Genomic DNA, 72,089 nt, shown 5'->3' on the forward strand with positions numbered 1-72,089 from the left:
TCAGCTATTTGAGGCAAGGACATGAATCACTGGGGTTTACAGGGAGGATGCTACACTTGGCTGAGGACCTAACCCTACAGCTGTACCAGTGGGAAATCTTATTGGGGACCTGGAGGGAGACAGATAAAGAGACGTCCAGACCCCAGGCTGAGTGTGTTCCTTGTGTGCTGTTAAGGGAAATTGTACTTGATGCAGGGAGGTCTGCATCTGGAATTACTGAGTGTATCCATTTGTATTCCAAGTGCACATCCCTCTCCAGTGTCAGAGGTGAGGATTCAGGCTCCTTGATTACTGGCCCAGTGTGGGGATGACAGATATTGGTGGCCATTGCATTATTGTTAGCAGTTGTGGGCATCACATTATTTGGTGGCAGTAGTGGGATCATCACATGCTCACATACTGCTAAGCAGCAGTGTGGATATTGAACTCCTGTAGCCTGTAAGCAATTGTCACTAAAGGTGTTCATACTCTCAAGCAGCCACACGATAGACAGAGTTTCATATCACATTGTTTTATTTACTTTTTGTTAGCTTAGTTAGTCAGGGTGAGCAGGCAAGGATATCAGCAGAGGATTATGGCAAGCTGACAAGGAACCAGTTGGCTGAGATGTGCCAAGCCAAAGGAGTGGGGCATGCCATTCTGACTAAAGGGGAAATTATTGCAGCCTTAATCACAGCTGCATCACAGACCAGCAAACAGGAAGACAACCAGACTGACATGTACAGCTCTCAGAAACAGGACAGTTCAAACTTTTCTCAGAGGACTTAAAAATCCATTTGGAGTTAAAGAGACTTGAACTGGAGGCCAAACAGTTGGAATTAGAATCAGCAGAGTGAATGTGGCATTTGGAGGCTGAAGAAAAATAGAGACTGAGATGTCTGGAAGCTGAAGAAAATGAAACACAGAGGCAATATGAAAAGGAAATGCTGACTCTTTGCCACGTTCATGGAGGTAATGGGGAAGGGAGTAACCGTACCCCAGAAGCAATAAAGGTCAGTACATTTCTCCCTCAGTACCAAGAAGGTGATAATTTTGATAGTTTTATTTATATGTTTGAAAGAGTATGCAAACAGTATAATATTGACCGAGCGCTCTGGGTACAGTTCCTCACTCCCTTACTCCATGGTAAAGTTGTAACTGTTGTTTCTAAATTGTTGGATACTGACTGTTTAGATTATGAAAAAGTGAAGCACTGTTTATTACAATGTTTTAAGTTAACACCTTAAGCTTACAGAAAAAAAAAGTTTTGTGAGCATAGATGCAAGGCAGATGAAGGTGTATGTCATTATACTGTTAAACTAAGCACTTATTTTCATAGGTTGGTGAGTGGGTGTTAGGTCACCATTTTCCAAGGGCTGGGAGACCTTTTGGTGAGGGAACAAGCTATTAGCACTTTTTCTGAGGACATGAGAATCTGGTTGGCAGACAGGGAATGCAATTCTACAGATGAGTTGGGGAAAAAGGGAGACCTATACCTAGGAAGCAGGGCATCACTGCACAGGAAAGGGATATCCAGCATTGCACATGGATATAAGAGAACCCACTGGTGGCAGCCTAAACTGCCCCAACAGAGTCCACCCGTAACAGGGGAAGCCATTAGTTCAGGTACATGGCCAGGATAAAGAGTTAAATGTTTTAAATGTAACCAGTGTGGCTATGTAGGATATAATGTTCACAGAGGCAAGGTAGAGAACAAAAGGTGAGGGAACCAGCAAGTAGGAATAACAGAATGTCAGTAGTAAGTTATCTGGAGACAACAAGGGTACCAAACTACCAGCAGAGTTTATATCTGATCTTGGTGGATGGACAACAGCCCACTGCCAAGAGAGACACAGCATCTGAGATAACCATTGTGAAGGCTGCAGTAGTTAAAGAGGGGCAGTACTTGCTTGGGAAGTCCACTCCAGTCAGAGCTTTATCAGGATCCCATTCAAAATGCCTTTGGCCAGGGTTCACCTTGACTGGGAGGATAGAAGATGAAACAAGAAAGTAGGTGTGTTTGAGGATATCCCTGCAGATGTCTTGATAGGGAATGATTTTGATAATGCTGTACCTTGTGTGCATGCAGTGACACACAGTCAGGCTTGGAGACAGGTATGTGGGTCTGGTAGCCTGGGGGAGACCCAGACAGACCACATACCTGAAGCCAGGACTGGTGATGTGGCTACTTCAGGTAGGGAGCTACCCTTTAGCAAAAATACTGAAGGTGAGCCACAGCTGCTGGTAGGTACTGATATTCCCCTGGGACAGAGTGACTGAAGAGGCAAAGGTAGTACCCAGGCTGATAGTGAGGCACTGATGTGACAGGATACCAGACTTCCTGTGGAGGGGAAGCTGGGAAGAGTTACAAAGAGAGAGTTGAGACAGGCTCAGCTCTCAGACACTACATTACAAGATTTGAGGGAAGCTAGGGTAGCTAGGGAGGTACCTGATTCTCAAGGAAAAGGGGATTCTGTATGCTGGAACAATGGGTTACTGTATAGAGAGTGGACTCCTGAGGGAGGGTTAGAAGGTGAGGTAATACAGCAGTTGGTAGTGCCCACAGCCTACCATCTTGGTACTTCTAGCCATAGCCCATGACATTCCCTTTGCAGGTCATATGGACATAAAGCATACCAAGAGGCATATTATGCAGAACTTTTTATTGGCCTGGGATTTCCAGGGATGTAACAGGGTACTGCAGGACCTGTGAACAGTGCCAAAAAGTAGGCAAGGCAGAAGACAAGGTCAAAGCTCATTTGATGCCTTTGGCTGTGATTGAGGAGCCATTTCAGATGGTGACTATGGGAACTGTGGGGCCTCTGAGTACCTGAAGTTCTATAGGGAAGAAGTATATCCTAGTGGTAACAGATCATGCTACTAGATACCCTGAGGCTGTGGCTCTGTTCCCCATCGAGCCAGAGAAGGTGGCAAATGCTTTGCTAGAGATTTTCAGCAGGGTAGGTTTCCCAAGAGAAATACTGACTGACAGAGTTTGCAATTTCATGTCAGACCTGCTCGCTTGTCTGTGGGAGTGCTATGGGGTGAAGCATCTAAAGACAACCCCCCACCAGCCCCAGACTATTGGTCTTGTGGAGAGGTTCAACTCTACACTAACGACCATGATACTGGCATTTGCAGATCAGTTTAAGAGGTAGTGGGACAAATATTTGCACCATCTATTGTTTGCTTACAGAGAGGTGCCTCAGGAATCCACAGGTTTTTCACCCTTTGAGCTGCTGAATGGGCATAGGGTGGGGGGCCTTTAGATTTGATTCATGATGAGTGGGAGGGTGAGTGTGAATACCACAAGGAGTCTGTTATGGCATATGTCCTAAACCTCAGAACGAGACTTAGGGAGCTCATGGGCTTGGCCCATGAGCACCTGGCAGGGGCTCAATGGCAGAAAAAGGTCTGGTATGACAGAAATGCTAGAGCCAGAGAGTATGTTGTGGGTTATCAGGTGATGGTTCTCATTCCTACCAGACACAATAAACTGCGGGCAGCTTGGGAGGGACCCTTCAAAGTGGTAAGGACTGCTAGGAAGGAGGCAGGGGCACAAACTGTACCATGTTATCATGATGACGCCTTACTATGATAGAGAGGCTGTTGTGGTGAGTATTTGCAGTGCTTGGCAAGAGGAGTCTGAGGAGAATCTAGTGACTGATCTCCTCAGTGAGGCTTGGACTGACACCTCAGTGGAAGGGGTAGCAATATCCCAGTAGCTATCCCCTACTCAGGTTTGAGAAATCCGAGCAGTGTTACAGGAGTTTGGGTACATGTTCACTGGGAGACTAGGTTGCACCCACCTGGTGCAGCCCTATGTGGCTACAGGGCCCCAAAGGCCTATAAAGCAGGCCCCTTACAGGGTGCCTGAGCGAGTCAGACAAACTCTGAGGGAGGAGATACAGTAGATGTTGGAACTGGGAGTAATCCTGGAATCCAGAAGTCCCTGGGCCTCCCCAGTGGTGCTGGTACCAAAGAAGGATGGCAGCACCAGGTTCTGTGTGGACTATGGGAAACTAAATAGTCACACAGAGTCAGATGCTTACCCCATGCCTAGGACAGATGAAGCCCTGAAGCAGCCAGGTGGGGCTAAGTATCTGACCACTATTGATCTTACCAAGGGCTACTGACAGGTGCCTTTGACTCCCAAAGCTAGAGAGAGGTCAGCCTTTGGGACTCCTTTCAACTTGTATGAATTCACAAAGATGCCCTTTGGGATGAAAAATGTCCCACTGACTTTCCAAAGGCTGGTAGATAGTAGCCTAGCAGGAGCAGGGATTATGCCCTTGTTTACCTGGATGATATTGCCATCTACAGCTATTCCTGACAAGAGCGCCTTCAGCATGTCAGGGAGGTGCTGGGCAGACTGCAGATGGCAGGATTGACCATTAAGCCCAGTAGGTGTCAGGTGGGTATGGCAGAGGTCTTCTACCTGGGACATAGAGTTGGGAATGGTAAGATCAGGCCAATACCTGCCAAAGTGGAAGATATTCAGACATGTCCTGTCCCTGTTATGAAAAAGCAGGTGTGAACATTCTTAGGGACAACAGGGTGCTATAGAAAATCTGCCCCCAATTGTAGTACCATAGCTGCTCCTTTCACAGACCTGACAAGGAATAACAGGCCAGATAAGGTAGTGTGGACCCCAGCATGTGAGCGGGCATTCCAAAAGTTTAAAGGAGCTTTGGGAGGGCACCCTGTGTCAGTCAGTCCAGATTACAGCAAATAATTTGTTGTGCAGGTGGATGCTTCAAACCACGAGGGTTGGGACTGTACTTAGCCAGGTTTCCTCAGTGGGAGAAGAACACCCTGTGGTATATCTCAGCTGTAGATTCCAACCCAGGGTGGAATGTTATGCAGCCATAGAAAAGGAATGTCTAGCCATAGTATGGGCACTGCAGAAACTTCAGCCTTATCTGTATGGAAGGAAATTCGCTGTAGTTACAGACCACAATCCCTTAACATGGCTACATACAGCCAGCCAGCAAAATGCCTAGTTATTAAGGTGGAGTATAGGACTGCAGGCATATGACATGATGTACAATACTGTAGTGCGGTCAGCAATGCCAACACAGATGGGGTCTCAAGACAGGGAATGGGGTAACATATTCCTATATAGCCTTATTTCTCTCAAGCCATGTTTCTCAAGGGTCACTTGAAAAACTATCTTGAGTCTTTGTCGGGGGAGAAATGTGATGACATGGGCAAGTGCCAGCATAGCTAGCTAGAGTTTTGTAAAGAATGATATCCTTTGAATATCAAACTGATTTATACAAAATGCTTGTGTTACAAATGTATTAGAACTGTATGATATTTGTATATCAAACTCATTTTGTACAGATGCTTGTGCTGAAATTGTATTTGTGAGCTTTGCTTGTGTTGAAATTTATCAGCAGTGCACCCTGCTGAAATGAAGAGCTGACTTAAATGTATATGCTTTAATAGATGATACTGGCAGAGCAGAGGTTAACTTTAAGAAAAATAAGGTAAATGTAAATGAGCTGTTAAATCTTTAAAAGTCACCCTGCAGTGCTGAATAGGACTGGAGCTGCTGGGTCCAGGGAAGAGCCTTTGTCCATTAACTCAATGAAAAGAGGGGTGGCCCCAGGTACTGCCACAGACATTTGGATGTGTATTTTGGCCATCTGTGCTAACTTCCTGTCTCACCTTCAAAGGGGAATACTGTGAGAAACTTGAGTCGGGTGACCAGATAAGGTCATTCTGCCAACAATATTTCCTGTGATCTGAACGTGGTTTACTATGAATATATATTCAGTATTTTCATGTACTTTTATTATTCATTATTAAATATATTTAAAACTTTTATTGTGGCTGATCCTTGTAGAAAGTGCTTAACCTTTGAGACTGCTTAAATTTATTTGGTGATGCTGTGTGGGCCACTCCAGAAGGCCTAGCCACCTTGGTGAACTACTACCATTTGTATTAGTATTAATATTACACAGTATAATTTGATACCCTTTTAAGAGTCTTATAACTGACTGGTAGCAGTGATAACTACCTTATAGTCTGGGCAAAGTTGGTAGAGTGAGTAATCTGTGCCAGTCTTTCCCAGGTGTGTGTGTGAAAATTAAATCTTAAAGAGTGTGTTTATCATCTACTTGGGGCAGACCCGTGAAGCACTGGTGCTGGAGGACTTGGCTTGGACAAAGGACCTAATTCTACAGCTGTACCAGTGGGGAGTCTTATTGGGGACCTGGAGGAAGACAGATAAAGAGACATCCAGACCCTGGGCTGAGTGTATTTCCTGTATGCTCTTAAGGGAACTGTGCTTGATGCAGAGAGGTCTGCATCTGGAAATAGTGAGTGTATCCATTTGTATTCCAAGTGCATGTCCCTGTCCAGTGTCAGTGGTGAGGATTCAAGCTTCTTGATTACTGGCCCAGCGTGAAGACAACACATATTGGTGGCCATCACATTATTGGTAGCAGTGGTGGGCATCACGAAAAAAAGATAATGGTATATTTGTAGTACTAAGGGGCTACTAGCAAGGAAGAAGGATTACACCAGCATGTATTTATATTCCACCTAAAACTGCTATAATGGAGCTTAAGAAAATTCTGAGAGAAATAATCAGCTTTCAGCAAGGAATATTACTTATAGGTGGGGACTGGAATTTGATTTGGAACAGTGCAGATGTGTCTTGGGGGCCCAGAAGGGAACTATAACAAAGGAGGGTAGATTTTTGATAGAAATGTATAAAATTATTTTCAGAGAAGATGTGAATTCAGTACTAGGAGTTCAGAGTGAATTTACATATTATTCCCCAAGATACAAAAAACTGGGCTAGGCTAGACAGAATTCACATTTCACAGGAACGTTCACATTTAATTGAACATCTTGATATGCACCTAATAACTATTTCAGATCATGCACCAATAATAACTAAAATAGAAACACAGGATAATGAAATGAAAATGAGACACTGGTTTTCCCACCTATCTGTTGAAAGAGAGGAATTTATGAAATGGGTAGTGAAATTATTCTGGAGCTATTAGAGAAGCGACATTTCTTCTAAAAATGTAGCTAAGGAATGGAATAAAATTAAAATGGAGTTTAAAAATAGGGTGGAAATAAAAAAAGGGAGCTATGGTTAAGAAGGAACAAGAATTATTTAGAGGGACTGACAAATGTTAAAGTATTGCAAAATAGGGGGAACCCACAGAATAAGAAGAGAAGCAACTGCAGAATGCTAAACAGAAAACAAGGAATTATCTCTATAATATGCATGAGTTTAAAAAGATTGCTGTTAAGCAACCATTTTTGATAATAACACTAGAGCACAAAAAATTTTAGCTGAACGACTCATGCAACAGAAAGTAGAAAGGGCTGCCACCAAGGTTAGGGAGTCTATAACAAGGAAGATAACAAGAGATCCTGTAGAAGTTTTAGAAATATTTCAGAAATTCTATGAAAGTCTGTATAAAGCAGACAAATATAGAAATCAAGAAACAGTACAAATGGAAATGTTTATGAAAGAATTAAATATGCCAAGGTTAGAGTTAGATGAGGCTCAATTACTAACAGTTAGGATAGGAGGAGATGAGATAAAAAGGTGCTGTATAACCAATCTACAGAAAAGTCCCCAGGAATAGATGGTATTGCTGTGGAAGTTTGGAAGCAAGGAAGGAAAAATGATAAAGATATGGAAGGTTTTTAACAGTATTTTAAGAGGAGGATAAGTACCAACATCCTGGAAGAAAGTGGTGGTAGCTATAATACCTAAAGAGGGTAAAGATCCATCAGATCCAGCTTCATACAAGATCCATCAGATCCAGCTTCATACAGGACCATTTCAATAGTAAACCATGGTTATAAAGTGTTAATATCTATAATGGCTAAAAGAATGGCAAAAGTGATGCCAAAACTGACAGTTATGCATTGTTGTGGTTTTGTGAAGGGAGGCAAATATTTAACATTAACAGAACATCGATGATCCAAAGGGAAGCAGAATGTAAGAAAATACCACTGTTATTGGTGGGTCTTGATGCAGAGAAAGCATTTAACAGAGGAAGCTGGGACTTTATGAGTAGGATCCAAACCAAAAATAAAACTTAGGCCAAGAAATGTCAATACTCAATTTAATAAAACAATAACCATAAAATGCAGAAATGCAAAGCTTTTGGGCTTAGCCCTTCTTCAGAGCAACATATACAATTAACAATTCTAATCCACTTATATAGCAAGTTAAAATCACATGACACAACCTTATCACATGAACACGTGTATCAGAGTCCAATGTATGTTTTTCTAGGGCACTCGTACAAACCTGACTTTAACTTTAATGTTATGGATGTAATTATCAAAAACCTCAGAGGGGGCAACATAAATAGTATTGTAGAAACAAGAGAGTATGAGTGGATAATTAGGTTTGCTGCAGATAAACACCTAGGAATTAATACAGTTATTAGTTTGAAACTTATTTTGATAAAGAAACAAATGCAATACAAATAATGAAGAAATGGTTGTATTTTACATTAATGCATTCTATTATAATTGAGCTATCACATGATATGAAATGTCATGTGATAAGGTTGTGTCATGTAATTTTAACTTACGATTTTCTTAAAGCCAAGCTCACCACTATTTTTTTTATTGTGCTACTTTATGAGTAGGGCAATGGAAACATTTGCATTTCCTAATGAATTTATAAGGTTGATTAGGAGGATATATGATGGATCAGAGGTGAAAATTAAAGTGGGTGGGTTCCTCTTTGATAATTTCTGCTTGAGCAGAGGAACCAGGCAGATGTTAATTGCATTATATTTAGAACCATTGGCAAAGAAAATAAGGGACTCAGAAATTCAAGGATATAATTGGTATAGTAGTCATGAAAAGCTGTCTCTGTTTGCAGATGATATTATTTTATACCTAATAAAACCAGAAAAGGACATTACAGTGTTGTGGAACATTTTGAAACAGTATCATATCTTTTTTGGACACAATTAATGAAGCTAAAATAAAGGCAATAGTGGTAAATTATGTACCCACACACAAATTGGTTCAGTAATATCCATATTTATGGGGACATGATAAAATGAAGTATTTAGTAGAATTGCTTAAAAATGATTCTTAAGGATATGTGGGAAGAGACCAAACAAAAGATAATACAAAAACTGAGAAACTGGAAGCTGTGTTATATGGATATGGCTAGTAAGATACAACCAGTTAAAATGTTTTTAGTCCCTTTAGTCTTATACACAGGTCAGGCATGTTTTTATCAACCAGAGAAGAAGTTGTGGATAGCAATTAATAAGGAGCTGAATGATTTTTATCTGGGAGGGGAAGACAGCAAAAGTCAAATGGGATAAGCTGATTAATGCAACAGAGTGAGGTATATTGGGATTGACCCAGTTGAAGGGGTATTTCAGAGTTACACAGTTAAGGTTCCTATACATAGCACAAGCAAAAACCTATAATTCAAAGTGGAAAGGGATGATGATGGAACAGGGTGGAAGCCCAAGAAACAAGGAAAGACTGGGATTTTGGATACAGACATTCAAGGAGAATAAGAATAACCATACAGAATATTATATTCACAGAAAGGAGATTCTGCCGATAGGGATGACTGCAACTAGGGATACAAACAATAGGCGAGAGGGGGTCTGGAATTTATTGGGGAAAACTGGCAAAGGAACCAAGGTATTGGAAGCAAATAACTACAGAGGGAAAGTTAATAGAATGGAAAGATGCCAAGAATTTATTTGGATTACAGGTTAGAGATTGCCTTCCCTATCAAGGATTGATATTAGAGTACAGGCAAAGAGAAAGAAATAGGGGGTCCTAAACAAAAGACCAGCACTGTTGGAGTTTTTAGTAGAATCTAGAACAGAAGCTGCTGTTAAAACACGAATAATTAGAAGAGCATACAAAATATTGCATGATTACTATAAGAATCAGTCAGTGGAGGGTAGAAAGGATTGGAAAGAGAGACTGAATAAGCAATTCACAAAGAAACAATGGAGATATATGTTTGTCTCTCAACTATACAACAATATCTAGAAGATTTAGGATTTTTGCTTGGAAATGTTTACATAGATATTTTTATACTCCAAGTAGAATCCAGAGATTTTTTTTTCAGGTAGACAGCAAACATTGGAGATGTGTTGGGGAAGAAAGAGGTAATTGGGAACATATTTTCTGGGAGTGTAATGAGTTGGCAGACTTTAAGGATTCCTAGCAGACTACTCTATCGGAGCTACAGGGTGAGCAAATTGATGCAACTAGGGAAATTATTTTCTGAGCTATGATACAGAATCGGAATTACCTAGACATAGTAAGGCCTTGCTGAGTCTAATTATGGTGGCTGCCAAAAAAGCAAATACTAGAAAATGGAAATCAAAGTCTATACCAACTGTACTAGAAGTAGTAAATATAGTAACAGAGATAAAACAACTGAAACTGGGATCTTTAGAAAAAGGTAGGAGCAAATTAGATAGGAAAAAATGGGAACTGCAGGAACAGTACATGCAGGGAAGGAATGAGGTTGAAAAGAAGGCAGGATTTGAATGAGTGAGCTGTATACTGTTTGACTGACAATGATTGGGTAGATTATAAGTGATTTATAATGTTTGCAACTAAAAGTATGTCAGTATGCTCAGTAATGTGAAATACTTGCTACTGGGACTATATCGATATAGTTTGTATTTATATAAATGCATGATTACCTATGTCATAAGTGATAATTTACTAAAGATGCTTCTTGTTAAAAAAAAGCTTCAGAGGGCTCAATCAGCAGGTGTAGATGGTGTGCTAGTGTATTACTGGTATTGATTTATTATCCTGCTTCATAAATGAAAGCCAGAAATTCATTTGCAGTCATGGCAAAAGGGTTCAGTGTGTGATAGTGTTATTGTATCAAGCTGCTTGTTACAGGGGCTGTTTTTCCTACTCTGAAGGACCTTAAAGCCCTGCTTATGGTTGTTATCTTTGAGAGATAAAAGGGCAACATTTTAGGCAACCACAGAGGGTGCCAAATGACCTAGCTACAGTTCTGTATCACCCCATGGAAAATTCCCATTCTTCAGTGGAGATTAATTCTACAGTGCCTGTCCTCTATGGGGCTATGTGCTCTGGTGACTGTCAGACAGAAGAGGAGCCATCAACTAAGTAGGCATCTGGCAGGGGACATGCAGCTTAACATGTTCATTCTGCAAAATCAGCCTTACAGATACATGTATGCTTTCATCCATGCACACAGTGCTATCTCGCACACTGCAGTGCTGTTTGGCAGATGAGTACATTCCTTGCCCTTATTACTGCTACTTGCCATGACACGAGATTTCCTTCTGATGTTAGTACTTTAGGTTTTACTACAAGTGCTCATGTGCTATTTGCTCATGACACACTTCTTGGAATAGGCATGTACAATAACTCCTATTAACTTGGTCTGCCATAACTACAAGACTGTATAGCCCTACCAGAACCCTAACTCTAACGCTAAAACATACTTCTTGCTCCCTAACCCTAAAACTCCCTTCCCTCTCTCTAAACCTAAAATCCCCACCAGCTCCATAACCCTAAGTCTCTCTTCTAGTTCCCTAACCATAAGACTCCCTTCCTAGTCTCTAAACCTAAAATCCGACTCACACTCTCTCTCTAACCCTAAGACTCCCTTCCTGGTCCCTAAACCTAAAATCCCACTTCCACTCTCTAACCCTATGAATTCCTTCTTGCTCACTGACCCTAAAACTGTCTTCCCATTCTCTAAACCTACCCCACTCCATAAACCTAAAATTATCTCTCCCTCTCCTATAACCTCCTTCCTGACCATTGCCAAATCTACACTTCCACCCCCCACCATGGCTGCTACAATTATCTTGTTCAAACTGAAACAATGTGTTCAGGTAAGCTGAAGCAGCTAATTTCCTGCACTCATATTCAAATTCTTGCATGAGGGAGTGGCAGCCTACCTGAACTACAAAACACTTGAGTCCCTGGCTTTGAGACAGTACTCTTCATGCAGTTGAGACTTGAGCACTTGTAGAACACCCAGTGCTTTTTTTACTTTATTTAAACTTGTTGGCCAGGTAGAGTACTGATCCAGCTGGACCGATTCCAGGCTCTACTCAGTAAAGAAAAAAAAATGACATACAATTTAAGGTTATAATGACAATTAAGATAAATTGCCAAGATAAAGCAAATTATTATGTCAATTATATAAATATTGACATAGAGCCATGATTATAGTATAATAAAGTTTGCATGTTTACAACAGATACACAAGTAAATTATTCAGCAGTAAAAAATGCTTCTGTTATTTATACAGTAGTTAACAGACTCCCGACTGAAATGATTTGCAGTAAGAAGTGCCCATTGAGGAGGGTATTATACATAAAGAGGATATTCTATAACTTGTAGCAGGCTATGCAGGCACAAGTGGGATAAAGATAAGGAAAGTGGCTGTTGAGGATGAGTTAGGTTACACTCCTGTTTTGGGATTGTTGACATTTGGATGCATTTGGATGTAATAATCAGATGTTGTTTTAGCCTTCCACAGAAGTCAGGGAAATTTTTGGTATTCCTTAATGGGAGATGGCTCCTCATATTTTGGGTTCAAGTACTTAGAAGTTGTAGCTGCTACATTTCTTTGTTGTACACTTGGTGTGGAGGGCAGGTACAAACAGAGATTGTGATATAACCTTACAGATCTTTATTCTTATTGTAAATATGTTAGTGAAGGCTGAATATGATTGTGGGGTTTATAGACATGGGATCCGAACAGTACTTCAGTCCTTTGATGGGTTGGTATAATACCATATTACTGGAAGTGTGAGACTGAGTTCTGGTATGTGGTTAATAAATAGGAAGAAAAGAACAGGGGAGAGCACAGAGCCTTGTGGAATAACTTTATGTAAGGGCACTTTTGAGGAGAAGATTTGGCCTAATGTAACAGGGAAAGTTTAAATTTTTCAGGAAAATTTTAAAGAACTGGCATGCTTTGCTGCTTATTCCTTTGGCAACACTAACATTGCCACTTTTACCATTAAGCCCCAATTTTATAAAGGCACAAGAAAAACATTCTTGTGGAAGTTTGGAAGTTAGGAGGGAAAAAAGCTGATAAAGATCTGGAAGGTTTTGTTTAACAGTATTTTAAGAGGAGAAGTACTAGCATCCTGGAAGAAGGAGCTGGTAACAGTAATACCTAAAGAGGGTAAAAGTCCATTGGATCCAGCTTCATACAGGCCCATTTCAATATTAAACCATGAATATAAAGTGTTTATGTCTATAATGGCTAAAAGAATGGCAAAAGTTATACCAAAATTGATAGATATGGATCAGTGTGTGGTTTTATGGAGGGGAGGCAAACATTTGACAATATTAACAGAACATTGATGATCCAGAGGGAAGCAGAATATAAGAAGTACCACTTTTATTGGTGGGTCTTGATGCAGAGAAAGCATTTGACAGAGTAGTCTGGGACTTCATGAACAGGGCAATGGAAGCATAAGGTTGATTAGAAGAATATATGAGGGAAGGATTATATCTGGGAAGGGAAGACAGCAAGGGTCAAGTGGGATAAGCTGATTCTACCAATAGAACAAGGTGGACTAGGATTACCTAATTTGAGGGTGCATTTTAGAGCAACACAGTTAAAGCTCTTATACATAGCACAAGCAGAAAACCATAATTCAAAGTGGAAAAGACTGATGCTGACACAAGGAGAAAGCTCAAGAAATAAGGAGAGATTTGGATTTTAGATGCAGACTTTTAATGAGAACAACTGAAATCACACAGAGTATTATATTCATAAAATAGCAGGAGTTTTCTAAGAACCAAACCAGCACGAGAATGGCAAAAAGAGATTCTGCCGATAGGGTTGACTGTGGTCAGTGATACAAATAACAGGCAAGAGGGGGGGGGCTGAAATTTATTGGAGAAAACTGGCAAAGGAACCAAGGTATTGGGAGTAAATAACTAGAAAGGGGAAGGTAATTTAATGGGAAGAGGCCAAGAAATGATTTGGACTGCAGGTTAGAGATTGCCTTCTCTATCAAGGACTGATATCAGAGTATAGGCAAAGACAAAGAAATAAGGGGTTCCTAAATGTCCTTGGGGGAAGTGACCTCAGCACAAGAAGCTGTAGTAATTGGTTGTTTGGGACCATTCCTAGCTCTTTTGTAGTTCACTGTTTAAAATCCGCCTCTGGGCGTTTTTTTCTGGCTATACTGCTCAGACAAGCTCCACGTGGGTTTACAGAGTGGTCCTAGCAGCAAGGAACTCGAAAAAACGACTACCTTCTGGATTTAAGTATCTTTGCTTTTTTTCACTGGAAATAGCTTCTGTAGCTTACTTTGAACTAGCCTGAACTGTTTTTAACTGATTGCTGCATTTATTTTAAAATCTGCACTTAAAGTTACATTTAGTCGAATTTGATCGAAAGTTTGCTTGTTTGTTTGTTTAATTTAACTGTGGAGGCTGCCCACTAAAGTGTGCTAGCCTGTGTAACTAATTTATCACTGTCTCTGCAATTTCTGTGTGTTTCTACCAAAAAAACAAAATAATCCTTGTTTTCCGCCTTCCTCGACTAGCTTAGACCAGTTTACAGGCATTGCTGTATTCTGGGCTGTGGTGTAGTTCCTGTGTTGTCCATTACCTTACTTGGATAGAAGGAAGTTTCTTTGCTCACCAGTGGGAGTGGGGAGCCTTGAGCAGCCTACCTGTCCTTGGGGAAGTGACCTCAGCACAAGAAGCTGTAGTAATTGGTTGTTTGGGACCATTCCTAGCTCTTTTGTAGTTCACTGTTTAAAATCCGCCTCTGGGTGTTTTTTCTGGCTATACTGCTCAGACAAGCTCCACGTGGGTTTACAGAGTGGTCCTAGCAGCAAGGAACTCGAAAAAGCGACTACCTTCTGGATTTAAGTATCTTTGCTTTTTTCACTGGAAATAGCTTCTGTAGCTTACTTTGAACTAGCCTGAACTGTTTTTAACTGATTGCTGCATTTATTTTAAAATCTGCACTTAAAGTTACATTTAGTCGAATTTGATCGAAAGTTTGCTTGTTTGTTTGTTTAATTTAACTGTGGAGGCTGCCCACTAAAGTGTGCTAGCCTGTGTAACTAATTTATCACTGTCTCTGCATTTTCTGTGTGTTTCTACCAAAAAAACAAAAAAATAATCCTTGTTTTCCCGCCTTCCTCAACTAGCTTAGATCAGTTTACAGGCATTGCTGTATTCTGGGCTGTGGTGTAGTTCCTGTGTTGTCCATTACCTTACTTGGATAGAAGGAAGTTTCTTTGCTCACCAGTGGGAGTGGGGAGCCTTGAGCAGCCTACCTGTCCTTGGGGGAAGTGACCTCAGCACAAGAAGCTGTAGTAATTGGTTGTTTGGGACCATTCCTAGCTCTTTTGTAGTTCACTGTTTAAAATCCGTGTTTGCACGGCTTTGCGCTGTCGTGCACATAGCGCAGCGCTGGTTAAACAAGGTTAAACTTTTTCTGGCTCCGCCAAGTCTGCTCTTCAAATTTTCCCTTAAGGAAGCTCTACTCTTAGTATAACCAAAATACTCACTGTATTATAAGCCTAAGCACTTGTTCTCAATACTTCTCTACTAAGTAAGCACTCTAGTACTAAGTAAAGCACTACATCTACTTACCACCCCTGTGAATACCCACTTCCCTTAAAGGTATACCATTCCCTTATACTGTTCTAGCATGTCGAGTGGTAGATTACTGGCGTCGTCTCCAGTTCAGCTGGTCAATCTGGGCATTTTGAGACAATGCTACAATTGTCTCATGTACACAGACAACCCTCTCCTCCTCCCAACAAACACAATTACATGTGAGAGATGCAACTATATAGCCAAACTGGAGGCTGAACTCTCTCAACTCAGGGCTGGCATGACCAGACAGGAGGAGATGGCAATCACACACACAACAATCCCAGTCCCACATAGACCTACCACAACTGCAAACCAAACACATAAAAACACAAAGACATACTCGAGGCTCTAATAAAAACTTACCAAAACAACAGAGGCTCCCAAAGCAGACATCCAAAAATCCACCACCTCAAAACAAAACACATGCAACACATACTTCAATAAATCAGTGTGTCAACCAATCGCAGCCTTAAGGCCAAACACCTTGCCTGATACACTAGTAATAGGTGACTCCATAGTCAGACACACTGATGTCCCACTGACCAGGCTGAACAAGGAGAAGGTGACTGTGAGCTGTCTATCGGGAGCTAGGATCCGCCACATAACACACGCACTCAGGTCACTCCAAAGAAAGTACAAATATGACTCCGTCATTGTCCATGCTGGTGTGAATGACCTGAGACGTACCTCCCTGGACTACATGAAAAGAGACATAGAGGAGCTCTCCGATTATGTAGCCCAGGCTGGTATGACCCTGACCCTAAGCAGCATCTTGCCCTCACCAAGAATGATACCACAATACAAAGACAAGATGATCAGCTTTAACAATTGGCTCAAGTACTGGTGTCATTCTAAGGGGATCCAATGTCTGTCTGCCTGGGATGATATGTTGGACAAGCCACGCTGCTTCGCAAGGGATGGCTTACACCTGTCACCACTGGGCTTCCGGATATTGGCTAAGGCTCTTGCCACCCCATAGTGCCTTTCTTAGGCAAGGCTCAAAAGGCAAACCCACCTCCTTAGAAAACAAAAATGGAAAAAACTAAGGGTAATGCTGCTCAATGCCAGAAGTCTAAATCTCAAGATGCAGGCACTTGATGCACTCCTCAGCATGGAGAACATCGACGTCTGTGCAGTAACTGAAACCTGGTTCAAGGCTCCTGAGAGCACCCCAGCACTACCAGGCTATACCTCGTATCATGCTTTTCGGCCCTAAAACCCGGGCCGAACCACAAAGGGAGGGGGAGTGTCCATATTCATAAAGGACACCCACACCTCCAGGTTAGTAGCAACACATGAAGCATCAGAGACCATACAGGTGCAACTAACCATAGGCAAAACTGCTATACAACTGGTAGCATGTTACAGACCACCCTCCCAATCTCAAGAACCCCACTCAGCCTTCCTGAAGACATTGGAGGATATGAATGTATCACAAAATACCATCATACTGGGAGACTTCAACTAACCAAACATAGATTGGGTACATTATTCTAGCCCTAATACCCTAGCCCAAAGGTTCCTGGAATTCACAAATTCAAATGCACTGGAACAACTAGTCACCTCTCCCACTAGGGGAGATAATATACTAGACCTGATCATCACAAACATGGGGACAAAATGCTCCACACCAGAAGTATACCCCTCACTAGTGAGATCTGACCACAAACTAATCACCCTGGATATACATATCCCACCTCCACCCCAGCACAAAAGACCACAGTGAAAAACTTCTCAAAAGCAGACTTCACTCTTCTTAAGACTGAGATGGTATCCTTTAAGCCCACTGGGCCAGTGGATACCACATCCCACAATGCCGAATCCTTCACAAATGCTTTCTATGGACATCTCCAAGAATGCATGGATCATGCAATCCCAAACAAATCCAAGTCCCTCTCCACCAAATGTAAGCATCCTGTCTGGTGGACCTCAGCCATAAACAAATTGTATAACAAAAGAAGGAAGCTACTGCACGTCAGAGCGAAATCCCATGAAGGGAAGACATCTCTGATCAACATTAGCAGAAAACTACGTTCTCTCATAAAAACATCCAAGGCAAACTTTGAGAGAAAAATCGCTAAGGACACTAAAGATAACCACAAAGCCTTCTTCAGCTATGTTAGAAACCTGGTAGGAAACCCTCAGATATGCTCAGAGTTGGTTCACAACAACAAAAAATACACTGAACCCACAGATATTGCCAACATTCTGGCTGATAGGTTCAGTGCAAATTTCTCGCCTCCTTCACCCCCAAAAGAAGAAATACTTATCCCAGCTGAATGTAATCTCCCTGTCATCTCAGATGTCCAAGTGAGAACCGCCCTAAACAAAGCAAAAACACAGCATCAATGGGACCTGACGGTATCCCGGGGTGCGTGTTACGTGAACTCCAAGGGGAGCTAAACCCACACATAAAAATTCTATTTAACCTTAGCCTTACTTCGGGATATGTACCTGAACACTGGCGTACAGCAACAGTGGTCCCACTCCACAAGGGGGGTGCCTCTACAGACCCTGGAAACTACTGCCCCATAAGCTTGACTAGCCTGGTCTGCAAAGCTATGGAAAGAATCATTATGGAACTCATAAACAGAGACATAGGGGACCTACAGACGCTTGACCCCACCCAGTTCGGCTTTGTAAAAGGCAGATCCTGCCTTTTAAACCTGGTTGACTTTTTCAAACAGTCACTAGAGCCATTGATGAGGGCAAAGCAGTCCATACAGCATACCTGGACTTGGCTAAGGCCTTCGACACAATACCCCACTCAGGCATCATAGATAAGCTAAACAGCTTAAAAGTAAACCCTTATGTCACTAGATGGGTTGCAAACTGGCTAAAGGACAGAACCCATAAAGTTAAAATCGCTGGAGCAATGTCAGACTCAAAGCCAGTCACAAGTGGTGTCCCACAGGGATCTGTCCTGGGACCCCTCTTGTTCGGCATTTATTTCTCAGATGTTAAAGCAAATATGGGAGGGCTGTGGCTGACAAAGTTCGCAGATGACTGCAAACTAGGTGCCATAGTCAATACACCAGCAGATACACACATCCTACAAAAAGGCCTCACTGAAACGGACAACTGGTGCCGTAGTCACGGCCTTAAACTAAATGCCAAAAAATGTATAGTTATCCCTTTAGGAAAAAACAAAGTACCCACAAATTATCACATAGACAGCAACCCACTGAGTACGGAAAAAGTAATCAGAGACCTAGGGACCCAAGTAGACAGCGACCTCTCATTTGACACCCACGTTGCCAAAGTGGTTAGAAAAACATTCTACCTTGCACACCTCATCATGAAGGGTTTCACATCCAGATCCAAGGATGTCATTGTACCCCTATATTCCTCCCTCATCAGACCCATGATTGAGTACAATGCCCCATTTGGTATGTACCTCACCCGGCACTTGCAACAGCTGGAGAGACCACAAAAGTACCTCACCAAAAGGATCAAGGGTCTCCAACATATGTCTTATTCTGCCAGACTAAAGAAACTTCAGCTCTATTCAGTAGCATACCGCCTGCTCAGAGGTGATCTCTGCCTGACATACAAGGCCATGTCCAATCAGGATCTGATGGACATGCTCCACCTCAAAAAATCCAAATCCAGCAGGACCACGAGAGCTAAAGACTTAAACCTCGGCACAAGTATGAATAGGACATGCTGGAGGGATAGATTCATAACCCAGAGGCTTCCCATGCTTTGGAACAGGATCCCAGTTCGTATTAGGCAGAGCCCCTCACTGAATCTCTTCAAGAGAAATCTTGATGAGTGGATGGGAGATCGTAAGTTTACCCCAGGGGTCACATCTGTGTCACTGCTAGACAGAGGCACAGTAAACTAATTCTATTATATAAGGGGACCTTCACTGTGTCACTACTAGACAGAGGCACAGTATTCTAGATTTTATCTGTACATTTTTGTACCATTTCATGGGGTGGCAAAAGCCACATCACTATGGCTAGGCTTACAAATGCCCCAGGGCAGATAGCCTAGTACTATACTATGAAACTATGAAATAAAAGACCAGCACTGGTACAGTTTTTAATAGAATCTAGGACAGAAGCTACCACTAAAAAGGAATAATTAGTAAAGCATATAAAATATTGCATGATAATTATAAGAATCAATCAGAGGAGCTTGGAAAGGATTAGGAAGAGAGATTGTTTAAGCAAGTCACAAAGAGACAATGGGGGATATATGTATATCTCCCAAATAAGCAACAAAGTTTAGAAGATTTAGGATCTTTGCCAGGAAGTGTTTACATAGGTATTTTTATACCCCAAGTAGACTCCAAAGAATTTTTCCTCAGGTGGATAACAAATGTTGGAGCTTGCTGAGTCTAATTATGGTGGCTGCCAAAAAAGCAATTAGTAGAAAATAGAAATCAAAGTCTAGACCAACTTTACTAGAAGTAGTGAATATAGTAACAGAGATAAAGCAACTGGAATTGGGATCTTTAGAAAAGGGAAGGAACAAACTACATAAGAAAAAATGGGAATTGTAGGAACAATATATGCACAGCAGGAACTAGGTTTAAGAGGCAGGTTTGAAGGAGCTATATAATGCTTAACTGACAATGACTGGATGGTTTATAAGTAATATATAATGTTTACAACTACAGTTGTTTCAATGGTGTCTGTGATGTAAACTGTATAATTAAAGTTATATAATTTTGTATGTTTTTCATTTATATAAATGTAAGATTGCCTTCGTCATATGTGTAAATTTAATAAAGATGTGGAAAAAAAAAGAAAGAAAAATCTAGCCAAGCTAGAGTTTTCACTGTGTGGTACCTTAAACCTCCTGTAATAGAGGCCCATGGGATATATGCAAATGACCCATTAAGGACATCAAGTGTTTCAACTATATGGCTTCTGAATGCCAATGACTGTTTACTTTTTCCTTTTTAAGTCTTTATGGACAGGTTCAGGCCAATAAAGCCAAACTCCACTAGCTGTGGATGGATTTCTATTAAGTGATCGAAAGTATAAAACTTCGAACACCACAAGATCAAACTTGTATGTTCGAAGTTTTATAATTTCAAACACAAAAAAAAAAAACAATGGACAGAAAGTAACTGTCGTAAGATGGGGGGCAAGCCCTCCTGCACCCTCTATGTGGGGGGGCTGCACCCCCCACACCCGCCGCTCTTTAAATATATCAACATGTGACTGATTTCTCAAAGGTTGTGTCTCTTCAACTTGCAACCACACATCATGGGAACATATGTTATGCCAGAAATGGGACTGTACCGGTAGGAACCAGCAGATATAAAGACACCAGGCATGAAAGCATATTAGACTCTTTGCACTTAAAAAGCTATAACTGGGGGTGTGGCTTGGGCATGATAAAAGATTGTTACTACATCTGCGGTGATCCTGCCTACCACCGGTTGCCTACAAACTGATCTAGCTGCTGCTTTGTGGGCTATATTACTTCTGCTATTCAGGACTCTGAAAATCCTCCAGGAGGTAGAATGAAAAATAAGTGAGCAATCCACTGGGCAGAGCAAGTATTTTCAGTTTTTGCTCCTGAATATGGAGTGCAAAGGACAATGCTCAAAATCACCATGCTTGCTCAAATTTTTCAGGAGGTAGTCAACCAAACTTCGCATCACATCAGGATGGTAAATCAAGAAATGACTGAAATGTGAAATGAGTTACAAAATCGCTTGGCACTTGATATACTGCTTGCTGCAAAATGGGGGGTCATGTGCCCTCACAGGAAGTTGTTGCTGTTCATATATTAGTGACTGTCATGATGAACAGAAAAAAATGGCAAATTTCATGAAGCAAAGGGCCAAAAATTTGGACAGCACATCAAAACAATGGACACTTTTTGGATGGTTGGGCAGTGGCTTTGGTAACCTGGAAACTAGTATAGTCCAAGATATTGTAATCATACTTTCTATTATATTTTTGATAATTTTAATATTCTCTACTTTAAAATCTGTAATTACAAGATGTTTAACCTTGCCTGCATGTGAAATTCTACTGCACACACCAGATAATAAAAATATCACAGCAGAAGATGAATACTATGATGCCAAAGCTTATTTTATTAAGCTAAAAATATAAAAATCTAATTACATGTATGACATTAATAGTGTCAAAGGAGGAGACTGTTATGGGACAATATCAGTCTTATTAAAATGTATATTAATTTCCAGTTTCATTAATGATTCTATAATATGATTGTTAAAAACAAATATAATTTGTATGCAGGACTGTGGAAAATACAGTTTCATAAGCAGAAGTTACTGTTGTGTTTCAACTGTATTATTTTAATGTTTAACAAGGAAAAAGTAAGTGTTGGAGGAACAGAGGCATGTTGCTAGTGTAAAAGGAATTTTTTAGCCTGATTCCTCCAGGCTGGGAGTGACTTGTTGCTGGGGAAGGGTTGCTGATAAGTGAAATGTCCAAGGTCAGAAAACAAGATCCTTGGAGCAGGTGGGTCATGTAAAAGAAGGTGTTCATGTGAAGTCCAAAGCAAAAATCATGAGGAATGAAAACACTTCTAAAGTCATTGATTTGCCAAAAGTACTGTAACATCAGAATCTCACATGGTTAAATTGGTAAGCAAATGTATAAAGGATGCAGTTTCCTTTGTTCGTTGAGACTGGTTTATTAATTTCTATAAAGGCAGTCTCCCAGCTCTGTTAAATAAAATTTCTGTTTGCACATCCTAAAGTGTTATTCCAGACTGAAGGCAAATAAGGTAAATTCTTAATGTTATTTATTTACTAACTTTAACAGTATCTGTTGGTGACCTGCATGCGACAGTGGTGTTTGAGTATGTCTGCACACAGTCAAGCCCAGTGCTAGCCCTACATGTGTGTGTATGTTGGATAGCTGTGGACTGTACATGGTTGAGTGGACAGTCCACCGTCTCCGGCCACGAACACGTGAACTGGTTCTGCCAGGAGTAGCACTGGCACCACCATGCCCAAGATCAGATGTGGTGCTTGTACCTGACAGTGACTGCAAAATGCTGGGGCTTTGTCCCCCACATGACCACCCAAGACCACGTGCCCATGGCCTGCCATGTCGTAGTGTGGACAGCACATTTCCCAATGTAGCACTGTAGGTACTGCCACTACGAGAGTGTGACTGTGTATGGCCACATGAACTCCCAGCAGATGGTGTTGCTGACCTTTGTCACGTCTTCGATGCCCAACTCCAACCAGATGTTCCAGCACAGACATTGTGCATTCAAAGACAGATACTGTCTCAGCCCACCACCTATCCATGACAACAATGAACCGATCCAAGGTGTCCCCATTGCGGTGGAGGCAGTCACAGATATCAAACTAAGTTGCATCCTTAACCCTAAGCAAACATCTGGTGTTGCATTCAGAACATGCCTGTGCCTCCATAATGGACCAAAATGTGCGGCAAGTGACCCGTAATATGACACCTGCAGCAGGTGGTGGATGGACAGCAGTCCTCCTATGAGCATCCTTTCAATCTGCCTCTGTGGGACCTTGCCAGCTCTCTTGCTATGACCAGTGTCTACACTCACTGATGCCATACTTGTCACACTGCCCTGTTCAATGTCGCCACCCTCTGACTGTCCAACATCTGTGGCCTCTGGGGACTGGGTATGTGTGGGCATACTGACTGTGTGTGGTGACAATGGGGGCAGAAGAGGGATGTCAACCTCTGGGACAGATTCAGCCACTGACAACCCCACCTGTGCCTCATTATAGCCACTATTATCATCAGCATCTGATGAGACACTGACATCAGGTTGTGAGGGGGACAGACTCCAACCCCCCGGTCACCTGTGAGAAGCAAAATAACAGCAGTACATTACTGCCTGCACTATTATGTATGGTAATCCACACAGACTCATGGAGATGAGGATCCACAACTGCATTACATGTCCCACATCTTCACATCTTTGCTCCCATGCACAACAAACTCATAACAACATACACAGACAAGTCAGGTCCATTATAACATGCACTTCAGTTACATCCAGTTAACGTTGCCAGTACAATACACCTGTAAGGTATGCAGTATGATAGTGTATGTGATAGAACTACACATAAAACCCAGTACACTTATATTGAGAATGATATGCCAGTAGTAGTATCTCTGCCTCAGGTATGTAGCATGAGTTTGGATCTTTGCCCCCCCCCCCATTAATTATGGCTTTTTCCTGAGCTCTTGCTGTAGGAGATTGACAGGTATGTTAGGCATAGCTATCAACCAAACAGGGACAATTGTCAACAGAAACAGGAGCCTAGCCAGAGTACATCTGGGACATTCAACATCAGTTTTACAGTATTAGAACTAAGTATGTGAGACATGGAGGTGAATTACTGAACATCTTTTGAAATTACAAGGGTGCACACCCTCCCTTGTCACTATGTACTATGTGTAATCCACTAGCTTTCCTACAACAGCTGACCACTGTAGGTGGGATTGACAGGGACAGAGCTGAGATATGATTGAAATCAAGGACATTTGAGAGGCATGCGTGTAGGTGTAGGACAGGAGAGTATCAATGACATGTCATCACCATAGATTGAAGACAGGCTTACTGCTGTAATCCCTATTCCCCATACCTCCATCCTCTATCTGCATCATGTTATATGGGGTAATCTATTACATACCTCATGGAGTGCAGTACTCCTTTGTTGAACTTTGCTTCCAGTAATCTTTTGATAATACACTCTGTGTGTGTGTTAATTCTCATACAGACCTGTTCCCCATAACCAGCTTCTTGCCTTTTTAAAGTACTGCTCATTAGCAGGTAATTATCTCTGCACCATTCTGTGGATCAGAATTGCTAATACAGCCAAACAGCTGTATTGCACTATCATTAGCCAATGACATGCCACCACAGTGCAATATATAAGATCTTCATGTAGACCTTGGCCCCTGTCTTAGTTTTTGAGATGGACATTACTGGGGTGTGGAGACTACAGCATTGCAGAGATTAGGTAAAAACACCACCCACTGTAGGGATTTATGAAGTATGTCCACAGTTTTTCAGTGTCCCATACCATTGTGGTCATCTGGCAGTGCACTGGCAATCATTGTGGGCTGAGGTCAATAAGGGAAGACACACGTGTGTCACACTTCACACCCATCAGACTATGCATGCTACTACAATATCTGTTATTCTATCAACTTGCTATCTTTGTAGGGGCAAACTGTTAAACATGTCTCTTATCTCTGGGCCTTTGCATGTACATAGCTCTCAAGCTATTCACATGGGACAATATGGGCCAAGCAGTAACAACCTGCACCTGTTGCCCCTGGGATTCCGGATACTGGCTAAGGCTCTTGCTGCCCCTATAGTGCCTTTTTTAGGCAAGGTTCAAATGACAAATTCACCACTGTAGCAGGAACAGGCAAGCAAAAACTGTGAGTAATGCTACTCAATGCTAGAAGTCTAAATCTCAAAATGCACTCACTCGAGGCAGTCCTTAAAATGGAGAACATCGATATCTGTGCAGTAACTGAGACCTGGTTCAAGGCTCCAGAGAGCACCCCTGCACTACCAGGCTATAACTCATACCACACTTTTTGGCCATGCAACCTGGACCTGACCTGTTTGGTATCTACTTCTCTGAAGTATAGGCTAACACAGAAGGCCTCTGACTAATGAAGTTCGCAGATGACTGCACACTAGGAGCCATAATCAAGTCCACAAATGATGTGGGCATCCTACAGAAGGGCCTCGTTGAGACAGATGCCTGGTGTCAGAGCCATGGCCTCAAGCTCAATGCCAAAAAGTGCAGTGTCATCCCCTTTGGTAAAAACTCTGTACCCATGAACTACCACATAGGCAGCAATCTACTTAACACCGAATGTGTGATAAGAGACCTTGAGACCCAGGTGGACAGTAGTCTTTCCTTTGATAGTCACATCACCACAGTAGTCAAGAAGTCCTTCTACGTGGCACACCTCATCATAAAAGGGTTCTCATCCAGGAAAAAAGAGGTCATTGTTCCTCTCTACTCGACACTCATTAGACCCATTATAGAGTACAACGCCCCTTTTGGAATGTACCTCAGAAGACATCTGCAGCAGCTGGAAAGGCCACAGAAGTACCCCACAAAGAGGATTACTGGCCTCAAACAAATGCCCTACACTAACCGTCTCAAAAAACTACAGCTTTACTCCGTAGCATATTGCCTACTCTGAGGTGATCTCTGCCTAACATATAAAGCTATGTCAAACCCAGAGCTTTTGGACATGCTACACCTAAAGAAATCCCAATCCCTCTGAGCTACATGCTCTAGGGACCTAAACCTTGTCACCACAATAAACAGGACATGCTGGAGGGATAGATTCCTGTCCCAGAGACTTCCCATACTCTGGAACAGGCTACCCATCTATGTCAAGCAAAGTTCTTCATTAGCACTCTTCAAGAAAAATCTTGATGAGTGGATGGGAAATAGGAAATACACCCTGGGGATCACTTCCGTGTCTCTGCTCGACAGTGGCACAGGAAAATAACTTTCTTGGGTGGCCTAAGCCAGGGAATCTTGTTGGCTAGGCTTACGTAGGGCCTTGGGTTGATAGCCTAGTACCTACCTATGAACAACTGTGGGTACACAACTACACAGAACACTTGCACATCATGTGGACCTATATAACTAACATGGTGTACTGTGGGCTGAAGTAGTGATACTTTGCAATTTAGATAATCATTCCAATGGTAATCCTGTGGCAGACAGATTACGCATACTAATTACATTTGAGAGACATGTATGTGTACAGTACAGAAACTAAACTCTCATGCCTTGCTTGGCAGGCATGGGGATAGAACCCAACAGCAGTGACTGCAGAGCACATCTGCATGGAGTGTATGAACTGGCTACAGCAACTTTGAACAGATACTCCAAGCATACAGCCATACCAAGATTACACATTTGATTTATTACATTTTATTTTATTATTATTATATTTATTTATTTTATGTTATGCTGTACTTTCACATTCTTGCTAATGATTTTAACATTCTGTGATATCTAAACACACAATTATTTACTCATAATATGGGCTACCTCACCCATTTACCTGTAGTTCCTGTGGAGAGAGAATTTGTAAACATTAAGTGACTGATACTGTAATATTTCATGCTACATAGCACTAGATTTGAACCATGGTCTGTGTGTGGCAAAATGTACTACAGACAGAGCATTTAACAAACTGAGCTACTTAGTCACTGCTGACTATTGACTGACTGATATTTGCCTAGAGCTCACCTGGAACCAATATATGACCTGGCAGTAGTACTACAGTTTTATACTAGACTGTACTGACAGTAGAACATACATGCATGAAATACAAGCATGACAGAGAGTGCAGATAATCTATACATTAGTATATAGAATGCAGGTATACACAATATATTGTTATTGGTTTGAAATATCTGTGAAGTCAACAAACATCATCAGATCATGGAGTGGGCTACCTCACCCATATACCTTGGTTACCTGCTGTTTGTGGATGACAGAGCATTATGTGACCAATACTGGCCTAGAAACAGCCTTGAACGGTACTATGTGTGTTAAATAAGACATATAGCTGCCATTATATTTGCATTCTATGGCTATTACAGTGTTATACTTGACTGCAGCACCTTACCTTACAACCTGAATGCATACAGTTGCACTGAAATGGTTAAATCAAGACAATTCTGATGTAGACAATTTACCTTGGTGTTACTGGGTGATGGTTCATGTGTTATTGCAGAACAGTTGGCATTATGCATTTCTTGACAAACAGCTCTAATTCCACACTTATTGCACTACAGACTTTATTGTATATACTTTAATGCATGTAATGGTGTTGTTTCATGTTTTTATTGCACTACAGTTGGCATTATTCATTTATTGCCTTACAGCTCTAAGTTCACTTTTACTGTAATACAAACTTTACTGTACGTACTTTATTGTACGTAATGCTTTACTCTTTCTTGCTTATTTCACTACAGTTAGCATAATACATCCATAGTCACCACACTCATGGAGTAACCTGGCCAAGTGCCCAGCTTGCTTCTCAAGGTTGTGAGCCCTCTCCTCTGCAGCTGTTGGGAGAGAAACACACCATTATGCATACCAGTTTAGCAGACATTCAGATTAGATTTTGGTGAAACAGAGGTAAACTTGCTTACATACATATGGGACATTCCCTGCCCGAAATTATTGGACCCAGGTGTCCAAGAGATCCCCCTTTCATCTCTTCAGGTTGTTGTGGTGGTGACGACACTGCTCACCTGTGCAGGGGGATACCAGTTGAACTGGTGAGTTCCCTTGCCAGCGGGTCACAGGCCTCTACCTTGCACTCTGAGCCCTGGTAACCTCCCTGCAGAAGCCGGTCTTCATGTTTTTTTTACTAGGAGTCTGACCATGACCCTGGACTCCAGAATGCCCCAACGCTGCACCCAAAAGCGCAAACCCTCACTGTTTGCTATAGTATCCTTTAGAGATAGAACTCCAATGGATTATGCTGTATTCCCACCTATTGGGCTTAATATAGCCTGTTTTCCTGCTCTTACACGCCACTGGGCAACATTTAAAAATGCAGTGAGTCACTTAGCAGTGCGCAAACCAGCACAACTGATTTGAACAGTGTGAAAACTCGTGGACCCATATGCTTAGTTGTGTGCAAACCAGCTAAGTACAGCCAAGCAGTGCATGAACATTTTCAGCAGTTATTGTGTTTATGTGGTGCTTAGCAGGCTTTAGCAGAGCTTAGTGGGCCAGAATTTAAAAATAATTGGTATAATTTATATTTCAGAAATAAATGCTTATTTTCCCTTCAATGTATTCAAGCCCTGCACCTACTGCTCATGAGGCTCTACCTCTACCCATTTAGCTACAAGGATATGTGGAATTCTGCTATACCTTTACATATACCTTTCAGCTACCTATAAGAACTGTTGAGTATCACGCTCTGCCGCTCAAACCTGCTCAGCTATGCTTAAAATTGACCTTTAAATAAATAATTAATTGCATCCGGTTTCTACTTTTAGATGTCTGGTAGATGTCTTGGTGTTGCTTAGCATTACTGCACTCCGTGCCATGCTGCACAAACATCCTTTAAAAAAAAAAAAAAAAAAAAAAAAAACACTTAAAAACAATACAATAAACATTGACATAATACAACTGGACAGTGTAGGGAGTGTCTTACTCATCTACAAACACTGTTGGCACTACACTCCCTACACTGATTCAATAACCATGTTCCACGGCTCTCCCTCGGCAACACACCATGATTAATATGCATGGTGTGCTTCCTAGGGGGAACCGTGTACACTGACACTGTAAAATTCCATGTAGGCTCTACACTGTGCCTACACGGACTTTATTAAATCCTGGGGAATGTCTTCTCAGCTGTTCCCTTCTGTTTACCTTTATCTTCACTCAGTCTCTCCATTCATAAAATCTCATCTCCACATTGTCTGAACTCTCAAGATATCACTTTCTTACTCACCATTTCTTGCACTGGCTAAATATGGACTCCGTAATATCATCCAGATCCTTATTTGGTCCAATTACACCTTGTCTGAGGGAACGGAGTAAAGTACTACTAAGAACAATAAAACCAGCTTAGCGGGGAAAACAAAACAAACCAAAAAATCCCAGAAAAATCTGCTAACTACAGCACGCCTTAAGGAAATAGAAACCTTAGCTGTAGTAAAATATAGAACAAAATTTTATTATTACTGAAAGTAAATTGAGCGCTTTTGCTCTTAAAAAGTTAGGACTTCATCAGAACTAAAGCAAACAACATCTAAAAGTGGATTAAGTGAGACAAAAAAAACAGTCATTTGATTACCCAACTAACCAATCAAAAATACTCATTATACATGGCAAAAAAAAAAAAAAAAAAAAAACTTTAAGTGACATATGTATAGGGAATGGATCTGCCAAGGACATTAAAACCTAAAACTCATAAAAGAGTTTTTTACTTAAAAAGAGTGTTCAATAGACTTTATTATTACATTATTTTTATTTATTTTATTATATGTATATCACCCACTTTTACTATTTCCTTATTTGATGCTCTAGTCAGGATGCGAGTACTGTTTTGACACTGTTTTATTATGAATTGAAACATTTTATAACTTTTTAGAAAAATGTTGACATGTTTTTATATATTTGTATTCTTACACATTTTTATTGGATCATGTTTTTGGTTTAACTACATCTGAGGTTTCTGTTCGCTTATGGTTAGCAGACTGTTTCTGAAATATATATATATATATATATATATATATATATACACACACACATACATACATATATATATATATATATATATATGTACACACAAAACTACACTTTCTTATACAAATAATGCATACTAAAATCAATATATTCCTTCATACGGCTCACCAGTCCATAACAAGCAGCTACTTCATTTCACATCACCCAGTCTACTCTTCAGAATAACCAACAGGGGATAAGGCAAGCCTATATATGTCTCCCAGTTTCAGACGACCAACAGCACAAAAGTCCTTCTCAACACTTGATGCAGCCTTTGTTCTTTAGACATTGCAAGCAAATATAGGGTGACTAGCTAATGCAATCATCCACCTTCGTCTTTCCCATCTATGCAACATATAAATCCCCTTACAGTGTTCCCCAACATATGCCAGTCTAAGATGTATTACACTAGTAACAGACTGGAAGAAATCTGTATTCTCAGCAACTAAATTCAACCCTCTCTAAGAAGTCAGACCAACTTCTTTAATAACTGATTTAATATTTATGTACATAAAAATAAATATCCAAAATACTGTGTACCGACAGACGTTTAATGGATTTCAGTCCTGTTTATATATCAAAACTTTGCAGTCTATCCCAGTTGTAATTACATATCATTAAATGCATCTGTCTCATTTACTGCACAATACATTTAAAACACATTGTGAAATAAACTACCTTTACTGAAGTTTCTTCATCGTAATTCGACATAACATAAATAGGATGGTATACTACTTATTTTCAAGGTTACTCCAACCTAAAATAATTGAAAATATATAAATATAGTACTTCTATTTTCACCCTTGGCTTTTGACACAATCTCAAACATTATCTGTAACATACAGCCAGTATTTAAAACAAAGATTAATCAAAATATATATTGTAATGGCGTATTACAATTTGTCTTCAATAGTTGAACAATAATTTTAATTAAACCTGTTATATAACATATAATAGCTTATTGTAAGATATTTTTAATTTGTCAGAATCATGACAATTCAAATTAAAATGTTTATAGAGTCCATACCAACTATTTATATTAGATAAAAAAATATTTATGATCTTATTATAGAAAATGAACTTTCAAAATAATTAAATTGAGGGTGTGACTGCACCATGATATCAATTTAAAATCTACTATGTTATTCCTTCACAGTGGTGCAACAAACTGCGCTGCCACTGCACATCAAGAGGTCCTCCAGTTTGATTCTTTGCACCTTCTGTGCTGAGTTTGCATGTCCTCCCTCTGTTCAAGTGGGTTTTCTCTGGGTGTTCTCGCTTCTTCCCACATTCCAAAGACATATTGTAAGATGTACCAGGGACTCTAACTTGCCTGTAGATGTGAGTGCATGTATGTGTGATACGGTGAAAGACTTGGCAACCTTCTTCCACTTCTCCTTTTGTCTTGAAAACTCTGCCAGTAGTGGTGGCTGTCACCAACGACATTCTAGGAGTCAGCTATGATTCATAAGAGAGAGAGAGAGAGAGAGAGATGTTATTCCTATTCATTCCAACACTACTTTTCTAATAATCAACTTACACTAATTAACAATATATTTATTCATTTAACTTTGTTTACTGGGTTGGGCACTGATTCCAATGGCACCTTGATTTACTATGGTAAATAGTCCAAGATAAAAACAAACAGATGTTTTAAATGACTGCATGTATATGTGAAACAAATACAAAAGAAAGAGAACAATATAAATAGGTATAAAACAATTTAGCAGCAAATTCATGCTAATAAGATATAGCATTGACTATTAATAAACAGATTTAAGTTGATTAGAAGTGGACAGTGTTTCACAGCAGCATTTCATTCCATGTGAAAGATTAATGTTATCAATTTTACTAGGTTCATGGGAGGTTACTAGGCTACCAGCCCTAGAGGCATTACAAGCCTAGGCATGTTAATCCCGAGTTGCCTCAACTGTGCTTAGTTAGATGGACATAATTTGTAGAGCAGGTTTATGATAACCACTGACTACCCCTGTCCATGAGGGACATGGGTGCCACCCCCCCCCCGGGTGAATTTGCGGTCTCCCATCCATTTGTCTAAGTTGTGCTTGAATAAGGTCAGTGAGGAGCTCTGCTTCACTTGAATTCAAGTTTATTCCAGAGTAGCAGCAACCTCTGGGAGCTGTCTCTCCAGCATGTTAATGTCACAGGCTAGGTTAAGATCCCTACAGCAAGTGATTCTTGCGCCATTTGACTTGTGGATGGGCAGAATATCCATCAGGGCAGGGTCAGAGACTGCCCTGTAGTCCAAGCACAAGTTGCCTTAGCAGCTTATATGATACAGATTACAGTGACACAGCTTTCAATCTATCTATACAAGTTATGGTTTGGAGGCCCTGTATTTTCTTGGTGAGAAACCTCTGTGGTTTCTCCAGCTGCTGCAGGTGTCTGGTGAGGTACATGCAGAAGGGAGCATTGTACTCTACTAATGGTCTGATGAGGGTAGAGTACAGCAGAGTTACAACATCCTTAGACCCAGATGTGATGCCCTTACTTATGAGATGCGCAACACAGAAGGCTTTCCTTACCACTGTGGAAACTTGGTGGTTGAAGTTCAGATTGCCATCAACCTGTGTTCCCAGACCTTGCACCACTAGGTTTGAACTTGGGGGGGGGGGGTGCTGTCAATATTGTAATTAGCAGGGAATTCCGCTTTGCCAAAAGGGGTAATAATGCACCTTTTTGCATTTAGTTTTAGACAGTAGCTTTGGCACCAGAATCACTTGCACCTTTATTATGAGTACTCTAGGAAATGAAATCAATTGTAAAGCAAAGGCACTTGCAAACATGACCAATACACTTTAACTACCCTAGCTACAGTGACCTTTCAATGACAAAATAGGAGGTGACAGGAATATCAGAGGCATAACCTACACCAAATTCATGGCATTATGCTGCAAAATGTAGAGGAATGTACATGGTTTCCAAGGACTGCAGAGTTGAGAACCACCACTGTGCAGGCATTTTACAGCATAGCTCATTTTTCTGAGGTCCTGGGAGCCACTGATTACACACACACACACACACACACATTGCCATCCAGGATCTACCTGGTACGATTCCCACATGACACGTTTGGCCTATACCAATGGTTCATAAGGGGGGACTGTCCACATGGTCATTTAATTGGCAGGTGTACACATAAGTGGCTACAAAAGCAAGTTTTTATAGCTACCATGCAAGCAGGTAGCAGACTACATATAATGCTGTCAGTGCTGTGTATTTCAGCCACAGATGGTGAGACACAGTAACAGGTGACAGCAAAAGTATCATTTGGACCTTGGTCATGGAAAGTGGATGTGGTGCCACACACACTGGTAAAGGTTGTAGGGGAGCCAGGGGATCATATTCTTCTGGGATGAGATGGAACTACCATGTGCAATATGCTGTTTTGAGGTCTCGGGGCTCAATGCAGTCCATGGCAGGAATAGCACAGAACTACTGAAGCATGCATCTGCACCCTGACAGAATGTCCCATGTTAGGAGCTAGCAAATGTACAGCATCCATAACCTGGAGGATGGCCATGAGTAGGTGTAATGCTTTGTCTGCCCACAGTTGATATGAAATGTGAAAAACTACAAAAGTGAGAGTATGAGGCCTGGTGTCCTAGTTATGAAACCCGAGTGTCGGCACCCGCAAATGTGAGATCAGATACACCCAGGACTGAATGTCTGTTTGTCCATAGCCAACAGTGATGCTGTCTCAGGAATGATTTATGTCATCTGGGTATGCTCGGTCTATGACTAGTCACCTTGCATCCTGACCATCCCAAAACAGTGGACAGCATAGTCCACAGAAGAAGATCAGAGGAAAGTTACCATATGCCTCATGGAATTACCAATGAAGGCCATGTTATCCTCTTGCGACCAAAGAATTCCTGTCTGGTCCCTGTTCCTATACTCCATGTTACTGTGCACGTATTTCACACTATAATGCAGGCAATGCAGCACGCTCACCATCTTCTCAAGTGTCCTTGATTCTCAAGGATATCCGTGAAAATCAAAATCAAAATCTAAACCAACTGTAACTGAAGTACAGAATACTATAAAGGACATAAAAGAACTGGAAATGGGCTATTTAGGGAAGGTGCAAACTACATAGAAATATATAGAATTTGTGACAACAATGCATCAGAATGTTATGAAGGAGGACTGAGGTTTAATGGAAGGCAAGAATTCAGCAATCTATGTAATGTTGAAGTGAATGATGATTATTAAAAAGAAAACATGCATAATGCATGAAAATGAAAAAATGTTCCCTATGGTTTGTTCTCTTTTCTGTGATTGCACGTGTAACTATGTCACTGTCTGCATTGCAAGAATGTAATAAAGATATTTAAAACATTGTTCTGATACTCCTATGATTGGTGACTTTTTGAGAAAAAGTGGTAAATTATAGTTAGCAAATAATGGCAACAATTACAGTTACAGACATACATCTTTTATTTCAGAAAAATAATTTCAAGCTTTCTTTGTCTGTCATGTTCCTTAGAGGTTCATAGGTAGATGACAGGTATGCAGACCAGGAGAAAGTTAAGGTGCCCACCCCAAATTAATTTTCAATTGCTGAGTAGTACAAAAATGTAAAAGCTGTTCCTAATTTTGAGCCTTTATCCCTTCTCACCCATCTCTTAGGCATTGGTTTCAGTCCAGGGAAAACACTTCATGGTTCAAGGATTTCCTTTCTAACAGGTCTGTTAATTTAAAGATTGGCTCCTACACTTTCTCATGTGTTCCACAGGGCTCTTTTCTTGCTCGATTACTATTCTCTGTTTTCATAAACAAACTGTTGACTTTTCCAAGCTACAACTCATGTTATATGAAGATTAGAGAGGTCATCTACAGGTCAAATCCTTCAAACCATGTCATAAAAAGACAACTGCAAGATGACCTTCTTGACCTACACAATGGCTCATCACCAAAAAACTTCTCAGCTCAAAGAAAAAAGCTTATGTTCTTTAGCACTAAGATATTTCTTTCTAAAGTTCCCACCTCTCAATATACTTGAAGATAACTCTCACACTGAAAAAAATAATACATCATTTAAATACCTTGTTATTTGGCTTGACCAATCCCTCACCTTTCAGGAACACGTTCAAAAACTGAGATCCAAAATCAATTATGTCTTATTCTAGGCCAAAAAATGTCATAATTTATCTCGGCTCCAGCTAGGGTAGTCACTGGCAAAGATATTTACTTGCTTAACTGGAATACAGACTGCCTTTGCTCACCACAATCTCAGCTGAAAACACAACTCTACAGACCTTACCAAATAAAATATGTCATTTCATCACAAATTTCCCAGCAGTGAACACCATTATCACACATTATCCAAGAAAAACGGGCTTATACAAGTCAAAGCTATACTTCTTCTTGGCTCCCTACTTTTCAAACAACTTCAACAAACACCTTCCCTTCCAATGAAACTCATCACAGCTATATCTGCCTGCAATCTGAGAAGCCTGACTACTGGTGACCCAGTACTTCAAAGCTGAAGCATAAAACTACTGTTTGAACCACAGATTCTCTATACTTTCTCCCAAAACTAAGACAATCTCTCCCTCACCGATAATGTAAACTAATGTAGATTCATACCTGAATTCAAACAGTATCTAACCGAACAACACAAATGCAAATGTCTGTATGCAGGACAAGATCTTGACTGTGGACACGCCTTTCACAAACACCACTACATTCAATTCTCCATTGTAACCTTAAATATGCTGTCTTGTGTAAATATGTACATACCTGTCTTTTTTATGATTATATTGTTTTCTCTTTTACCATCTTCATTCTGTATCAATGAGATGGAACTTGCAGGCATTGCCTTTCCTTACAAACACCTATTATCTTAATTATTCTTTGTAAATGTATCACAATGCTTATGTATTGTTGTATGCACTTGAAATTGTATAATTTCTGTTTTTTACGTGTTTCTTGAGAAGCTAAGCTACTGCTTGAATGAAACCTGGGCTGAGCCTGCAATTGGACATGCTGTGATCAGTGCTCTACTCTGGTAATCAAAACATAAATAAATGATATATACATATTTATTGTTTTTGTCCCTGATTTTGGGGAATGCCCAGGGAATCAATTTATTTAACTACAACTTTTTTCAGACCTTTTCATATTAGTGTTGCTGACAGTAACACTAGTCATCAGACTCTGCCATGTACATATTGCCATCCTCAGTCACAGGTGACATTTTGACATCAGGCATAGGCTGTCCCGCTGTGCTGAACTCTCTACCAGTTAAACTTGTGAAAAAAAAAAATAAACACAAGATATGGCACACTCAAACATATATCTACCCCCAGTGGTTGGTACATTGATAAATTAAACAATATGTGAATAGCATATGGGCACACACATATCTTGCTGTGAAGAGTATTGCAGTTTCAGACCAGAGGTACCTGGAAGATGTAAATTTAGAAGCCTTGTGATGAAAACATCCTTCCACACATTTAGTGTAGTGCACAATACAGTCATCCAATGGCTATTGTGAACCTGGTGATAGATAGTGTGTAAATTAAAATGCTTTTCCCCAATATACTATGTGTACAGTGAAAGGAAATGTGCAAGGCCAAACAGCGGTTTTCAAAATAATATGCTTGCTTTGCAAGAAGTTATGTTCAGCTTAGATATTAATAACATATAGCTGTGGGCATTACTGTAAATGCATCCTGTTATAGAAAAAAAAGGAAGTTGACTTTCTTGGCTTTCAGATGCAGAAATAAATAAATAATATGCAGACAGGTCAAGTGACGCAAAGATGATGTGGAGAGAGTTTTGTGAAGTCTTCAGATACAGCGAGGACCAATAAAGGGCATGAAATAACGGTACTTACATATTATCGCAACCAGATTTTTGCGATAATACTGGTTACTTCTGGATGTTTAAAAGTGACTCAATGTAGTGAAAATGGCATACAAACTGTTTTGTTTCACAGTGAAGGTTGTTTTATGCAAGGTTATCAGTACAAGCTTAAAAAAGTAATGTAGCTACTTATGTATGCCCTTTACCGACAGCATGTCATGCTGTTTTTTGCAACTGCTCCTCAAATACTGCTTTGAAGCCCTCCTGACTGTAATCGCTGACAACTCCCCCCACATACAATTAGAAAACCAGCGAATAAGCCATGCACAACTTTTCAGCCATAAAACATGCTGAAATCACTGAAGCATATCCTGACTTTGTCCGAATATGTCACAATTACAACACCAACCCAAACCACAGATGGCAACTTCTGATGTGAAAAAACAACCCCATAATCACCTGTCAACATCTTTCCCCATCATTCTTGCAAGTTTCTGTCACAAAGGTGTCTTTTCAGGTGTGTTTAAAAACGTTGACAAACAGTTCACCGAAAACATTTCCATGGGTGTCTCTTTTTATTGTCAGCATTGCTTCCGCACAGTTACAGTAATCATTTCTTCAGTAACACAGTAACCCTGCCAATTGAAGCGTGCCTGTGTAATGCACGCAAAACAGGAAAAAGAGGAAAACAACTGTTTCTCTTCCTGAATGCAAGCCAAATATTTTTTTCAGCAGTAAAGACGTTAAATATCAGCTGACATTATTTACCACACTCGTTTTCAGGCCATCATGCGCATTATCGCAACAGCGGAAATCTGGTTGGGATAATACGCAAGTACCGAAATAACCATGGACTTTTTCATGACACAGACACAGAAACCAGAAGAACAAGTCACAAGGACATTAAAAATAACATTGGTTGAAAAGGGTATATAAACTGGACAGTATGTTTCATTCAGTAGTGACGTTTAGACTAAGTGGGCTTTTGTCTACTCATCTGTCCAGCTGTGTTAGAATAGAATTGAAATAGCTCTGACAGAATTTACTGTTTGAAATAGCTCTGACAGAATTTACTGTTTGGCAAGAATTTGTTCCGAAACAAATAAAGTATAACAGATACAGCAGTACAGAGTTTGTCTGGTCACTTTTGGACATTTTCTTCAGTGGTGAAATAAAGACCTCTGCTTGACATTTCTTCAGAAAAGAAAAATACATAGTGGCAACACTTCTTCACCTGGTGCAACCCCTACCCATACTTGTTGGTCATCACCAATGTAATTCTTGTATCCAAGCCACAGCCAGTTTGCAATTTTCTCAAACATCCAGTTTCACCTCTGTTTTAGGTCTGTTGTGTTTTTCTGGCTAATCACCTGGGACTGAAGCCACTACATAATGAAAAACATTTGAGTTTCAGATTTCATAGCCTTCAGAAAATGCACGTTAACACAAATTATGTTATTCTAGCAGCTTTCTAACTTTATAAGGGCAATATTTAAAATATGTCCCTATTTTGGGCCTTTGTCCCCCATTATTTTAGGCTTTGTCCAAATTGTTGTAGTAATAGGTTGAGTGGTACGTCAGTTATGGTCTGCTCCCTCTTCCCGACTGGGAGACCAGGAACTTATCTATCTCTCTGAGCTGCTCCTGTGCTGCTAGTCTATCTCCAATAGTGGATATGTCCTTAGCAATGTCATGTACCTTGTTCTTGACATACAATATCATCTTGTTACCCTTCACTATACCTGTTGCAAAGACCTTTTATAGCCAGCAAGAGCACTGATGTCTTGTTCCTGGTCCCATTAAACTTTGTCGATGTTAGCTGGTCCAGGACGTGCCTGACAGTTTGGAACTGGCTTCCCTAACTAAATGACTTATCAATTAATAAAATATGGAGATTCTGCGAAAAACTTGTACAGCTGACAGGTATAAAGGGCTTGCGGTACTAATTCATTCACTGCCCTATGATAAAGTGAGGGCAAATTCTCCACACTACTAAATTTTGAGTCCATATTTCCCTAATTGTCGAACAATTTTAAAACACAGCTTTTCATATGTGGCCAGTAACCACATAGAACACCGGACCGCAGTAGCGTTTGACACTGCTAAGAATGTTGCAGCATTAGAGTAGTTTGACAGCTGCTCGCTGTTACTGCAACACACAGTGTTTTATAAACAGCAAGAATGCTAAAAAAAAAAAAAAAAGATCAATACACAAAGCAAAGCAATCCTTTACTTCAGATGCTAAGAAAACATTTATACGGTTGTGTAATCTTGCAAAACGACCTTGATTTCACCTCATAATTTGCCCTGTCCCTCAAAAAATTTTGATTTTTCTGGTAGACTACTGAAAATTACAGTTAATGTCATAATAGTTCCGAAAACGTGTTTTAATGCAAAACCTATTGTTACATTAATTTTAATTCCATGAATGTCTCTCCTATGTTTGCCCTTGCCCTCCTTACATTTTTGTTTTTATGATAAATAATTGAGGCTTACAGTCAGTCTGTAACAACAAACATTAAAGTTTCATACTTCTTAATCCTTCTAAGGTGCATGTTGATATTTGTATTAACATTTTAGCTCACAATAAATGCTATAGTGGTATGGTAATGTGGTTGCAATACTGGCATCTTCATTCTTGAAAGCGACATATGCATCCTAGTGTTCTCCATTACCGCCCACACGTGGTCATTTGCCGCCATTTCATGAACGAAGCGAAATTACTTTTCCTTAGTTTCTTAAACTCTTAAAGAGATGGGCAACTATACCTATGAAGATCTGATGAAGTCCGTCATTTCAAGTCTTAAAAAGATCATGTTTCTCATTGTTCCGCTTTACCAAGGTATGCCACACATCAATCTCTAATGATTATTTTAATTAGTAATATTCACGGCAGAAGCTTGTCCAAGTATACAATAACACATTTTTAACCATTCTGTAACCTTCCTAGGAAAAAGCGATAGTACCTTGTTAGTAAGTATTCCACTTTATGAGAAGTAATGTTCCACATACTAATGACGGATGGTGGACAGCTATGATTCAAACTATCATTAAAACAGTAAACTGAATGGGTTGATAAAAAACAGATTTCGGAGACCCCTTCAGGAAATCCGAGTCTGGGTACAAAGGCTAGTTTTTACCGTTGTCTGCTAACAATACGATTACACAAACTGTTTGCCAACCTCACACTAACACGATGTCACCACCAAATAACGAAATTAAATAAAACCCACCAACGCCTCACCCATCACAAACGGTGATGGGCGGGGCCACTTCGAAGAGTAGGGCAGAAGTATTCATCTCTGGAAAAGGTTTCAGTGTCTGTGTTGTTGGTGGAGGGATTACTTGAGTTTTGAAGTAGTTGTGGTTTATTAATAATTTATAAATTGACGGAATAGTTGGAACAAAAAGCGAAGAGTGAAATAATGACGTACGCGTTTGTAGGATTGCTGTTTTCTTGTTGGCTGTTTGTCCCGGTAGGTAAAAAGCTTTTATTTGTTGCTGAGTTTTGTTTGGAAGTGTAGTACGTTGAATTAGACTCGTAGGATGCGTTCGAATCCAAGGTGTTATTTTTGTAAGTGCTTCCGTTGAACTGCGTGCTGAGCTGTAGTTTTTTTTTTTTTTTAACAGTAGCTGTTAGGTGAAGACAGTCTCCTGAGAGACCAATGTGACTATTGGTGTACTGTGGTTAAAGGTCGGTGGGAGGTAGACTTACTGTTTGTATAGCTGTCAATTTTTTTGTTGGAATGCTAACTTCTCACATTGTGGAAGGCATTGGCAAAAAGTAAAAACATCACTAACAACTTCAACTTCAAGCATTCGACCAAGAAGCACATGACATCCTTAAAAACTATTTCTTCTTCATCCTTGCAAAATATTCGTCCAGTGACTTCACACTCTCCCGTCTCCAGTCCCTAGTAAAACTGCTGGCTTTCGGAGAAAAGGTTCTAGAAGTTGTAACTTCTTTTACTCCATACAGCTAACGCACGTTAGTTAATATGTTCTGCCAACTTTTTAGATTACTAGTATTAATATTTTAAAATAAGTGCTCCTAATTATGTTTGGATTTATTTGACCCGATTCTGGAGGTAGGGGGTCAAGAGCTGTATTATATGACTATTTGTTTAAAAAATACAGTTCATGTGTGGTTGACCATTTTAGTGTGGATCAAAACGGGTGTGGTTTTTTTGAGACTTATGAGGTACACTTGGGCATACCTCTCAAATGAACAGATTTTTGCCTCATGTTTGTGGTCCGTTTTTCATAAAATTGTGGTTTTCTTGTAAATTGGTGGCACATCATTAAAGCTTGAAGTTAGAAAATGGCAAACATTTGAGTTTCAGACTTCATACCCTTTGGAAAATCATGCTAATCCAAAACCTGTTCTATCAACTTTCTAAGTTTGTAAGAGAAATATTTAAAAATTGTCCCAATTTTTTGGGGCCTGTCCCACTTTTATTTATGGCTTTGTCCAGATTTCTTACCCTGAGGTTGAGAGGTATGCTTAAGTGGTGTATATCTTTTACCTTATAAAGGTACAGTACATCTCAACTGTACATGATTTTGACACAAATTTTAGCTCTGTCCTTCTGCATCCTCCTAAACAATAACTTTAGCAGACAGGGTGGTAAATAAGACTTATTTTTTTTCAGAAAATATAATTTAATTCACATTTTCATATTCTGTCAATGTCTCCTGTATTTAATGGACACTTCAAAATATTTGTACTAATTGCTCCTGGTTATTTCAGGGTTTGTCCCTGATTCAGTGAATGGTAGTATATTAAACATTTTCAGTTATGCCGTGCTGATACAGCAGAACATATGGAGATTTCCCTTATTTTATGTTAATTTAAACTGAGGTGGAACAGTAACGTCTGTCTGTTACTCAAAGTTGTCAGGTTCGTCTGTGAATCTTTAAAATATGTTTGACAGTCTTTCTGAAAGCTGATACTTTTATCTTTCTTACAGCATAAAATATTTTTCTAGAGCTCCTCTGAAATTAGTCAGGGCTTCGAACAGTGTGATAATTTGGACTCTTGGTCTTCAGTGCTAGGAGTGTGTTTTTAGAATATTTTGTGTATAAAAACTGTACAGCCTCTCCTGTACATTGCAAAACTCCTGTCTTACTTTGTGTGTGTGAATGTGTGTATTTAATGTTCTCTATACTTTATCTGTAGTAGTGGGAGTTTTTCTCCCAGGCCTTCGCTGAAAATGGGATCAACCCCCATTTGGACTTTCCAGGTATCCAAAGACAGAGAAATAAATACATTTGTGTATCCTTGGGTGTTTTATAACAGTTCTGATAGATGGCCACGGTACAATGCCGAAGGTGGATTGGACATTCTAACTTAGCCATAGGTGAGTGTGTGTGCGCACGAGTGAGTGGTATGGATGAACTACCGTGGCAGGCTAGCCACCCGGTGGTGTAAACTTTGGCTTGAAATGATTCACTGAAGTGGCACCCCAACCCCATGTGCAAAATGGGGGGGGGGGGTGATGGATGGATTTTCTATTATCAGTTTTGTAGTACCTGTTTTATGTGACTGCCACATTCTGCTTTTTCCCATTCATCATTTTTGTCTTTTTCAGAAAGGTTCGTTGTTTCCTAATGCATAGGAAAATGCATACATTTAAAAGTACAAAAAGAAAACATTATGAATGCTCTCATTGTTTTTGCAAATGTCGACCATTTTGAGTAGCTAGCTTAGTAAAGTGTCTGACTGATTTTCGTGGATTGGAGTTATCAAGGCTTGCTTGCAGTGACTCTGTTGCTAGTCCATGGTCAGATCTGCTTTATGCACACAAGTCATTCAATGTTTGTTGCATTGCAATCCCTCCCATTTCAGTTGAGGACAGCAGTTTCCAGTGAGTCTTGCATTGTGTGGAAAATGCTTCAACATTCATTCATAAGCTTGCTTCCAGTCATTGCAACTGTATGCTTTTGGTAATTCTTAATAGTCCTGATTTCCCAGTCTTTTGTCCATTCCTGTGTAGTTGTGCACCCTTGCTGTCTTTTTAAATGTTAAAACCTCAAGGTCTCTCTTCAGTTAACTTTTTCCTTGTGATTCTCAATTTGTGTAAGTCTTGTATCTTTTTTGCATTATGGGTCCTAAGACTTATTTGTAGGTGTTTTTTGTGCCACTAATGTCAGTTTAACCTGAAAACGGTAGAGTTGTATTTGATGGGTTTTTGTACATTTTCTTATTTGACTCTCCAGCTGTCACTTTCTCTCTTGCTTTTCACATTACTTGCCAGCATATCTTTAATGCGGTCTTTTTTTTCTGCTTACACATTTGTAGTCTTTAATTTTAAATTGTGTTATCTTTTTTGCCTTTTGACATCACTCAGCTAAGCCCAGTTTTAATTGTCCTGCCACATTTCTTTATTCTTTTAAGTCTTCTTTCTGAATGGTCCACCTAGGTTCCTTTGCCTGCCATTGGTATGAAATTTTCTTTTACAGTGGTTGCTGTGTATTTATGGCTGTTCACCCTTGGATCTGCACCTGTCCTTGTAGCATCATTCTAAGGTAGAGTTCCTTTAGTTTGTGTGACTTGTGGACATTATTTCATCTTGAAGTTTTCTTAATACCTTAACGGTATGTGAGATGGCTGTGTGTGTGTGTGTGGGGGGGGTGTCCTGTCACAGTTTGAACTTCACCCTAGCCAGTACCATACATCTATTTTTTTGCAGACCCCTTTGATTTTTTTTTTTTTGACTAACAGCTTGTCCAAGTTCATATTTGAGATGACCTGCATACCATTCTGTGTTTGGAGTCACATTTAACAAAAAGAAAAAGTTTCAAGTACGAGCTTTTCACTTCAGTAGTAATTTAGAAGGCTGTATGCAGGAAAGTGAAATTCTAAAAATGCATGCATGCATCTCATGTAAGGCAAAAGAACAGGAAGAATGCCAAACGTAGAATGAGGCCAAAGATACAGCCAGGGTTAGAAGCTAGGTAAAGTGCCCAGTCACTTAAGAGGGAGTGGGAGTTGATTGAAGTCTTAGAATTCTGAACATGGTCCTAACTATTGCAGATTTTGTTGTGGATGTCCAAGTTGGGGCATTGTTATCCCAGTACTAGGCAGCTTTGGGGCAAGGGAAAGAGTAAAAATAGTCAGTGATGTGAATAAATTGGTGGTGGGGGAGATTGTGAACGTGGTACAATAATGGGTCTGGGATTTACAACTCTGGAGTTTGGACAAGGATACAAGGAAGAGAGCAAAAATAAAACAATTTTGGCTACGTATGAATGTGAGGGTAGCAATTAGTGCAACATATTGGATGTACAATATGCAGAAAAGAGGTGATAGGGAAGTGGAGGAGTTGTAGTATGGTGGTGGTAGGAAAAAGTCAAGAGGGAAGTAAGGGTAGCAAAGACTCCAGTAATTTTCTGAGGAGGCCAGAAAAGAGAAGCGAGTTTCTCCTCCCTTCCTCCTGCTACATACACAAAAAACGTGGCCAGGCTAGGAGGGGGATATTATGACTGGAGAAAGTGGATGCACTGAATAGTTTTACTTTTGCTTTTCTTTGAGAAAATCAAGAGGAGCATGCCATGTTGGAGTGATGCAGAGTAGAAGGAACCTGAAGAACTGATGGATAAAGACCCAATAAACTGCCTCCCATATTTCTTAGAAATGGGGTGAATGTTTACATACTTTGAATGTCTTCATATTACTGCCTATTGTGCAGTGCTAGAGGATAGGAAGACCGCTGAGAGCAGAAGAAATCGTAGGAGATGAGAAACAAAAAAAAACTTAGCAGTGGCAGGGAAAGCCATGGAGAAAGACATGATGGGAAGGCTGGTAACAGCTTAATTGCATCTTGTCAGGCGTGTATACTGGGTGAAGTGTTATCTAGTCAAGTTCAGCTTGCTAGTGTTGAGCTCCCCCCATTCACTGTTTCCCATAGAAAGTCACTGCCTGTGCAAAACCTTACTGGCATTAATTCATTTTGATGTCAGATTTCCTTTTTTTTCATTATGGTGTGACTGGGGAGTTCCTTTCTATATTGGCATGCAGGGTGGGGTTGCCCCCTTCCAAAATTTTTTTTTTCCCATGGGTTGAATTCCAACTGTTTTTATGCTTGTGTAGTTTTTAATGAGTTATGACTTTGGCATAGTAGAAGGGAAGAATTCCAGAGGACAGTAATCAATGTGAGTTTATGGCCAGAAGGAACTGTTGATCAAATCTGAACCAGTTTTATGACAGAGTTGCAGGTTAAGCTGGCAGGGGAGTATCGGACGCATATTATGGATTTCAGCAAAGCCTTTGATCAGCCCACCTGGAGGAGAAACCCACAGAAGCATTTGAGAGTGTTTAGGATAGGTAAAAAAAGGTCAGCCCACCTGGAGGAGAAACCCACAGAAGCATTTGAGAGTGTTTAGGATAGGTAAAAAAAGGTCGTCAATGAAAATAGGAACTGAGAGGTGTTAGAATGCCAGGACACTTAAGAGCAGATCAGGAAGCCGTTAAGCAGACATAATGCAGTTTTTGTGCACATTCATATGATCTTGGGAGGTTACTAGGCTAATGACTCTAGAGCCCTTACAAGCCCAGCCAAGTTTTCCCCTTATTTCCACCATCGGCACGTATCATCCATGTCCAAGAGGGACATAGGTGGAACCTCTGGGGTGAATTTATGGTTACTCCTCCATTTGTCCAGATTGCATTTGAAGAAGGTCAGTGAGCTGCTTCGCTTGACATGAAGTGGGAGTCTGTTCGAAAGATGGGGTAACCTCTGGGAGACAAATCTGTCCCTCCAGCAGGTTCTATTAATGTCAAATACCAGGTTAAGGCCATTAGAGTGAGTAACCTGTATACCATTTGACTTGCGGATATGCAGCATTTCCAATAAAGCAGGGTAAAAAATTGCCTTGTATGCAAGGCAGAGATTGCTCTTGAGTAGTCTGTATGAAGCAGCATAGTGAGTGATTTCAGAGTATCCTCATAGGATGGATGCTGAATACATTGAATTTTCCTTGTGAGGAACTTTTCTGGTCTCTCCAATTGCTGCAGGTGCTTGGAAAGGTACATACCAAAAGGGGCATTGTACTAAATTATTGGCCTGATATGATGGAAGAGTACAGGGAGATTATAACTTCTGTTTTTTTCTGGAGTCAGTGCCCTTACTTATGAGATGAGCAATATAGAACGCCTTTCTTACCACTGTGGAGATATGGTGATCACAGAGGTAAGGTTGCTGTCAACCTGCGTGCCCAGGTGTCTCACTGAGTGTCTACTTAGGATGGTGTTGTTAATGTGGTAGTTAGCAGGACTGTCACTCTTACCAGAAGGGATAATGCATTTTTTGTTGCATTGAATTTAAAGCCATGACATTGGCCAGTCATTTGTTTAAGACCCACTTGTAGAATGTTGACATCATTTGGAGATTTTCTAACCACTCCCAATTTGTAGTCTTATCAGCAGACCTTGTCAGCTGTAGAACTTTAGTTTTAGTTTGCACTTCATAGAGAGATTCCAAACAGTAGAGGTCCCAGGATAACTGGTTACAGATCTGCTCCATCAATGAGCCAGTTAGCGACACATTTAATGATGTACGGGGTTGATACCTAGGTGGTGAATTTGTCAATTATGCCTGAGTGGGGGGTAGTGTCAAAAGCCTTTGCTAAGTGTAGTAGGCTGTATGCACATGTTTCCCCTTGTCAAGGACCTTGGTGACTGTCTCGAAGTCCACCAGGTTTAACCGGCATGATCTTCCTTTGACAAATCCAGACTGAGTAGGGCAAGTGTTTGGAGGTTACCTGTATCTTTGTTGATAAGGTCCATGATGATTCTCTTCATGGTATTGCAGATAAGGCTAGTCAGGCTATAATAGGTCTCTTCATGGTATTGCAGATGAGGCTAGTCAGGTTAATAGGTCTGTAGTTCCCAGGGTCAGTGGAAGCACCACCTTTTGTTTAAGGGGATAATGGATTTTTTGCTTTCAGCCTGGAAGAAGCCAGTGCTTGCTCTATAATTGAAAAGAGTACCCAATGGTGTTTGGTAATTCTTGTTTGAGCCCATGTAGGACACAGTCTGTACAGCAGTTTTATGCAGACTACTGATCAGGTCCCATGGATGCTGTGTTTTTGACCTTGGAGAGGGCGTTCACGATCTGCTCTTTAGAGATGCAAGGTTAGAGGACAGGTGGCAAGGGATGTCTTTGGGCAAGTGTGGCAGTGAAGTTTTCACAGAACCTTTTGGCTAACAGGTTAGTAATGTCCACAGGCTGTGTATATTTGGTGTCATTAACTACTAGTTCAGCACAAATCTGGGCCTTGCATCGTAACCTAAAAGGAAACTAAAAAACACCTCACGGTTGTCCTTAGTTGAGGAAGCTCATTTGGATTCATAGTTAGCTTTGGAGGACTTCACAAGTCTTATTTGCTTGTTTAAGCGGAGGAGGGAGTGTGTCCAGTTTAGGGCTCGCTCCCTCTTATGCTTGGACAGTAAATTCTTCCTCTTATTGTAATGCCACGGTGGTACAGCGGTAGCATTCTTACCTCACAGCAAGAGGTTCTCCCATTCGACTCTCTGCTTAGGAGTGCCTTCTTTGTGGAGTCTGCATGTCCTCCCCGCGGTTGGGTAGCGTTCGAAAGACATGCGTGGGTAAATGGGTGTGCCTTCATTGAAGGTTGGGTGTCGAGCTGGCACCTCGGCATTTCGTAAAAAAATCTATTGCCAATCATTAGCGGACCGGAGTTCCGTTGTGGCGACCCCTTACTGGGAAAAAGCCGAAAGACCAACTACAACATTGTAATGCCTGTTAATGGCAGTTGTCCACTAGACAGGTTTGCTCTTCCTTGAGGTGCTTCTTTTGGTCCTATCAGGTATGGCGATGCAGTTGTTCAGGTGTTTGTATAAAGCATTTGTGTAGAACTCTGCATAGTTGCCAGTGCCATCTGAGGAGAGAGGTATAGTGAAGCACCATCCCGTAAGAGGTTGTCATCTGTTTTGGAGAAGTTTTTTACTTTAATTTGTTTTGGGGGGGGGGGATCAAGTGTGATAGAAACTTCGAATGACACTGATTTTATGGTCAGACCTCACCAGGGAAGACCTTACAATGAATGGGGGTGCTACAGTGGTCCTCCATATTGGTAAGCACCAGATCCAGGATGTTGTCACCCCTTGTGGGAATGTCAACTAGCTGGTGCAGGGCATTGGAGTCAATGAAGTTGAGGACTCTTTGGGCAAGTGAGTTAGCACGCAAGTAATTTTCCCGGTCAGTGGATGGATAGTTAGTTGCCCAAAACCATGATGTTTCGGATGTATATTGATGTAGATCCAACTAGGCAGAGTGGGTGCCCTGATTCATGGGGGGGGTGATCCTGTAGCTGGCAATGACCTTGAATAGGTGTCCTACCGACAGTTAATTGCACCTGAAGTGTCCACATGCCAATCTGGAGGTGTATTTCCTTAATGAATATTATACAATGCCTACCCTAAAAACGTGCACGCTGATTGGCCAGCCCAACCAGCGTGCCCGTTGTAAATCCCTCAATATACTAACGGAAAAAGGTCCGGTCGCCCGGACTTTTTCCGTTAGTATAAAACACTGTCTCGCTATGTTAAAAGAGTTTAACATAGCGACACAGATTTTAAAAAAGCAACGGACATCTCCGTTGCTTTTTTTAAAGCTGTCTCGCTATGTTAAACTCCTTTAACATAGCGACACAGTGTGTAAAAAGCAACGGAGATCTTGCGATCTCCGTTGCTTTTTTTAAACCTGTCTCGCTATGTTAAATGAGTTTAACATAGCGAGACAGCTTTAAAATAAGCAACGGAGATCTCCGTTGCTTATTTTAAAGCTGTCTCGCTATGTTAAACCCATTTAACATAGCGAGACAGTAAAAAGCAACGGAGAACTTGCGTTCTCCGTTGCCTTTGCCCACAACTCTGATGTACTGCGAGGCATGCGCAGTACATCAGAACTGCCGTGAACACCAGACAGGTGCGGAAGGGCAGCAAAGAGGCATTATACAATGCCATTATTTAAGAAAAGTAATTATTTCTTTTCTTAAATAATGGCATTGTATAATAGCAATAACCCACTTCTGGGTGTGGGTAATGCTGGATTTACCCACGGTTGTCTTTGTTTGGTCCCTCGGGACCAAACCATGCCAACCGTGGGTAAATCCAGCATTACCCACACCCAGGCGTGGGTTATTGCTATATTAACACACCGCCTCCTTTAGTTTTCACACCATCAGTTTGTGGTCTGAACGTGTGGAAGGATGTATAGCCCAGTGTGGCTGGGGTGCTCTCCACAGCCTTGAACCAGGTCTCTCTGCCTGCACGAATGTCTGTCTGTCTTCCAAGGTGAGGACTGCTTCCAGTGAAGGCAGTTTCATGTAAGGTTGTTCTTAAATGGAATTCTTGGGTCTAGAATTTTGTTCTTGACACTCCCTATAAAAGGCACTATGGGGGTGGCAAGAGCCTTGGCCAGTAGCCGAAATTCCAAGGGTGATAAATGAAGACCATCATCTCTGGCAAAGCATCGAGGTCTGTTGATCATGTCATCCCAGGCTGGCAGATACTGTAGACCCCTGGGAGTGACAGCAGAAACCAAGTCAGTTATTGAAGTTAGTCATTTTCTGTTTGTATTGAGGCATCATCCTAGGGTGGCCGTGGTTGTGCAATGGTTAGCATTGCTGCCTCGCAGCAAGAGGTTCTCTGGTTCGATCCTTGGCTGGGGTGCCTTTTGTGCGGAGTCTGCATGTCCTCCCTGTGGTTGTGTGAGTTTCCTCAGACATCCCAAAGACATGCTGTAGTTGGATTGGACACTCTCTAAATTGGCCCTAGGTGTGAGTGTGTGCCTTCTGTGAAAGGATGGGCACTGGGCTGGCAACTCGATACTGTAAAACTCCACTGCTAATCATGAGTGGACAGATGATTCGCTGTGGCGACCCCTAACTGGGAAAAAGCTGAAAGAAGAAGATTGAGGCATCATCCTAGGTGAAGATAAGTGCTGCTTAAGGCTAGGGACATACCAGCCTGAGACGCACAGTCCAAGAATTCAGGTATGTGTCTTTTCATACAGTCTAGAGAGGCACGTCTCAAGTTGTTCCATAAAAGTACTGGCTTTTGAGATTTCAGTGCATGTGTGATAGGACAGATGCTGACAGCTGACCGTAACTTCTCCTTATCCAGCCTGGTGAGCGGGACACGTGTCTCATGATGAAATTGCCTGTGACTAATGTTGGGTTTTGTGTTTTTTGCCTTAAGGGCTTGATAGGTGAGACACTGGTATGTGAGCTATTTTGTGTATTGTGTTCTGCAGAGGAAGTGTGTGTAGCATGCTTGTGTTTGGGATGTGTCTCATGTGTTTCTGGTGAGGACCTCCACATATGTAGGCATGTGTGATGTGGGTTTGGGTGGAGTAAGAGGTGAGGTGTGTATGCTGATGACCCCCTCATCATATGTACTGACTGGTGTGTGAGTACAGCAGAAGTGCCTGTGCCTGGGGCTGTGGGCAGGAGTGATGTGGTTTATTGGGTTGGTGGTATGAGTAAGAGAAACAAGATAAAATATACTACTGTGACCATTATGCTTTTGCTTTAATCGCAACTAGGTGTTGGAGGTGCATAGAAAAAAAGTGACTGCCTTTCTGGGTAGAGGGCAGATTGTATGTGAAAGTGACTGACTATTGCTCTTGCGTTATTACAGTTTAGCAGTTCTTGATCTGGCATGTCAGAAGCTGTGTGTGGGGAGATTTTTAGTGGAGTCAAAACTTGTGTTTTGTAGTTCTGCAATCTGGCCCATAGTGTTTCCAAAGAGTTGCTATCTCTCTTCCTGCCTGGTTTCAAAAAGACTTGCTTTCAGGCTTGCACTGAAGCAAATCACTTGCACTATATAAACAGGCTTACACTAGGGGCTAGATTCTAAAAGATCTGCTTTCAGTGTAAGCAATCAGGCTTTTTATCTTATTTGCCTTTGTTTACTGGACTAATTGAGTTCATGGGGGGGGGGGGGCAGGAAAAACATTTTCACTCAGTAAAGATTAGAAAATTATTTATGTACTTTCTTTTTTTAAAAAAAAAAAAAAAGCTCGCATAAATGCGTTGATATGAAAAGTTGAAATTTTAAGAATGGATTTTTTTTTTTAATTATCACAAACTTCCAGGAAAGTAACGTTGTAATAGAGCACAAAGAAATGCATTTGACTGAATTTTGTTATGCCGAAAGAACCTACTTTTTATTATTTGCAGGTTCCTTTTTTGTATAATCAATGCAAACATTTTTTTTGGTTACCAATGAATGTGTACCATTACTTTCTGTCACACTGTGAATACACAGTACGTAGTTGATAGATATATTTTGTTTTTATAGCAGCGCTACTTTTGTCCCTGCAAGTGAAGCTGTTAGGATTTGGTGCTAAACAAAGAAGAAAACTTGTTATTGTGACTTGGCAGTCAGAAGTTCAATAAGCAGCACTTCCTCTGTATGCAAAAGCACAAACTAACAAATCTGTATATCCAGTTATAAACTGTAATGTCACTTTTAATTCTGTATTAATTGGTAACACCGTTTTGGCTTTGGGTATAGGCATACTGATTGGAGATATATAGATAGATTATATAGATATATATAGATATATATAGATATATATAGATATATATAAAATTTCTTTACTGAATTATCACATAAGAACAAATCTTTTCTTCAGAGAAAGTGTTTAATAACGTATTAAACCCAGTGTGCCATTGCATAAACTCTGTTTGACACTGCCCAACTGGCTCTGATCCTTTTCTGAGCTTTATTTAAATCCTGAGAGTAAAACTGTGGAAGGGTCTTGTACTTAACTGCATGTTTATTATGAACTCTTAAATTTGAATTGACTGTTTTCTAAAAGTAGATACTACATGCAGGGTTTTGTAGGTCTTGAGTACAGGGATTGACTGTCCTTTCACTGACATCCTGGCATTTTCCATTGCATTATACTCACCCCCCCCCCCACACACACACACACACACACACACACACACACACACACACACACACACACACACACACAACAGAAAATGTATGTAACTTCTAGTCCAAGATATAACTTTAGTCATTGTATTACAATCTAAAAATATATATATGTATGGAATATTTCACTGGAAGGATTTTTTTTAAGTGTTTAAGCTCCCATAGTTCAGCCTGTGAAGCAGCCAAAGTGGGTGGGGTCAAATGCAACACCAAGCCTGCATTGTCCTTTTTAGGACATGATTGCAGTGTTGTGAGAAATTTGTGTTTGTTAAAATTAGGTTTTGTGAATTTGATTGTCACTTAATGTGGAGTTTCAGTTTATGCCTTTACTACTGAGGTGGGTATAAGACTTTCTAAATTATCTGTATGCAGTAAATACCTGGAAAAGGTATAGGCAACCCCTGGAGTTCGAAGGGCAGAATTTGGGCACACTTCTGTTTCAGTGAGTACCAGCAGCAGAGGGGGAGTATTTTGGTTATTGATTTCTATAGCTTTACTTTTTATTGTAGACTGTCATTAACGCGTTTACTTGTAAATGTATAAAATGCATGTGCATGCTCGGATATTGTTTTTGCAGACAGTTTGTCTACTTGGCATCTTAACGTATTGCAAGAGTAATATAATGTTAAGAAGAAAAATTGCCTACTGTTACTGTCAAAATTACATTTACCAAGTTGTCATTAGGCGAACTGCCCTTGTGGACTGGTTTTTAGCCTAACCAGTTTCCCTTTTTATGCTCTAACCTGTTCCATTTGGCTAGATATTGGCATTGCCTATCCTGTTGTCAGTAATATATAAAATGTGTGTGGTTTTTTTTCTTGGATTTTGCATAGACAGCTCAGAGATGTCATTTGGATAAAACTAAAGCTGTTCAGATATGAGCAGCTTTTTGTGTCCTTTCTTCCCAGGACTAAATCAATTTCCTTTTGTTATGCTTTTCATGGCAAATATCTTTCCTCGTCTATAAAGAAATGGTCTACTAGGGCAGTTGCCTCCTATGGTGCCCTTTTTCAAGGGGCTGGATACCAGTTCATCCTTGAGGCTGCTACTTGGTCCTCTGTTCATACTTGCACAAAGCATTGCAAGTTGGATGTTTATTCCAGGGTCAGGGCAGGCTTTTCCAGGGCTGTCCTGCATGGGTTTTGTAGAGGGCTGTTCTGTGCCTTCCTCTTCCTGGGATTTCTGTTAAGCTGTTCTACTCTTCCGTGGGTAAAGGGGTCTGTATTAGACAAACGAAAGTTTATCTAAACGAACTCTGCAGTGATCGAAAATCCAGGACCTCTATGTGTTTTTTGTGAGATCATGGTACAGTGAAGATCTGACTATTTGCCCTTCCCTCATTGTAGTGCGGTCTTTGGAATATATATTTAGTGGGGGTGTGTGTGTGTGGGGGGGGGTGCAGCCCCTCATTGTAGTGCGGTCTGTATTCGTTTAGATAAACGTTTATCTAATATAGACCCAGGTAAAGAATACTGCAACAGTGACATGGAAGGACATAGTACAGTTTTGTTTAAATCTTACCATAACAGAAGATGTTTTCTGTTCATTGTTGCAGTATCTGCCCCTGTCTCCTAGCTGCTGCCCTCCTGGCAGAGGAGTTCCTCTTCCTTTTTTTTCTGTCTGGATGCACATGTTATTGTTCTGGAGGGTATTCTTTTCCTCCTGGGACTTTTTATTTCTGATGGGGCATAAAAATGACTTATGGATGCACCCAGTGTGTTGCTTGGGGAGTATAGGTGTGATGTAGGGTGCCTCCTATGTGTTGCTTGGGGTGTATAGGTGTGATGTAGGGTGTCTATCAGAACTAAAGGCTTTGGTATACTGGCCGGATGTTGGTCTGTCTTTGGCAGGAGAAGAGAAGGACATCTACTGTTGTGGTAAGATTTTATACAACTGTACTTTCCCTATGTTGGATGCTTCCCAAATAATGCCTTTTTCTGTCATTTAGTTTTGGGCTATAATTTTGGCACTCTCTTTTATTTGCCATCCTGCAGGAAGGTTTGTTACAGTCATTTGACGGTCCAGTGGATGCTCCTAGCTTGCAGTAATTTGGAGACTTGGTCAAAACCCTTTGTTATTGGCTTTTACATAAGAAAAGTAGATTCCAAAGAAGTTCCAGCACAGAACCTTGGGGGACTTCACTGGTTTCTTTGGAGGTGACTCCCCTATTTTGATTTGTCCGGTTTGTGAGCCAGTTGGCAATCCAGTGGCTGACCATAGGGGCTTATTTACCTTTTTCTGGTGTGGCATAGTAAATGCCTGGCTGTGACAGTTTACCAGAGTTGTCTTGGGCACTGGTAATTTAGGTGCCAGTACTGGTTGCCAACCTGTCCATCCTGGGGGAAGGATGAGGTGGGTTCTAGGAAGCCAGTCACCACCATGCAAGCAGGGGCTTACAATACTAAAAATGGACAGAAGTGAGCAAATTGCTGAGAAGACGTAACTTTTGAATTAATTTGTGACCCCCCCCCCCCAGTATGGGGAGGCTTGATGGGAACAGGTGTGAAGACACAGTGCCATTTTTTTGTCATTTGTGTTCTGTCAAAATTCTTATTCTGAAACGTCACGTAGTTTAGTAGGTAAACCAAATAGTTTATTATGGCAGGTAGCCGCGGTGGTACGGCGATAGCATTATTACCTCACAGCAAGAGGTTCTCCCGTTCGATTCTCTGCTTGGCTTGGGAGTGCCTTCTGTGTGGAGTCTGCATGTACTCCCCACGGTTGGGTAGCATTTGAAAGACAGGCGTGCGTAAATGGGAGTGCCTTTGTTGAAGGTTGGGTGTCGAGCTGGCACCTTGGCGTTTCGTAAAAATCTACTGCCAATCATTAGCGGACCGGAGTTCCGCTGTGGCGACCCCTTACCGGGAAAAAGCCGAAAAGACAAACCTGGCAGCATGTTGCTGAAGTCTTTAAAATGTAGGGTTTTAGGATTCCTCATGCCTTTGTAGGCTTGGGATAAATTCTGGGGGCTTACTGTAGATTCGAGGTCCCCTGCTGAGTTAAGAATCTACTGTACTTTGGATTTGCCAGTGTAAACTTCTGATTATTGGAGCAAAGTATCTGCTGTTAGACTTGGGGCCTGCTGTAAGTGCAGATAGTGCCCCACTTATGTTGGTACTACAGGCAATACATGTGAAAAGGGCATGTGCCTGCAGTAACATAGTGGCCTACTTCTCCATGTGTAATGTGTGTATGCATGCATATTTATATATACATAAGTATATTGTATGTATGACAGAAATTTACATGCCATGTATTCACTACTTATGACCAAAAGGTAGGGGTGCTGTAAGGCAGTTGCTGGCTGTATTCAGATTTGACACTGTTTTTATTGTTAAGATGTTTCAGAATATCTGTACCTGTTTATGGTATAGCTTGTATTGTGTAAACTGTCGCTGCTGTAGTGAAAGCTTGACATATGTACTCTATCCCCAGGTATGACATTGCACCTGTGTTGCTGTTTATTACAGGTGGGTAGCACTGTGGGATGGCACAACCTCTGTCATGTTTTCCGAATTTTTAGAACTTGGCACTTGCAAAATGTTCATTTTTTTTAACTCTCTTTAAAGTAACAAGTTTAAAAAATTTCTGAATAACTAAATTTGTACTGTTGAGACCACACTGTGATCATAAAAAATGCATATTTTTTTCTAGAGGTCTGTGTTGTCAAACTCCAGTTTTGCCAGGAATATCTAGAAATTGAAGAATCTTATGTCCTTCAGACGTGCCTACCAACTTCCCAGAGTTTCTCAAAATGTCTAGGTTTTGTTGTCTGTTACTCAGAAATAAGTGGTTTTGTAGTAAATCATTAGTGAGTGAAGTCACTAAATAAGCTGTACAAGATTCAGGCTTCATGTCTTTCAGAAAATGGCATGCTATCATAACAGCAATAATTAAAATCATCCCTGATTTTTTTTTTGGGGGGGGGCTTTTGCATGCCCCCTCCCCCCCCCCCCCCCCACACACACACACAAAATTTTGTTTTAGCTCTCTCCAGAATTCTTGGGCTAAGAGGTTGAGAGGTGTTTCTCCAGACAAGTAGTGAATGGAGTGCAAAGCAGCTTCCAGGGGAGAAAGGGAGAGCTTTAATACTTGATATGCATTACCTTTTTAAGGACTTTAACTTGAATTTCACCTCTGCTTAGTATTAATAATAATTAACCAACTTAAAAACTTTGAACTGTAATGTAGGTATCCTGCACTATTCAAAATTCACAGTGCTGTGTCTTTGAATAGGTATAATTGCTTGCAAAACTGTGATGGGTATTTGGCAGCTGGGTTACTTTGATTGCAGAGAAGAGAGTTTATAGCATTTGTGGCAGGGGGAAAAATGCATAACGCGTACAACTATAGTTTTGTATCTGTCAGGTATAATGCTACCAAAAAAAAAATTACCAGGATTAGTTGTGTGCCATTGATCTTATTTTTTTTAATACCCTTGGTGTGATGCCAAGATTAACAAAACTGAGCACAATTCTCAATTGTTGGGTATTTGATCAGTACGCATGCCAAGCTTTGTAATATAATGAACGTTGGGGGGTGATAAATATTTTTTCTGAACATTACTCTCAAGAAAGCAGACTTGCTGTATTGGAGGTTGTACTTTACATGTGGTAGCTGGGGCTGGTAACCATACCTCTAATTGCAGACAATGGAAAACTGGTGGAAGGGCTCCTGAAAAGTAGGTGTAGCCAGCCAAAAATCTGGACACCTAATTAGCATAAACATGGAATCCCTAATAATGTTTCCCACCCTTGGAACTGTGGGATACTACTCCAAAAAAGCATGTTTATAGAACAGAGTGAGTAAAACAAATATATTTTCAAAGATAGTGTAGATCATTTGTTATAAAGTCTACAAATTTTATTGTAAGCCTATACCTCACAAGGGTGTCTATAGAGTGCCACAGGAAATTTATCTTTACAATGGTAGCTGCCATTTTTTGTTTTGTGGATAGTACAGAGATTGGGTTAAATTGTTCTGCTTAAAATGAAACTGAGGCAGAAGAAAATATGGTGCTTTGGTAGAATGCAGTTGGATACACAGAATATAAATTGTTTTCACACTTGTGTAGTGATGAGGCCATATTTACTGTACAGCGCATGTTCTCTGCATCTTAATGGGCTAATGTTGAATTGGTGGTGTTGAGGGAGGACGAGGGAAAGTTTTAATAAGTGAAAGGGCATTGTGACATTTTTTGTAGTTGAAGTGTTGTGATGCTTTTCTGCCCGTAATTCTTCTTTTATTTCATTTTACACTTGCTTTTCTGACTTAGTGTTGCCCTACCTGTGGTCACCCCCAGCAATAATGTTGAAATGTATCCATAGGGTTTAAATAGGCACCCATGCATGTGCAGAGGTGTCCATTTAAAGTTAATGGATGAATTCCCATATTAGGAGGGCATAAATGGATGGTTTTCCCAAATGGATTAATTCTGAAGTCCCTGGTTTTAGGGGATGAAAGCGCTCAATTTGTATTTGCTTGTTTTAATAAAGAGTTTTATTGATTTTGGATCCTGGCTACGAGCTGTTATTTTTCTTGGTTGAATTCCTATATTGTTTTGCTGACAAAAGAAGGCTAAAAGGTTAAGCAAATTTTTTTGCGATGTAGACTGAAAAAAATATATATTTATACAAAGTGAATTTAAAAATTAATGGGCACAGAAAAAAAGGAAATGAGGGAAAATGTCATAGTTTTTCAGCCACTGTGCCAAACACTGCAAGCTGTTAGCAAAAGGCACCCGTGTGCTCCATTTCTTTGTAGCTGCCTGACCACCACTATTCCTTTCATTGGGGGCCCACTGCAGCCGTCAGTTTTGCAGGTGCGCAAGGCCAGCTATCTCGGGATTCATTATTTTTTCATAGGTGTGATATTAGGATTTACTGTGCAATATAATGGGTTTCAGTGAAACTTGAACTTGAATGCAGCACCTCATAATCCAGCTAATTGTCATCACACCCTTTAAATTGGGGGCATGATGAGTAAATAGTGGAAAGCTTCAGGTCTTGATTTTAAGTTTAAGGAAATCTTGATTCTGCTTGCAAATTGTTTTGTAACTTAAACTTTGCCCTTGTGTTTGAGGGCAGCAGCTGTATTTTGGCTAGTGGCTGTTCCTCATTTCTGCAATCCTTTTAAAATACCTGAATGTAAAATGAGTCGTATGCATCATATGTATGGTTTATTACTTCCTCCGGACATCTGCTTTCAGTTTTATCTGTGTCAAGTAAATATCTGTTGGTGTAATGGGTCATTTTGGTATTGTGTGTATGTTGTATGAAGTGAACAAACATCTTCATTGGTTTCTTCCTGATTTTTCTCTCCACATGGAGATGTAAAAAATGTCTTATATTCACAGGAAAATGGAAAATCTCGTTGCAGATATTTAAAGATGATGATCACAATGAGTGTTTTGGGTGAGAAATACAAGCTGAATCCATGTGCTTAAGGTAGCACGGCACAGTGGCAGGGCTAATGCTGTTGCTACTTCCAAGGGATTGGTCTTCCAGTTTGGTTCTTGGCTGTTGTGCCTTTTTGTGTGGAGTCTGCATGTCTTCATGTGGGATTTTGACCGGTGCTCCAATTACCTCCCTCCTCCAAAAGACTTGCCACAGGTACTTTGGCGAATATTCAGAATTTTTTTTTTGTGCCTTGAGCAATTTGTGAGCCTTGCATTGGCTATGGCTCTCACTACACTGACCTGGATGAAATGAAGTGTCAAATTTTTCTGATGGGTAATCCCATCTGGGCCCCCATCCTGAAACATGGGAGGCTGGCCAAAAAAAAAAAAATGCATATACTAAATGGCCATTTCTCCGATTATTCCATTTTTGCTGAGGTGTGATTGTCTTGGAGTTGGTATATACAAGTTTGGGGGGGTGTTCACAGGTTCCTAGCCCTCCATATCGGGGGTGCAGAGTGCTTGCTTCCCTGCAAAAAAAAAAAGTTTTTTTAAAGGAGGAGAGGAGTACATTTTTCCCTGCCTTTCTGCACTTAACATTGAGTGCTGTCATATCAATAGGGAGCCTTTCTGATCAGCACATTACTCATTCTTCTGCATGTAGCATGAAGAATTTATATTGTAGCCCAATAAATTGATGAGAATTGTTGACTCGGGTGGGCCAGAATTTAGATAGGATGACTTCTTGAATACAATCTGAATTGGGTAGCATCTTATGTTTATTGTTTTTAATATATGTAGTGCTTATATTGTGCGCCAAAAATAAAATCACTTCAGCCTTTTTTTAAATGCATGAACCTTACTAGTGAAGTTCAGGCTAAACAGCTTTTGAGTACACAGTGCAGCTGCATGAAAAAGATTCACCAAGCCTGCTAGGTGTTCAGCATGCTGAGTCAAGATCTCCTGCGTGTCATCAGCCTTCATGGCTTTGGGTCTTTCCCTTTGTCCTATCGACTATCCTCCCCAGCCACTTTAGACTGTATCCTCTTCCCCTGGGTGAGAGCTGTGTTGCTCATAACCTTCACCACTTTCCAGAAATGAAGTGCACAGGGGAGAGTGGCACTTCCTTTCCATGGGAAGGATCAGGGCATTGAAATCCTAACGCTGATACATTCTTCTTGGCTGGAAGTGTGGGCATCTCATTTTAAAAGTGCTTTGTTAACAAAGCAAAAGGAGATGCAGCTCCAACTAGAATGTGAAATTGCTTCACGTGGAGCCTGCTGTCCTTAAACAAAATCTGTACGAACATTAATTTTGTTCATTGTTACCCATGTTGGAAATGAGCTGACAGATTTTCCACGAAGATGCTTGTCAGGTGCAGCAGGTTGTCTAATGCATCTGTAACTATATGGGACAGAACTCAGAAGCTGGCTGCCAGTACACTACCTCATTTAAAGGACGATGGGATTCTTTTTTATTAAATGCTCCACTTCTGTCCTTTTTCTCCCTATTTACAGTCCCTGCTATGAATAAACAATGAACATTTAAAATAAACTGTTTCTTTCCACTAGAACAGTACCTTACTGTACTGTGGCGGTTTCACTTTAAAAAAAAAAAAACAAAAAGTATCTTGCTGTGGAAAAGATTGCTGCAGTCTCCAATTCATTGTCATAAAGGCCAGTGAATACAGATTTTCTGGCCAATTCCCTCCCCAAACTTGACATCACCACGACCATCCTAAAAACCAACCCATGCTGTGGTGTCACAGCTCCCTGGTTCTTCCCCTACCCATACAGAAAGTAAAGGCTAAATAGAACAAGGAAACCGTAAGAGTCAAGTCTCCTGCTGTGACCTGCCAGTCACAATAGGTAACAGCTCAAATTACCCTTGGCACTTTGACAGCTAGGGAAGTTAGGTGTGAAGGGGGTTGGGAGACTAGTCTAGTACAAGCCAGGCTTCACAAAGACTGCAGTTTGGCCATTCTAAAAAGTGGCAATAAAAGCCACTTTGAAATTCTGTTCTGTGGCATTTGCACTGGTTATGTTTTAAGTAGTCATTGAATGGCATGAAATGTGGCTTACACTGCTGTCTGTCCGTTTACTGCATGTAAAATCAATGCAGTGACCGAAGCTTTAGGAAGAAAGAGGGCTGCGTGATGTATATTTTTATTTATTTTTTTAATATATACAGACAAGCACTGCATTGTGGGATACCTAGAGGCAGACTAAACAGTCTGGATCATTTAAAGATGCTAGACCCCATGTGGTCAAACTCAGAAATTAAATATTAACATATTTTAAAAAAACTGTAAAATAGTCTTGGAGTGGTCCTAAAATGTAGGAAATGCCAAACCATTATGTTTTTGTCTGTGGGTGCGGTTCTCCAAAGTACAGATCTAATGTAGGTATCTTGTACCTTTCCCCAAATGAGCAGAAGGTCAGGTGCACCTGGTTTAGCTTTAAAAGCTGAAAAAATGATAATTTGAAGCCATTTCACCTGTCAGTACTGCTGTAGTGCCTAGTTGTAAGGTACTGAAAGAGACCCAATGATGGTCTTATGTAGATCTAACTATTAGGCTTTCAGAAAAGTTTGTTGGGAGGTAAAGCAGGGCGACAAAGCTGTACAGGTGGTGCTGCAAATTGTTGGATGGAGTAACTAAATTTTAAATGCTAATGAGCTAGAGATAAGTTACCATATGGTGCACTTTAATCACACTGCACATTTTCTGTAGGGAAGTCATCGTGTGGAGTTACACACGAGTAATTGGTGTCCCTTCTAGTCTGTATGAGCACCATCCATGTCTGAGTGAAGAAATGTTTGCAGAAATGGAGAAATATGCATGCTGTCAAGAATGTGTGTTTTTTTTTTTTTAAGCATAATTCTCGATCTAAATGTACCCTGACCGCCAAGAATCATTCACTACAATGAAAGTTGTAAAACTTGGTTTATTCCTTAGTGCTAATGGATTTACCTTTAGCTTTAAAGGCAGTATGCCATGCTCCTGATTGTTGCTGGGGAAGCGGCCTTAAAGGTATTTTAATGCACACAACAGCAGAAATACAGACCATTGGCAATAAGTTAGTTGTCAGATTAGAGGCACAAGGCTCTGTAGAGACTGCAGTTGCTTTAAAGGTTTTGCAACAGTCCACAACTATTGGTGAGTTAAATGACTCAATACATTTTGCGAAAGTGTATCCCTTTTTAAAAATATATTGCAAAAATAAAGTTTCCCTACTTCATGTAAGGTGGCAGTCCAGACTTTAATGGATGTAAGTTAAACATGCTCAGAGAGGTGACCATTAAAATATATGGATGCCTGGCAAGTTCCTCCTTGGTTGATGCTCCTGAGAAAATCACCATTTAACCTCTTGTTATAGACACAGGTAGAACAAAATATTTTTTATGCATTTTTTTTTTTTTTTTTTTTTTTTTTTTTTTTTAATTCACTGATAATACTGAAGAGGCAGATCAGCACTTTGCACACACATGGTGGTATAACAGGCAAGTCGTGATACTGTGAGAAAATACTTTTACATTTTTATGACTTGCATGATTCATTTGTAAGAGAAACTGAGGGATGAGAACTGATTTAAGAGAGACGAGGTTTTTTAGACCTGTCCTTTTCAAAAACGGTGCACGTGCAGGACAAAATATCAGGTGTATAGTTAAAAGAATTTTCCAAAGAAATGGATATTCACAAGATAAAATAAGAGTTAAATATGGTAAAAATGGAGGAAGGGAGGTTTTTGAAATAATAGAACTTGTAAAAGCCATGAGCATTAAAGTAAATGGCCATGAACTTGAAAGTGTGCAACTTGACAGTAGGGTATCCTAAACATCAAAGGAAAAGTTGTCCTGCTTTTTATCAAGTTTGTCTTTTCAAAAGACCTTTTATTGCACACGTTTGAAAGGAAGCACAAATTTATTCCAAAGAATTTTGCATGTTTAGCATAAAATATGAATGAGCTGCCGTTTAACTCTGAAATGAAGAGATTGTACAGTGAAATCTTAACATCCGACTGAGTGCAAGTGGGGTTGCTGTTAGGAAATGCTGACAGCCAAGCACAATAGTGAATGTAAACACTGGTGCAGGGTATAATGTTTCTGAGGCAGTGACTTAATTTTGGGTAATTTTAGGTTTGTGTGGAAGAGTTGTGGCACTTAATATTTTTGTTTGTAAGGTAAAGGCAGTGTGTCAAAAGCTGCTGATACAAGTTCGTCTTGGCACTTAAACTAGATTCCAACATCTTGTGGCATTTGGAGTAGAGGAAGCCAGGAATGGTGAAATGTTAGTAGTAAAAGCATATTTCAGTGGCTGCACAGTCTTGGTGATATCTCTTGTACGTAGTCATAACAGTGATTTCTTTGACTGTTCAGTATGTATGTTTACAGGCTTGAGCGGAAGTGTCACATGATAAATCTTAGTACCAATAACTGTCTTGAGAGTAGAAAAGTGAATGATAAGCTTGGGAGCAGTTAAGTAACCAGTTCCAGTGTTGTGAGGAAACGCTAGAAATCTTTTCAGTACTAGATGTAAGTGGGTGTTACTGTCAGAGTAAGCTAGATGAAGAAAGTTCAGTTCTTCATTTTTAATACAGCATTTAACAAACAGATCTAGGCTCATCTAGACAGATGTGCTATGAAGAGATGATATAAACAGATACTTCTCTGGGGTCAGAAGCAAAAAGAACAATGACAACTTAAGAGTTAAGCAGAGTAAGTGGGCATAACGTTTTGTAAGAGCAAATGTGAAACGGTGAAAAAAGAACATTATCATGACATAAAGTCTAAGGAATTCTGCAAATGTGAAAACCAAGAGACATGGGCATTGCAGAGATTTTCTGGGAATGATTTATCCTGGAGTGTTTGTACCTCGTACAGTAGCAATAACGGTGTTTCTAAGAAAGTTGTTAGAACAAGGTATAGCATGGGAATGGAGGTTTTAACAACACAAGTGTTAAGTATTTCCAGACTAGTTGTGAATGCACCAGTGATGAATACTGTGCTATAACGGAGCCAGTTGTGTAGTGGATGAGATGCCAGCAAAATGGTATAGGAGCTGTATATTACAAGAGAGGCTAGGAATATTTATAGATGTACACAAAAGATAAGCCTAGGTAGAAAAAGTATGGTTCTGTAAAGTCTTAACATAACTGTGGATTTCCTCCTCTTCACTGTTGCAGTATTCATTTAAAGAAGGGATATGCCACCCTGGGCAGCCCTTTGCTTGGCCAGTATAGCTAAGCTTGAGAGATCTTGTTTACTCTGTATGTCACATTTATGTTCCCCATACAGAATGTAGGGCATAAAAGGGATGTATGGACGCAACTACCCAGAAGAGAACAGTTGTCCTAGGACAGAGGAATCCATGCACATCCATTAGGAAAAAATGAATTAATGAGGGGGTTGGAGGGTGCAAGTGAATACTGCAACAGTGTAAAAAAAAAAAAAAAAAAAAAAAAAAAAAAAAAGACCTCTACTGTTATGGTAAGATTTTTACATTAACTATGTCCTTCTATGTCACTGTTACAGTCCGGGCCGGCCTCAGCTGAAATGGTGCCCTAGGTGAAGTAGTAGTCCAGCACCCCTTAAGCCCCACACACACCATACTCATGAAGCACCTTTATAAGCCATACCCACATGTAGGTCACTCCCCAAGAAAGCCACTCCAGTCATTTCCTGCAATTTATTTAAATGCATAGGAAGAAAAGATACCTTGTAACTGCAAGTGAAGGAAGGTGGAATTTTTTTAATAAACCTGCTTTATCTGTTGCTCCTTCACACATTTTACTGTAAAAGTCATGCCCTCAGAAAATATAAGCCCATGTGCCTTCTTTCAAAGGGATGCTTAAGTTAAACAGTTTTTAATTTACTTTGGGTAGGCGAGCGAGCCATACAGCTCAGTGAAAGTAGAATAGCACCCCCCCCCCCTGCATACAGTAGCTTAAACTAGAACAGCAGAAATGTAGCCATTTGCTAAATGATACAGTCTCGCAATGAAAACAGACTTGGCATGACCAGTAAATTCTCCTGCCATTGAAACGGCATGAAACACCACATTCATAGAAAATGTATCTGGCCAGTGGAGGATTAGGTTTACCTTTGGGCCGTTTGCTAATTAGACTCCTTGCACACATTTTAGGGCAATGCATACATCAATTTTGTTCTTTTATTCACCTTCCTGATTGTATTAAATTATATTCCTTGTGTAATACAGCACCACTCGTTTGAATGTGTTTTAAATGTGTAGTTTTAAACATTATTTTAATAAGCAATGAAACAAAGTATAAACCAATGACAAAACTACCCATTTCAGAAAATTGCAACCATAAAAGGCAACCCAGGCTTCTGTCATTACAATCCACCACTATCAATCAATAAGCAGTCTCTGCAAAAGTAAGTCATCCGAATACTTCTACATTTAAAGAGATTTGTAAATCATGAAGAGGCTGTTACTGGCAAACAACTTTACATTTCAGTGCTTCATCTACAAATTCAGTGCCTGCTGCCCTTGACAAAGTAATTGCCTACTTTACATTTAAAAAAAAAAACTGGTAAGCTAGTAATATTGCAATAGAGAGTGACTGCGGAACCGACAACTAGGCATCTTATAGAAGATGACACTTGGGAATGCAGAACCCCCTATCCCCCCTTAAAATGCACCAAATTGGCAACTAAGGCATAGCATACCATGCCTCCATACCTCTCACCCTCTTAGCACAAGAAAGCTGGACATAGCCTAAAATAGTGGGGGTGGGGGGTGGGACGACAAAGGCCCCAAAAAGTGGAACAAATTAAAATATTGCTCTTACCGACTTAGAAGCATTTGTCTTGGCATGCATTTTCGGAAGGAAATGAGGGCTGAAACTGAAATGTTTGACATTTAGTTATTTCAGTCCTCAGTGATTTGCCAGAAAATCATAACTTTTGTGAGGAATAGGCCAAAAATGAGGCAAAAATCTGGACAGTTGAGAGATGCATACTTCTCAACCTCTTAGTGCAACAAATCTGGACAGAGCCTAAAATGTGGATACAATGGCAAAAAATAGGGATAGTTTTGCTTGCAGTGCTATTTAGTGACTTCAGTCCTCCCTGATTTTGCCAGAAAACCACAAATTATGAGAAAAGTACAGTTGTGTACTCTTACCATAAATGCAGATGTTAGAGTATGTTCACTGTTTGTCATTACTGTAGGGTTAGATCAGCCAGAGTCCCAAAGTCAAGTCCGATGTCAGCTGAAGTCGCTCCTGCCCTGACGTCAGTGTGCCAGGGGTATAAAGACCTCAGCCGACGCCATTTTCCCCAGTTTTTCTTGCCCCAGATGTCAGGTGCCCAAAAATAAAGGCCAAAAGCTTAATCGAAAAGAATAAGCAAACATAAACCAGAACATTCCCAAATATCACAAGCAAAAATACCTCCGAGAAAAAAGAAATGTCAAGGAGACACAGACAGCACTCGCAGAACAACAAAAGAGGGGACAGGAGGGAGGGTAACCCAGACTGTAACAGTGAACATACTCTAACATCTACATTTATGGTAAGAGTACACAACTGTACTATGTTCTTCGTGGTTCACTGTTGGTCATTACTGTAGGGTTGAATCCCAAAGCTAAGGAAGGGTGGATGGAGAAGGAACAGAAGGGGCGGCCACAAAACCCTGCAGGACTGCAGAGGCAAAGCCTGCCCTAGATTTAGAATAGAGAGGGAGATTGTAGTGCTTAGAAAAAGTATGCACAGAACTCCAAGTTGCAGCTTCTAAGATTTCCTTGGTAGGAACTCCACTGAGAAAAGCTGCCGAAGTGGCAGTAGCTCTGGTAGAATGTGTTCTGACGTTAACAGGAACAGGTTTACCATGATGAGAGTAACAGAACTTGATGCAGTGGGCAATCCACTTAGAAATAGTCTGCTTAGTGATTGCTCTCCCCTGTAGGTAGAAGCATAAGCCACAAACAATTGGTCCGATTTCCTGAAAATCTTGGTCCTGTCCAGGTAAAAACGAAGCTGCCTATATATATCTAAAGAATGCAAAATACTTTCCTCTTCACTTTGAGGATTAGGATAAAAGGTAGGCAAATGAAGTCTGATTCAAGGCTACTTTCGAAACCACCTTGGTCTTAAAGGTGGGATTATTCCTCAGGGACACCCTGTCCTGATGAAAAATAATAAAGGGTTCCACAGCCATGAGAGCTTGCAATTCCGAAACTCTTCTGGAAGAGGTAATGGCTAAAAGAAAAGCATAAAGTTTTCCATGATAAAAACTTTAAATCTGTGGAAGCTGCAGGTTCAAAAGGAGACAACGTTAACTTTTCCAAAACAAAGTTGAGATCAAAAGTGGGAACTGGTGCTCTTAAAGGAGGCCTTATATTCCTCGCCCCTCTCATATATTGCATAAGTAATGGATGAGAAAAGATTGGGGGATCTGTATTGTAATGTGCAGAAATAGCAGAAGCATGAATTTTGATAGATGAAAAAGATAGGCCCTTATGTAACATCTCTGTTGGGTATTTGTTAAATCAGAGGAATGTTTGGAACTGCAGAATCAAAACCCGGGCCTGAGTCCAGGAGCAAAATCTTTTCCATTTACCTGCATAAGATTTCCTGGTGCTGGGCCGTCCAGCTTCAAGAATTGCGTCCAGTACCTGTTTGGTAAGGGTAGAACTACTTAAAGACCCTGGATCCGCCAGGCTGTTAGATTCAGTTGACATTGCTGTGCAGGATCTGGCCGTCTCGTTGAGACAGATGTGGAAGTTGTGGCAAAATCCAGGGTGAACCCTGAGCCAGGTTCATCAGGGTAGAATACCAGAATTGCCGAGGCCAGCTGGGAGCCAGTAAAATCATTCGCGGTCTATCCTGTTTGATTTTCAGAAGTACCCGAGGTAGAAGAGGCAAAGGAGGAAAAGCATATACTGAGAGGTGCTTCCAACTGAATGAAAGGGCATCCACTTTCCACGCTAGCTTGTGGTAGGTCCTCGTGCAGAACGTTTGAAGTTGATGGTTTTGGGGGAGATGCAAAAAGATCCATGTCCAGGCACCCCCACGCCTCTGTTATCCTGAATATCTGAACATCCATTTGTGTGGATCCGAAAGATTTCTGCTTAGACTGTCTGCCAGTGTGTTGTCCTTTCCTGGCAGGAATTGAGCTTGTAAGTCCACCTTGTTGGCTAGTGCTGTGTTCCACAGAGCCATGGCCAGTCTGCACAGGGGGTAAGAGTGAGAGCCTCCCTGCTTGTTGATGTACCACATCACCGTAGTGTTGTCCGTCTTTATCAGTAATTGCCCCGGCAGAATAAGATCTTTGAAGGCTGTCGGGGCATTCTGTACAGCTAGCATCTCCTTCAAATTTATGTGCAGAGGCATTTGGTCCCCTGTCCAGGCACCCTGAAGACATTTCCCTTTCATGTGGGCTCCCCATGCATAATCCGAAGCATCCGTCGTTATGACTTGATTGGCTGGAATGGGACAGAAAGGCCTCCCCTTGTTTTGGAGACGGGCCTCGGCCCACCAAAGAAACTCCTGCTGGAGACTAGGCAAAATTGCGATCACTGTTTCCAGACTGTGGCAATGCTGAGACCATACACTCTTGAGGTACCACTGTATCTTCCTCATATGCAGCCTTGCATATGGTATCAACAGAATGCAGGATGCCATGTAACCCAGAGCCTGCAGAATTTTTCTTGCAGACAGCTGACTCATTAAAGCCAGATATAAGAAGCCAGTTGCACTTTTTTGTCTGGTGTCAAATAAGCCATCTGGGTTGTAGAGCTCAGAAGCACACCCAGGAAAGTAATTTGCTGCGTGGGCACCAGGTTTGATTTCTTTAGGTTCACAGTGAACCCTAGGCACAAGAGAAGATACTGCACAAATGCTTGATGCTGAAGTCTCCTTGTCGTCCGCTTGAATGAGACAATCGTCCAGATAAGGGTATATTTGAATTCCCTTCTGTCTGCAAAACGCCATTACTGGTGCCAGGCACTTTGTAAAGACCCTGGGTGCAGTAGATAAGCCAAAGGGCAGCACAGAGAACTGGTAATGCCTCGAGCCTGCTTTGAATCTCTGGTACCTTCTGCACTCTTGCCGTATGGGAATATGCAGGTAAGCCTAAGTCCAAAGTCACCATCCAAGCGTTCTTGCTCAGCATAGGCAGCAGCTGCTGCAGAGTGAGCATCTTGAAGTTTGGAATTTCTAGGAAGGTGTTCAATATGGAAAGGTCCAGGATTGGTCTCCATGCGTTTTCCTTCCTGGGAACCAGAAAAAGTCTTTAATAAAACCCTTGCCCCATTTCTGAATCTGGTACCAAACCTATGGCCCTCGTATCCATGAGGGACCGAACTTGCCGTTGTGCCTCTGCCCATGGTTTACTATCATAAATTTGAAAATCGGAACAAAACGTGTTTGCATTTTCAAATTTTATACATCGGAAATGAACATTTCCGAATTTACGTAATGTCGAAAACAGCTGTGTATTGTCGAAAATGTCGCTCGCAACATTTTCGGCAATACTCAGCACTCCCACCCGTCCCGTAACTCCCTACCTAACTAGCCTAAACACACAGTTATGCAGGGGGGCAAGCCCCCCTGCACCCCCCCCAACTTAATATTCCAACTCCGAGATCGCACTACAGTGAGGAAAGGGATGCATTTCCCTAACCGCACTGTACCGCGATCCCCTCACATGAGCGAACGTTAGAATTGCGAATGCACAGTCCATTCGCAATGATGACGTTCGCTCACATCACCTGCCGAACTATGAAGTATTTGAACATCTGTTGTTCGAATACTTCATAGCCGTGCAATTGCACGTCGGCATTATGATAGTAAACCTCTGCCCATTGATGCTTTGGCAGATCTGGCCATCTGTTTGATTTTTGGCAAGCTATGGAAATGAAACCTGTAACCCCTTGAAACTATGTCCAGAACCCATTTGTGATAGAGAGATTTTTCCTCCCAAAGGCGCATCCAGGAGGGAAGCCCCTGGAGCTAGTAAGGGAGAGTCATAATGACGGTTTCCTGTAAGGTTGTGACCTATCTTCCCCTCCCTTGGGAGAGGGGGCACTCCACTGCTTATTTCTGAAAGGGGGCTGTGCCTGACCCCTACCTCTGCAACGCCTGTATCTGCCCCTCTGAGGTCTGTCCGAGCTCGGAAAGGACTGAGGTTTAGCTGGCCAATTCCTGCTAAATCTAGGGGGTTGTACCTGTAGAAAATCTTTAACCGTCTGCATAGATTTGGCTTTCTTCCATTTTCTTCAATACTTCCTCAGCTTTGGCCCCAAACAAAACATTGTGTTGCAAAGGGACATCTAAAAGCTTTGCTTTAACCTGCTCAGGCAAACTTTGCTCCTTTAACCAAGCATGCCTTCTAATAACTGCGCCAGTTGCTGCAGGCCTGCAAGAAGCCTCCAAAGAATCAAAACCACAGTGCAGGGTATGTTTACCCACCTGCTCAGTAGCATGCAATAAATCCTGTAATTCCTTATTGTCTGCACCACCAGAAACCGCAGACATCTTTTGCTATAACACACACAAAAGGTATTGCTGATATTTTAACATATGAAATTGACAATTCAAAGCTCTAATAGACAATGTAGCAGAAGTATAAACTTTTTTGCCCCATCTTTCCAAGGCTCTGGACTCTCGGTCAGAGGGAATAGGATTCTTAGCAGAGGCCGCTTTAACACCCTTAGGGCCCTGAGAAATAGTTTCTGGATCAGCTGAAGGATTGTTAAAAAGATATTTGTGGGAATCTGGAACCCTATAATACCTATCCGGTTTGACAGGAGCAGGAGGAAAAGAATCAGGAGAGAGAGATGCCACTGTAAAACCATCATCCACAATGTCCAATACAGGGGGAATAGCCAGGGGTCTATGCTGTGGAAGCAGAAGAAAATCCCTAAGCTTTTTCTTAGATTCAGAGTATTCCTACCCTTCCCAGTGAAAATGCTCTCTCATGTCATGCAAGGTTTCCCCAAATGAATAATCCTCAGGAGGAGAGGCTGAAGGAAGGGATTCTTCAGCATCAGAATCCTCCATAAGGAGGGAAGGAATAATCCAGCTCAGAAGAAATTGAAACTTGATCTGAGGAATCATAATCTGGCTGTAGCCTAAGTCTCTTGTCAGGAGGGGGATGAGAACCCCTGATCATAGTTAATAGGTCTTCAGCCATTCTAAGCATCTGTCTTTGAGGTCTAGGGCCCTGAACAGAAGGTGCCTGTACATGCTGCTTTGTCTTTGCCTTTGTCCTTGACTGCAAAACTGGAGTCATCTGTACATGAAGCTGTGTAGGCCTAAAAACTCCCTCAGAAGCCGGTGCCTGCACAGCGGCTCCAGACCCGTCTGAGGGAGCAATATCCGGAGGTCCAATCCCTGAAAAGTCTGAAGGCCCCATCGGCTCCTCATGGGAGTTGGTACAGGCAACCGGTTCAAAAGTGGCGGACGACAGGGGCTGCGAAAGCGCCTCACTGACAGCCGAACTGGCAACTGACTCTGGTTGAATAAAGTCGTCCACTTTGGACCTCGGAGGCCTGTCTTTATCCTTGCGCCTCTTATACACTGCAGCAGCCGGATAAGAATCAGACTACATATTGTAATTTTAAATCTTTTTCCAAAATAATGGAAGGCAAAATCGTACCTACGCCTAATAGTGTGATTAAACTTGGCACAAAACCTACAATTAGCTATTTCGTGGTCAGGACCCAAGCAAGGTATACAGTAAGAGTGAAAATCCTGAGTTATTTGCTTCCCACAAGAAATACAGTTATTAACTTTTTCTGACATCGGACTGGAGCAAGAAAAAGGTTTCCCCAATGGGGTACTTAGCTCAAATAGAGAAGTCTTCAATTCAAAAGCCACCAAAAATAAACAGGAGTCTGCCGACCTGCACTTGCTAACTGCTTTGCAACAGGCACCACACGGCAAGAAAGACTGGTTAAAATGGTGTTGGCTGAGGTCTTTATACCCCTGGTGCACTGACGTCGGGGCAGGAGAGACTTCAGCCGACGTCAGACCTGACTTTGGGACTCTGGCCGATCGAGGGCTGCTGCCAGCAGGAAGAACCCTACAGTAATGACTAACAGTGAACCACGAAGAACATCAGACTAACTATAATGCTAAATCTGGATACTTGTGAGGGACCTCATTTTATTTTGTCTGTTTTCCAGCAAATTGCTGGTAAATCTTTCAGGACTGAAGTTACAGCACTAATGCAAAACTATTTTGTAAGAGCAATATTTATAAAAAGTTTTCCTATTATCCCACTTTACGGCTTTGTCCAGATTTCTTGCTCTTAAGAAGTTGAGAGGTATCTGGTAACAGAGAGACACACACACACACACACACACACACACACACACACACACCTTCTTTATAAGCCAAATGGCCACATGCTGAGACAGACTTAACTTTTCTCTTCTCTTAAACTGCTGCCTTAAATTCTGCACGGAACTGCAGAATGCATTTGGATAACGTTGGTGTCATGACGCACGCAAATTTTCTGCTTAAAGGAGAAGACTCTCGCACTGCAAACTAAAGATTTTTTTTTTTTTAGCTTCCTGGCTAACCTGCAGCTGTAAGTGGAAGGGTGCTCGCCTTGCCTATCCTCCCCCACCCTCCGCCCTCTGGTTCTAGTGCCAAGAAGAGCACAAACCTTATATTAAAATATACATAACATGCCCTTTACAAGGCCAGCCTGTACGGTGCCCTAGGTGGTCGCCTAGTTTGCCTATGCCTAAGGCTGGCCGTGGTTACTGTAGTCTGTAGAGAGAGTAAAACCAGCTCAAGAAGCAGAATAAAAGGTGAAAGGCTGAGAGCAGCCCTCAACAAACCAACATAAAATAGTTTCAACAAAACATGTGGCTCTAGAAACCATATCCAATTTGTAATGCTTAGTAAAGGTATTCACAGAAGACCAAGTAGCAGCTTCAAGGATGGAATTGGTGTCCAATCCCTTAAGAATGCACCAAAAGAGGCAACAGCTTTAGTGGAATGATCTCTAACAGAAGCAGACAGATTTGCCTTGAAAAGGAAATGGCCTGAGATGTTCAAGTG

The 72,089-nt window shown here is 41.0% G+C and overlaps 1 long non-coding RNA gene across 1 annotated transcript; it reads right to left on the minus strand.

Moving 5' to 3' along the window:
• Positions 1–30,375: 30,375 nt before the first annotated feature.
• LOC122801755 lies at positions 30,376–40,270 on the minus strand. Its single transcript, XR_006364794.1, has 2 exons — positions 39,646–40,270; positions 30,376–31,303 (listed from the first exon to the last, which is right to left on the minus strand). It is a non-coding gene; the product is annotated as an uncharacterized LOC122801755 (long non-coding RNA).
• Positions 40,271–72,089: the final 31,819 nt, after the last annotated feature.

The sequence above is a fragment of the Protopterus annectens genome, chromosome 1.part0 (genome assembly GCF_019279795.1).
Source record: "Protopterus annectens isolate FY-2018-M chromosome 1.part0, PAN1.0, whole genome shotgun sequence".
NCBI classification, from domain to species: Eukaryota; Metazoa; Chordata; order Ceratodontiformes; family Protopteridae; genus Protopterus; species Protopterus annectens.